Here is a 72089-nt window from a genome sequence, read left to right as displayed (position 1 = left end):
ACGGTCAAACAAAGACTCAACCCAATGAGGATATACTCAAGGGGACGGGTTCCATCCAGATAATTATCTGGGGAGGAAACTGAAATAATAGTCATCCACGAGGAAATAACTCAGTGGGGATTGAGAAAGGTTAAACTCTTTCTGCCTAAGGGGTTGACACTCTACAATTGAAGGAGGACAGACACACCAAATCTGCACGGGTAAATAATATTACTGGAGCAGGGGATCAGAAGAAAAAATAAAATGTGATAAAATGCATAATGAAATATATGATGTTGTGTTTTATGCTTGAATATGCATGTATATAATTGTGATTATGCTGACAAAACAACACAAAGGATACAAATAACAAAGATTTGAATCATCACTGCAACACTTGGCTAATCCCAACACGATGGAAACACCAACTGCAGAAATGCTAGGGATGAAAATAAATCATCTAGCTCTGCATAAATTAGCTCTGGCTGGGAAAGTCATAGAGAATATGCTTCCAATCAATCACGGCAAACTCGGAGGGGAGAGAGCACGACTAAAGGATGATTGTTCTAGCATGTCAAGGATGTAGAAGATTCTGCTGAGGACCAAATTGTCAACACTGCGAGGAATTTTAAGTTAACACCATGTTAAATGGGAGACAACCATGCAGAGGACCAAATCAAATACTACTCAGAATCAAACACTGCCGGGAAAGAGGGAACTTCTATCAGAAGATGAACTCCGCCGGGGAATACAAGAGATAAAATTTTGCATGAGGATTTAAGCAAATTGTTGGGGATGCTGTGACCAAGACCGTCACATTCCTCAATAATCATAGAATTTTCTTAGAAATTGGGAAATAAACCAATTCCAAGGCAAAGATAAAAATCAAATGCAAAATGGAAACCAAATAAAGGTTCCAGATCTCAAGGGTCTAATCACAAATCATAAGTATGGGGATACAAAACATGAGCACCTCATCTGGGGAATCTGGATTTGCAAAGGGGACCAATCATCGGTTCAATTGGAGATGATACCTACCAACTCTACTCGGGAGAGGAGATTAATCAGGGATAAACTCATCGACCAAGCTGGGGTTAAATGATAAATTGTTGGGGAGAAAAAGGGTTACCAAACCAATTGCTTGGGGAAGACCAACAATGCTTCACACTTCAAGACTTACATGTTCTCAGATTGCTGTTGACATTCCTTGCTGAAATCGATTATTCTTAAAGTGAATGTTTTTATTATTTAAAGAAAAATAAATACTCACTGATTTATTTCAAAATTATCATCGTAAAAATTCAATTTTATTTAACAGAAGTAAGTAAGAATAGAAATAATTGGATAAAAGCTCAACTTTATTTAAGAGAATGGTAGTCCGTAAGTGACGAGCCTCCATAGATATTTACAAAGTTTGAAAATGGTAATTTACATGGAAAGGAGCTACATTTAATACAATGATCACTACTTTCCCTACCAACTTTAACATCCATTGTGCTTGTCTTTGGTTGAAAATGATGAATTAGAACCAAATAACATGCTCAAAACCGGTCGAGTGCAGTTACTTTCCATAATCCCTAATTTTTGCCTAGATTGCCCCAAGGTGGAGTACTAAATATATAGGGATAAATTTTTTGTTTTATGTCTCTAATTTTTTCCTAGATTGCCCTTTCGGGTTTTCAATCCACCGAGACGCTCATTTTTGCCTAAGTCGCCCTTTCGGTTTCAACTTAGCGAGCTGTTCTTTTCCTTTTAGGCGAAGTATTTCTTGTCTGCATCGGCATTCACAAGACGCATGAACTCTTCACCATCCATAGTTGTAAGAATCAATGCATTGCCTGAGAAGGCTCTCTTAATAACATATGGGCCTTCATAATTAGGAGTCCATTTTCCCCTAGCATCAAGTTTGAAAGATAGAATCTTCTTGAGCACGAGGTCACCTTCTATAAACACACGAGACTTGGCCTTCTTATCAAATGCTTTATTCATTCTCTGCTGATACAACTGATTATGACACATGGCAGTCAATCTCTTCTCTTCAATCAAATTCATCTGATCATATCTGGTCTAACACCATTCAGCCTCTGTCAACTTGGCTTCCATCAAGACACACAATGATGGGATCTCAACTTCCACAGGGAGCACAACTTCCATACCATAAATAAGAGATAAATAGGTTACCTCTGTTGAAGTGCGGATGGATGTACGATACCCATGCAAAGCAAATGGGAGCATCTAATGCCAATCTTTGTATGTCATAACCATCTTCTGAATAATCTTCTTAATGTTCTTATTTGCAGCTTCAACATCCCCATTCATCTTTGGTCTGTAGGGAGAAGAATTATGATGCACAATCTTGAAGTCTTTGCAAAGAGCTTCTACCATATTATTATTCAAGTTTGATCCATTATCAGTAATGATCTTACTTGGCACACCATAACGGCATATAATCTGATTCTTGATAAACCTTACAACAACTTGCTTGGTCATATTTGCATACGATGCCGCTTCAACCCACTTTGTGAAGTAATCAATAGCCACTAGAATAAAATGATGTACGTTTGAAGCTTTGGGCTCAATCATGACAATCATATCAATTTCCCACATGGAGAAGGGCCATGGAGAGGAAATGACGTTCAATAGTGTCGGAGGAACATGAATCTTATCTACATAAATTTGACACTTGTGGCATTTCTTCATAAACTTGCAACAATTAGATTCCATTGCCAGCCAACAGTAACCTGCTCTTAACATCTTCTTTGCCATAACATGTCCATTGAAATGGGTACCAAAGGAGCCTTCATGGACTTAAGTCATCAACAGGTCTGCTTCGTGTCTATCCACGCATCTGAGCAATACCATATTGAAATTTCTCTTATAAAGCACATCACCATTTAGGTAGAAGTTGCTAGCTAATCTCCTCAAAGTCTTCTTATCTTTCAAAGATGCCCCAGGCGGGTAACTCTGACTTTGGAGAAACATTTGATATCAAAATACCAAGGCTTTTGATCTTTGACTTCTTCAACGGCAAACACGTGACCTAGCCTATCAAGACACATCACAGTCAAATTGGGAACTTCATTTCAAAATTTTACCATAATCATTGAAGCCCACGTTGCAAGAGCATCTGCCATCCAGTTTTTATCTCGAGGTATACGATGAAACTCAACCTTTGTAAAGAAATTTGAAATCCTCCTCGCATAGTCTCTATATGGTATCAAACCAGGTTAATTCGTCTCCCATTCACCTTTGATCTGATTCACAACCAATGCTGAATCTCCATAGACTTCAAGATATTTAATTCGAAGATCAATGGCCTCCTCAAGCCCCATAATGCAAGCTTCATACTCAGCCATATTGTTTGTACACTTGAAGGTCAATCTATATGTAAACGTAAAATGTGGGCCTTGAGGAGTAATATCACTTCCCCAATGCCATTACCATATGAATTAATAGCTCCATCAAATACCATGCCCAAACGGAAACCAGGCTCTGGCCCTTCTTCAAGCAATGGTTCATCACAATCTTTCATCATCAAGTACAAAATCTCTTTGTCAGGAAAATCATATTGCACTGACTGATAATCTTCAATGGGTTGGTGAGCCAAATGGTCAGCCAAGATGCTACCCTTGATAGCTTTTTGAGATCAGTATTCAATATCATACTCAGATAACAACATTTGCCAACGGGCAATCCTCCCAGTTAAAGCAGGCTTCTCAAAGATGTACTTGATTGGATCCATTTTGGATATCAACCAAGTAGTATGATTCAACATATACTGGCAAACGCTTGGCATCCCAAGCCAATGCGCAATATGTCTTTTCAAGCATAGAATATTGAGTCTCACAGTCGGTGAATTTCTTATTGAGCTAGTAAATTGCATATTCTCTTTTTCCATATTCATCTTGCTGACCAAGAACACAACCCATACTCTCATCAAGCACAGTCAAATACATGATCAACGATCTTCCTTCAACAGGAGGAGACAAAATCGGAGGCTCAAGCATAGACTTTTTGATACTATCAAAAGATTTATGGCAAACTTCGGTCCAATCACAAGACTGATCTTTTCGAAGAAGCTTGAAGATTCACGCACATGTGGCAGTCATATGCGATATAAATCTTGAGATATAGTTCAAGCGGCCGAGAAAACCTCTGACTTTCTTCTCAGTTTTGAGCGCAGACATTTCTTGTATTGCTTTAACCTTGGCAGGATCAACTTCAATACCCTTCTCACTAACAATAAAGCCCAACAACTTACCAGAACGAACACCAAAAGTACATTTATTAGGATTCAAGCGGAGTTTATATTTCCTCAAACACTGGAATAACTTCAACAAATGCTCAACATATTCTTCTTCATCACTTGATTTAGCAATCATATCATCAACGTAGACTTCAATCTCTTTATGCATCATCTAATGAAAAAAAGTGGTCATGGATCTCTGGTACGTTGCACCAGCATTCTTTAAACTGAAAGGCATCACTCTATAACAGAATGTTCCCCAGGGTGTAAGGAATATGGTCTTTTCCATATCTTCAAGTTCCATCTTGAATTGATTGTAACCGGAAAATCCATCCATAAACGAAAAGAATTTGAATTTAGTTGTATTGTCTACCAACATATCAATATATGGCATAGGAAAATCATCCTTCAGTCTGGCTTTATTCAAATCCCTATAATCAAGTCACATACAAACTTTTCCATCTTTCATTGGAACATGCACAATGTTGGCCACCCACTGCGAATACTCAGAGGTAATAAGAAAACCAACATCAATCTGCTTATGTACTTCTTCTTTGATCTTCACTGCCATATCTGGATGATTTCTTCTCAACTTATGCTTGACTGGCGGGTATTCTGGCTTCAACGACAGTTTATGCTCCACAATCTCAAAATCCAACCCAGACATGTCTTGATAGGACCAAGCAAACACATCAGAATAATCTTGAAGAAGATCAATCAACCCCTTCTTAGCTTCTAGACACAATTTAAACCCAATCTTGATTTCCTTCACATCATCATCGGAACCCAAGTTGACTAATTCAATTTGTTCTTCAAACGGTTGAATGGCTTTTTCCTCGTGCTCAAGCAAACATGATAACTCATCAGATGCTTCTTCATCATCAATCTCTTCCTCAACTTCAAACACAGGGAAATCAAAGTTTGGAGAGGGAGTAGGATCATTATATTTAATGGGTTCGGAACCAACCTGCATAATAATTTGATATTTTGATTTTAGTAAAGTGGAGTTCAAACAAATATTATGCAGATGGAAGATTATTATTTATTTATGTTTTTTGTTTCAGAAAAAGAAAAAATTATGAAAATAAAACATCATAGATGTGGATGAATAAAGTTGTAGGCCAGTTCGTTTTAGCTTTAAAAAAATGGATTTTTTCTTTGTATTTTTGAAAATGGATTCTATAAAAATATTTTTCAAAATATTACAAGTTTTTCTAAATTTGTTGTTTATAAATTAAAAGATTGAATTGTTCATTCTATAACATAAATATACATTATTGAAGATCAAAACTTAGTCAAAATCACAATTTTTTCAAAAATTTGTATCCTAAAAATGATTTTTATGAAAAACTATTTGAAATAGCTTCAAAATTAAGTGATTTTTTGAAAATTTGATATCCAAAAAAAGTTTCAATGAAATGATGAAATACCTAAAATAACATTTTAAGAATAACTATTCAAACAAATTCTTTATTTGAATCTTTTATGAAAAGTTTCTTTGTAAATTTTTTTTACACTAAAATATGTAACACTATAAAAATCATTTTTAAAAAAAGCCAAAACAAACAGGCCCTGTATTTCATTGATGATAATAAGGAAAATGCCCAACAATGTTCACTTCTCCCTTAGGCCTAGGAGAAAGGTTTTTCTTGAAAATAATAAAAATAAATTACTTAGAACGATGAATGACAATAGGAACATCAACAACAACACAGTTTTTGCAAATCTGGCCATGCGTCAGAAAGTTGACGCAAGCTTCGTCCTCATCACCACTGTCTTCAGTAATGGCATATGAGTGTTGATCATTCCCATGAATGAACCCTCCACTACAGAAAATTGGTTGCATAACTTTGACTTTGGCGTTGAATGGGCCTGGTTGAAATCCTAACTGACTCTATTCTTGTTTTCGGCAATCTCAGTAACACGACCCCACTTATCAATACTGCCATCCTGAATAGCCCCTCGTGCATCCTTCAAAAAGGACATGGGTACCCCAGTTTTCTTCAGTTCATCAGCAATAGATAAGGATTGGAACGGCGTTCCAACCTCCTCCTCAGCATCAACATACGTGAAAGATTATAAATGGCTTACTAACAATGCCTTCTCTCCATCAACAACGACGAGCTTGCCGTTCTTCACAAATTTCAGCTTTTGGTGAAGAGTAGACGTCATTGCTCCAGCTTCATGAATCCACGACCTTCCTAACCAGCAGCTGTAGGCCGGGAGGATATCCATTACCTGGAAAGTAATTTGGAAATCACTCGGACCTATCTTCACCGGAAGGTCCACCTCTCCAATGACAGTTTTACGAGAACCGTCGAACGCTTTGACAATTACGTTGATATACCTTATCGGGGAGCCTTGATAAGAGAGTCTTGACAAAGCTGATTTTGGTAACACATTCCATGATGACCCAGTGTCAACCAACACATTGGACAGAGCGTCCTCCTTACAGTTCATTGAAATATGTAATGCCAAATTGTGATTTCTGCCTTCCTCAGGATGTTCTTCATCACAAATACTCAAATTGTTACAAGAAGTAATGTTGGAAACTATATGGTCAAACTGATCCATAATAGCATCATGTTCAACATATGCATGTTCCAACACATTCTGCAACGCTTCTCTGTGCGCTTTAGAATTCATCAGCAATGACAACACATAGATCTTTGACGAAGTCTAGAGCAGCTGCTCTACAACATTGAATTCACTTGTCTTAATTAACCTTAACACCTCATCATCATCATCATTAGTCTTCAACTTACTGGACTCACCAGACTGACACGTTGGAGCACTAACCAGATTCACTACTGGAATCTCTGTCTTCTTACTCATGTAAGCATTTTCTACCACCTTAGGGTAAACTGGATTGAACACACGACCACTACGGGTCACCTTTGTTATATCTACAATATTCACCACTGAATATGTGACTGGTAGAGGAACCTCTTGACCATTTTCAATCATAGTGGCATTGTATTGATATCGCATAACTTTATCAGATGCATAAGGGACACGGACCGCTAACCGTATTACCAACGGTGATACCGATCTATTGACATTATTGCTGTTGCTACTATCAAACTGAATGACTACCCGCTCAGGGGTCTTAAACACTGGTACAATGACATTCACATCATCTCCCATATCCCTCGAATGTTAAATCTGGATTACATTCTCATCCATCAACTTCTGGATATCTCTCTTGACAATCATACACCCACGGGGATTCATATTGAAAATGACACAACCATCATGGTCGTATTCATAATTACTAATTAAACACAAAGTTCTATGCATTTACACTAGAGATATTCAGATACATCGTACATCGAAAACTATGAAATTCCCTGGACAATCGTTAACCATGTTGAAAGAAGCGCTACCATGAGCAGGCAACAAGTTGGCTTTCACATTTGGTTTTCTCTGTCCTCAAAGGACACCATACCACTCTTTACTAGCTTTTGAATTTTATATTTCAGTGGATAGAAATTCTCTATATCATGACCAGGGGCTCCCTGGTGAAAAGCACAATGAAGATTAGGCTTGAACCACCATGGTAGTGGCTCAGGAATTTGCGGAGGATTTCTTGGCTGAATGAGATTCTTGTGGACCAATGACGGGTATAAATTTGCATAAGTCATTGGAATAGGGTCAAAGGAGGCCTTCTTCCTCTCAAAGTTTTGTCGGTGATTATTGTTGTTGTTATAGTTGGTTCTTTGTTGCAGTTATTGATGTTGTTGTTCCTGAATTGGAACTGATTGATTAGAATTATTTGAAAAAACCGAAATTACTGAGGAAACTTGATGTTGATGTTGACGAGGTTGAGAACTCTTTCTGACATGAGGCCTCCTCTGCCAACCTACTGATACTGAATTAGCTTATCCCTCCTTCCTTTTAGAGAAACTACCACCGTACTTCTTGCTGGCTGACGCCTCTTCTTTAGAAAAACGTCCTTCACGGAGTCCTTCTTCTAGCCTCATCCCCATATTTTCCATTTCGGTAAAATCATTGGGGGAACTTGCAATCATATGTTTGTAGTAAAACGAACTCAACATCTTCAAGAAGATCTTCGTCATTTCTTTCTCTTCATGAGGTGGACTTATCTGAGCAGCCAATTCTCTCCATCTTTGGGCATATTCTTTGAATGTCTCCTTATCCTTCTGAGACATAGACCTCAACTGGTCTCTATCAGGCGCCATATCCACATTGTACTTATACTGCTCGACAAAGACCTCACCTCAGTCATTGAAAGTACGAACGCTTGCACTGTCCAAACCCATGTACCACCTCAAGGCAACTCCAGTTAAACTTTCTTGGAAATAGTGAATCATGAACTGATCATTATCAGTCTGAGTAGACATTTTTCTAGCATACATAACTAGCAAGCTTAGCGGGCAAGTATTCCCTTTGTATTTTTCAAAATCTGGGACCTTGAATTTCACCTGAATCTTAACATTGGGGACCAAGCAGAGTTCAACAAAACTCTTCCCAAACAAGACTTTCCCTCTTAGAGTCTTCAACTCTTTGTGCAACTCGAGGAATTGATCTTTCATTTCATCCATATTCTCGTATACATCTGGTCCCTTATACGACTCAGAATGGTAGATAATGTCCTTAACACGAGGAAGAGTGTGAACAACCAGAGGTGGCACTAACATGATTGGGCTAGATGCCGATAAAGAAACAAATGTGGGTGCATACCCTTTGGTCATAAAATTTGAAGGCATTACCCAAGGGAATCTAGCAGGCATAGAAGGGATGGATTGAATGGCAGCAAAAACTGGAACAGTTGAAGAAGCAACCTCATAAATGACAGTCCTCTAAGGAGGAGGAGTTGCAGGAGTTGGTGATGACTGATTCTGGGCAGCAATGACAGACTCTATCAACGCCGTAAGTCTGGCGATCTCGTCCGTCAGCTTGGATGATGCACAGAAGAAGAACTGATAAGACATCTGGCGGAAGAAACTTGTTATACAGATGATGCATGAAATGTAATGTTTTTTATTTTTTTTAATTTCAAGGAACATATGAAGTCCTATTTTCAAATCTATGTATTCAAGTAATAATAATAATAACAATTTGATTGCCCACAAAATCTCTTCTTATTCATAAAATTTGGAAGGATTACACTTAGTACAATTTCAGAAACCAAAGTACAAATATAAGAGAAAAGAAAATTTTCATCCTAAGGATACCTAGCAACTACATCAGATGATATGGCTATGGGTGCATACTTCCTTCGGATGCGTCAAATCTCTGACTCAAAGGATGTCTTCATCTGAGGTTTCTCAAGAACTAGTTAATCAACAATCTTCTTTCAAGCACCGGAAGGTTGAGGCATTCTAGAGGAAGATAAATCCTCTGGCTTTCTTTGTCTCTTGAATACACATTCTTCAAGAATCTCGATAAGTGCATCCTTGTCTTTCGACTCAAGCTGCAACTCTTCATGCTTTCGGCTCAAAGCATGTAACCGCTCTTCCTACATCTCTCTCTCTCTCTTGCTTCATCTTGGTGAGTGCGTCTTCCAACTCCTCTACATCTTGGTTAGGGAGAGTTGATGGCTCAGCCATAACCACATATATAGATCTTTCACAAGCGTACGACATCTTTAGCTCCAAAGCTCTCTCTTTCACCTAAATAGTGTAAGCTTCCAAAGCTACACAATTGCGTGGACCAAGCTCGAATCCTCCTTTCCTATGTACATTATACCAAGAATGTATCATCCTTTTCTTCAAATGTTAGGGATCTTTACCCTCTTGATAAAATATACCTTCTAACTGGGTGTTATTACGTTTACCTCTCAAGGGGAACCCGAATTGACGACGGGCCAAAGCAGGGTTATAGTTGATCACTCCCTGTGTACCAATGAGAGGTACATTAGAGAACTCACCACACCTATCAATAATGTCCAAGCTACACAATGCAGAATCATACCAAACAATATCATCAATAGTGAGAGACATAAGTCTCCGAGACCACCGTAGATATTGCTTGTTCTCCAAAAAAGCAGGCGTCTGAGGCAAGTGCGAAATAAACCACTTGTACAAAAGAGGAACACATCACACAATAGTCCCACCACCTTTAGAATTCCTCAAATGAAAAGAGAAATACATGTCACCCAACAGAGTAGGAACAGGATTCCCAATCAAGAAGATTATAATGGCGTTAACATCAACAAAACCGTCAACGTTAGGGAACAAAGCTAAACCATAGATGAGCAATACGAAGATAGCTTCAAAAGCATCCATACAATCGGCTTGAGCGAAAACAGTAGCCCTACCAATGAGAAACTCATAAGTCAGACCAAGAATTCCTCCCTTCTTTACCAAATGAGCATCAATCTCAAATTTCTTCAAATGGAGAGCTTCAGCTATGATAAGAGATCTGGGAATCTCCTCCAATACACTAAAATGTACCTTATCAGATACGAGTATACCCAAGATATGGGCATACTCTTCCAATGTAGGAACAAACTGATAATCAGGAAAAGTCAAGCACCAGTAGAGAGGATCATAGAACTGAACCAAAACACTCAGAAGTCCTTCAAGCACATCAGTAGATAATATAGACAAAAGCATCCCATGATGTTGCTTGAAGTCCAAGGGATCTAATACAAAAGATGACAACTTCCTTAGCTCTTTGAAATCAGGACATCTAAAATTGTACTTCTTAGTGTTCCTTCGTCCATAATCCATTGTCTGAAAATATTTGCAAATAAGACCTTAGTTCCTTAAATTTTATTTTATGTGATGGATGTCATGATGTGTATGTATGCATGAATGCAACAATCACATACAAGGGATCACATACAAGGAAAACACAAACAAAGGTCAAGGGATGGATCAAGTCATCATTAAGATCAATCATCCATTTTGGTGGATTACGGTTTTCACCTTATCAACACCCAAGTTCCATTAATATTAACAAGACTTGATCGGATCAACCAAGAATCAAATGGTTTATTGTGAGTCACGAGCATGGAGTCAGGTTAAGAACCATTCCAAAGGAGTGTACTAAGGATAAAAACCTGTAGATAATTTTCTAAAAAGTTCCCAGATCTTAATCCCATCTACTGAATATTATAGGTTAGGATGACTGACTCATCAACCCATAATATTCTCAAGAGAAAATTGTCTGAGTGTAGAATCATGTAACAACTGTGATCAAGTCTACATCTGAACAGTCTCCGCATTACATCCTAAATAGGCCAAGTTGGGTTAAATGTTCTACGGTCCTCAACTTCTCGGACCCCAAATCAAAGAAAATAATGCATATCCACAAATAACTTGTGTGACATCAGTAACTCCAAAAGGGTCTCCACTGAGTAGATGGGTCTCAAGCCAACTTGTTAAGGACTACTCCACACAAGTTGAACATGACTATACCATCCTCCTATCTTAATTACTTTCAAGTTTGGGTTAGAACTTATCTCACCACTCAGAGATCACCAAGCACAACAGAAAGATTCTATCACACAAACAATATACAAACATCAAATATACACATATATACACATAAAAAGGTAGGCAAAACCCACTGAGGACTACTACCTAGCAAAGTCGCCACTTAATTTATATAGCGGTAAATTCATGACCATCAAGCTATGGACGACCTTAACATCAATAAAACCAAAGTCGCCACCGCGCTTTTATTATTTCCAAAGGAAAAGGGAAAAGTATGAACAACACCCAAAGATAAGAAGTTTTCAAATCAAAACTAATAAAATGCCAGAGATTACAGGTAAGGGGGTTGGTTACACAGAGGGAAGGTGTTAGCACCCAAAGTGTCCTAGGTACTCATAGGGAGCCCTTTTTTATGTGTTCATGTGTTTTTGGTATAAATGATGTTTGATAAAAATAGAGTGTGGGAATTAGAAAAGTACCCATTGATTATCTTTTTGTGTTTGACAAGACCTTTGGTCTTGTGCCTACGTACCAACATAAAAATGAGGGATCAAACCCTCGTAGTTCGTGATAAAAATTTCAAATGAGTTAGTGAATTGCTTTTAACAAACGTTCAATAAGAAAAAGCATAAATGGCCAAAAATTTGAACGGGGTTATTAGTTCTTTCTGTCTTTTGAAATTTAAGCATATATGGTTAAGTTTATTTTGCACAAAGAATGAGGCCCATGCCCTAGGGATTTCGCAAAATTCAGCAGTTCTAACCCACAGTGCTAAGCCGCACTCAATCACTCATTCAAAAAGTATACATAAAGCATCAAGCATTTATTGGGCCATGGTTTCGTTTATAACACAATGCTTATATCTATAAGTCCTAAGAGCACATATGGGAGGAGGTTGAAGATTTAAAATAGAATTAATAGCACTAGCATAGTAGTCGATGTACTTACCTCGCACATATGAAGTATAAGAGCCCGCATCACTAAAAGCAACATTTGCATAAAAATAGAGGGCATGGTTTTATTGGTTTTCTGAATTAAATCATTAAAACTTACCCATTATCGTTGTTGCAACATTTCCGCCAATTCTTCGAAGCCTCTCAGTCATCGCATGCAAAACCTCTTTCTCTCATGATATCATATTCAACCAAATTTAAATAATTTTCCATCATTTGCTTCAGAAATAAACTTCAAATTTGAAAAAGTTGTAGCATTTGGTACGGGAGTAGCACGTGATGATGAACCTCTTGCAACTCTTCCTCTTTTTGATGCCATTATGCCTACAATAACATACAAAATTAACAGCTGCAATAGAGAAAATATTAAGTAGAAGATGGTGATTAGAAGAGATTTGAGGTTAAGAGATATTAGAGAAAAGGGTTACGAGGAAAAGAGATTTCAAAATATCTATTTAAAGGAAAATTTGCGTTCTCATCGCGCGCATGATGCTAACAGTTCTTTCAATGTCTCTATGCCAACGTCTCTATCATGCACGTCATGCGTCCATCGTGCGTGATACTAATGGATCCCAGATTCTCCAACATCTCTATCATGCATTTTATGAAAACATCGCATGCGATATATCCCTACCACGCGTGCGATAAACTGTATGATTTTTCTAAGGGCTTCCTTTTTTTCTCCTTTCTTCTTTTCCTTTCACCTGCCTGTTTTCTACTTTATTTATCACATGCATTATTTTATTGCTAGATAACATACAAAAATCAACATGTTTTAAATAAATAACATAAAATCAAAAATTAAAAAACATACTTATATATCCCACCCAGTGCTTCTTTACCGTCATTATCTTGATGGTCCTTGCCTAAGGCACGTCATACGCAAGGGATACCCTCATTCCAGATAATTGTCCTTTATTCCTTCCTTTGTCATCCTTGATACCTTTTTCTACAAACTGGTAGCATGTTTATAGATCATATGCATATGGTGTCCGTTCATAAGCATTAAACACCACTTTTTCATTATTGAACTTCAAGCTAAGTTTGCATGTTTCCAAATCTATTAACACTTTCCCAATCATCAATAATGGGTGTCCAAGAATAATTTAACCACCTGTGTCTCCATTCATATCTACTACCACAAAATATGCAAGAAAAACTAGACTGTCGACATGTACTAACACATCTTGTAAAACACCATGAGGATGAGTAACAGATAAATCAGCTAAGGTGAGAGTTATATTATTAGGCATGATCTCTTCCAACTTTAATTATTTCTCCTTATTAAGAGGAATTAAGTCGATACTCGACCCTAAATCACATAGAGAACGTGGGATCTTAACCCCACCAATAGTGCAAAAGATGGTAAACTTACCTAGATCATTCAGTTTTGTTGGTATTGTTTGGAGCAATCGCATCGCATTTCTCATTCATATTTACCTGCTCTTTATCCAGCTTCTGCTTTGCACCAGTTAATAACGCCTTCATAAATTTAGAAAATTTTGGCATTACCTCGAAAACTTCATGAAAATAAATACTTACCTAAAGCTTGGTTAACATCTCTTTAACCCTGATAAATAACCCAACCTCATATCCTTGTAGTGGTTTCGTCTTAATGAATGTATATGGAGGTTTTACCTAACCGGATAGCTTTGTTTTAGGGTCATTAAGAATTTTTTCTTAGTCCTTCTCCAAGGGGAGTTTTTTTCTATCAATTTCTCAATGGTGACCCCCTTCTAAACTTGGTCACTCTGGTTTTCACTCTCCTCTTTCTCAGACCCTACTTCTTCCTTTATAATCAAGACCTCTTCCATTACTTCATCCTCATCTATGTTGGCCATTACCTCAAAACCTGCTTCTAAAGCCTGGCATGTCTCATTTTTAGGATTATCCATAGTGTTACCTGTAAATCCTCCACTAGAACTAGGTAAATCAGGTATTTTCTGAGATAGCCGATGTAGTGGTAAATTCATGACCATTAAGCTATAAATAAACTTGACGTCAATAAAACCAGAGTCGCCACCGCACTTTTATTGTTTCCAAAGGAAAAGGGAAAGGTACGAACAATCCCAAAGATAAGAAGTTTTCAAACCAAAACTAATAAAATGCTAGAGATTACAGGTAAGGGGGTTGGTAACACAAATGGAAGGTGTTAGCACCCAAAGTGTCCTAGGTACTCCCAGGGAGCCTTTTTTTTATGTGTGAATGTGTTTTTGGTATAAATGATGTTTGATAAAAATAGAGCGTAGGGATGAGAAAAGAATTCATTGATTATCTTTTTGTGTTTGACAAGACCTTCGGTCTTGTGCCTACGTACCAACATAAAAATGAGAGATCAAAACCTCGTAGTTCGTGGTAAAAATTTCAAATGAGTTGGTGAATTGATTTTAACAAGAGTTTAAGAAAAAGGGCACAAAAGACAAAGGTTTAAATGGGGTTGTTAGTTCTTTTTATCTTTTTAAAATTTAAGTCAATATGGTTAAGTTTATTTACAAATTTGATTTAAGAAGAAGTTTGAAAATTCAATGGCATAAGGCCAAGGTTTCTAATTATTAAACAATGTCTAAGTTTGAAATCACAAGCAAAGAAATGTTTTTGAAAAGAGGGAGAGATTTTGAAATTTAAGAAGTGGGAGGAAATGAAAAGGCTATCCTAAGCATAAATTTAAAAGTTAAAGGTTGAAAAGATCTGACCAATGGGATGCAATCCAACAGACAAGAATGTCATATAGAAACCCATTTTCCCTTGGACTTTAATCAAGCAATAATCAATAAGTAATGAACACTATCCAGACATCATGAAGATCAAGACATCAAATAAAGATGTCCACATCCAAGTAAGCAATTTCCATAGCTAGCAGTCTTCTTTGTCTTCCAATGTATCAGATGAAATATTCCTTGACCAACTCAGAACAAAGCATCATACACAAGATCAAAATAACAATTAAGTACAGAGATAGAGTAGCAGATGAATTCAAACAAATCCCAAGGCTTGCACTAGATGAAGGCTCGGTTCACAATAGCTTGGTCTCAAAATGTTGGCATTGGTCAAGTCTTTTTTGTATAGGGAATGTTGCCTAATTCTAAGTCCAAAATTTCAGATCAAGTTCAACAGTCCACAAGATGTTTTTTAGGGTTTTTGTTATTAATAGGTATTTTAAGGTCCTAAGACCACAAACAAAACCAAAACACACAAACAGTATATACAATTACAAGATATGGCTCAAATGAGCAAAGTGAAAATGACATAAACATAAACAAGTTATATGAAATGTAAATGGCAATGAATGTTAAATGAATGAAACTTAAATTACATAAAGTAAATTACTTGAAAGTAAATAAATATTTAACAAGAGTTAGTCAAATTTTAGTCAAGTGTTAGTGGTGTTAGTAATGTTTTTTTTAATTGATTAAGTCATTCTTTGGAGAACACTCAACCATTCATTCACAAGTATGAATCCTTAAACCAAGACATCTTCCATGAGAAGGGCTCCAACTTGGATAATTCAACATGTATGCCACTAGCTCTCATGAAAGGAAAAAATGTCAAGTATCCACACAATGCCATGAAGAATGGGAGACTTACAATCTCACTTACTAGAATGCTATGCCTTAAGGGTCAAATTTAGCTCTATGTTAAGCAATCGTAATTGGACTTATATAGAAGTCACAACTATCTGAGACCGGATAATAAAAATTTAGGTGTTAATGCAAGTTAGAGGTTTGGTATGAAGAACCAAACTCCTAAAACATACCACACACAAAAAGAAAAGGTTAAGAGAGAGGGACCTATCTCAGTCATACTTGTATTGGTTCATCTGAGACAAGGTCATGTGTGAACCAATTAGCCTTTAGACATTGGAGATTTCATTGGTCAAATGAGGGAATGGGAAAGAATATGGATGAAGATGAAGGGGGAGGGGAAGATAGAAACACAAATTGATCATGGGATAAATTTCATCAAATCAAAACCATCCATTCATTTTGGTAGATGAAATGTACATTTCATCAATCCCCTAAATCCAATGGTTTTGATCCCAAAAAAGTCAAATCAACCTTGACCAAGGCCCAAACAGAAAGTCAAACATCGCAAGACCATGACAATGGCTCAACAATATTTTTAAACATTTAATCAATTAAAAAATCAATTTAAAAATGAATTAAAATACATTTTTATTTGATCAAAAGATAAGATCCCTTCAAAATACCAAATAAATGGTCAATGGATTTATCCTAGGTCAAACAAGGTCAAAGGACCTTAGACAAAAAATTTCACAATTTTTGAAAACTCAGAAGTATTTTTAAACAATTAAAAATATTCACAAAAACATTTAATTCATGAAAAATATCAAAATTAATCCAAAAAATAATTTCAATTCAGAATATGAAAGAGAAAAATATTTAAATATTTTTCGTGAAAGTCCCATATTTTTTGAATAAAAAATGAAATTTCTATGAATTAAACAAAATAAATGGATTAAATGAAAAATCTGAAATTAAAAAGATATTATAAAAAACAAGGGCCATTAGATGTCCCTCATTAATTGAGGTGATAGATCTGATGGCCACGCGGGTGCTATCCATGGTAGACTCAAGTCAATGCAATGCACGCGTGGTAATTCAAAAGAATGGTTCAGATTAAAAAATTCAAACATGATCAGATGGCTAGGAGGCGGGCCAACACACCACCGGAGCTAGGGATCCGATGATCTTCTCCAGTGAACTTCACCAAACCGTTCCACCTTCATCTCAATGAAAAATGAAAAAAAAGGACACTATTTCAAATAAAAAATGCTTAGGATCTCGAATTTGGCCTCAATTTTCTCTAATTCCAAGTATATCAAAAGATAAAGGGATTTGAATTTTGAGGATCATGAATTGAGTTGCTTCGATTTGACCTCAAAGCAACTCAATCTTGTTGCCTACATTGGTAGGACTTCAGTCGACCAAAAATCAAAGAGAATGGTGAAGAATTGAGAGAGAATCGAAGAGATGACGTTTCTGAAAAATCACCTTCGAGGGAGCTTGAATCTTGCTTCCAATTGGTATTGGCTTGACTTCAGAAGCTTTCAGGAAGTGAATTGGATCAAGGAAGGGCTTGGATTCTTGGAGTTTCAACTTCAAAACAGAAGTGAAATTGAAACTCGATTTTCAATTGAAAACATTCAAGTTTATCCTCTAATGGCGAGGGGTATGGTTGCAGGATCAAAGCTTGGGCAAGGTGTTCTCAGTTATGAGCAAGAGGGGTTGTATTTATAGGTAATGCAATTGATTTCCACACACTTCCATCAAAATGCCAAAAATAGTAAAATTCTCACTTGCATGGATGCATGGGTGTGTGATAGGCCCATCAAATGACGTCAAAAGGTCCAAAATTGATCATGAGCAATGCTGAAAGTGTGTCATGGAGTCATGCAATTAGAAATGAAAAATGGTCATGAGATTCATATAAATGGAACCTTGAAGAAAAGCCATGCGCAAGTCATTCAATCCTTGGCCCAATGAGATGATCTTGGACTTTTTGTAAATGTGAGATCAAGGGGAACAACTTTCATGTTAAACCCTTTTCCATTTGAAGCTTGTATAATGATGAATTTTAAGGTGGAAGTTTGGAAAATCAAACATAAATGAAAATTTTCTAAGTACCAAGTCAAATGCTCACTTCCTCCATCTTGAATAACTTTTGTTATCGGCTTCAAATGGAAAAAGTTCCTTCATCAAAGTTGTATGTATTTCAAAACTCTTCAATTTGGTCACAACTTTGACCTCATTTAGATTTGGCATGAAGGAGTTATGCATTTTAGAACTTGAGGAAAATTGCTTGTTAAATGGTTATGGCCCAAAATGACCTATAATGTTTCCTCTTGGCACATGCCTTTGCAAGTTGAATTTGAAGTTCTTTAAAGAATAAAAGTTGGAGAAGACATATTTAAATTGATCATGAAACTTAGATGGACTTAATCTCATACTAATTGATTAAGTTATGGTCCTTGGAAGTTCACCTTGTAACACCCCGATAAAATATGATAATTATTTAAATTAAGTTAATAGTATATTTATTAATTTAATTAAATAATTGGATTATTATTGGAATATTATTTGGAATTATTATTATTATTGGAATAATATAAATTGGAATAATAAAGTTGGAATATATATATAAGAGTTCCATTTGGTAAAAAGGGTTTTTTCACGTGGAAACCAGAGAAGCGACAGAAAGTGAGAAAAGGGCAAAGAGGAAGAGCAGGAGAAGAAGGTTGAATAAGGAAGAGCTTGAAGCTAAAGGATTTTCCGGATTAACTCAGGTAAGGGGGGTTTATCGTCGTTTAATGGGTATTATGGGTTAACATGTAATGGGTAGTAATAAGCCGTTGAATTGACCCTAATTGGGATGATGAGTGCTGAAAAATTGTGATGAATAAGTTATGTTAAAGCTGTAATTGAATCTATATTTGGGTGAGTTGTGATTTTCCAAACGTGTAGCTTTTTACGGAATTGGAATCGGAGGTCCGGAAGTCCTCCAACGGCGGAAAATGCGGAGAATTCGGCATTCTGCTTCGTGTTAGCGCAGGAACAGCTTTCTGTCTTGCGTTAACCGGTTAACCCAGGGTGTTAACTGGTTAACACTGTTATGAATTATGAGAAATTGCTGTCTGTCTTGCGTTAACCGGTTAACCCAGGGCGTTAACCGGTTAACACTGTTAAAATGTGCCAGGAAGCGTGTTCTGTGTTGCGTTAACCGGTTAACCCAGGGCGTTAACCGGTTAACACTGTTTGAAAAGTAGAAAAACTGATATTTTAAATATTGTGAACAATTGATGATTGGCCTATATTGGTGTATGGTATAGGAGGGATCAATTTCCCGTTGTTTTGAGCAGTGTAGGTATTAGTAGAGTGTGCTAATACTGTGATTGATTATGTGGCATGACATAATATGATTCTGTGATAATTGTATTGATGATGTATGATGGTGTGCATAATGTTGTGAATATATCTATTATGTATGCAATTGTGGATGGACTGTTTATGGCTTAGAGTGTGAGCATATGTCCATTGTGAATTGTTGTTGATGTTGCATGCTAGGTGATTTAGCGTGCATAGTATGGCCTTTATGGTGGTAGCTAATTCCCATGGTGAGGAATTAGTGATGAGTTATTGTGGATTGTTGTTGATGTTTGCATGCTAGGTGATTTAGCGTGCATAGCATAGCCCTTGGGGTGGTAGCTAATTCCCATGGTGAGGAATTAGTGATGTGAGTCACTAGGTCTCAAATGAGTGGGACTAGTGAGCTTGGTAGCCGTATCTGGATTTGATCGGTGAGGTTGAACTATGTGTTCACGAATAGTCGGTACCGCATGCATGGAGTCTCATTGCATAATGTATGTATGGTGTATAATATGAATGGATGTATTCCAATATTATACGTGTGTTTTGTGTTGTGTTATGTTGAATATGATTATGAGTTGATGTTGCCGTTGCTGAATGTGTGATATGATTAGGGTGATGAAATGTGTTAATTTACTTAGCATTACATGATATTTTATGATGCTTATTATATCGATTGAGGAACTCACCCTTACAACTATGTTTCAGGTAACGAGCAGTGATTGAGTAGAAGCTAGTGCTTGGAGTCTAGTGTAGTTCCTTAGTGGGTCATGCTCTGGTAGATGTAACATCGGGACGGGATGTTTACTTTGTTTTCAATTGTGGTTGTTGAACAGTTTTACATGTAATGTGATTACATGGTTTGCATGATTGATTAGATCTCTATCCGCTGCGAATTGTGCAATGTTTTATTTTGATGAATAAATGAGCATGACAAGTTATTATGGTGAATGGTGTGAAGTGTCAAGTGTGACACCCTTAAATTGCATATCTACTCTGATTTATATTTTGTTGAATTAATTGATTATTGGGGTATTTTAGAAGGGTGTTACATTAGTGGTATCAGAGCATAGTCGGTCGAGTCGAGTCGTAATTATTCTGGTCCCCGGTATGTGATAGGTGTTGTGTAACCCTATCAGTACTTATTGTTTTAGCTTGTTGGGTTTTCAGAATAGAGATGGCTGGAAGAGGCAGAGATGATGCTGCGATTGCTGAGGCTCTGGGTATGCTAGCTGGAGTACTTGGAGGGAATCCGAATGTTGTGGGATTGGGAGCTGCTCGTCAACTGAGTGAGTTCCAGAAGAACAATCCTCCAATGTTCAAGGGAGCATACGATCCAGATGGTGCTCAGAAGTGGTTGAAGGAGATCGAGAGGATCTTCCGAGTGACTGAGTGTGCCGATAACCAGAAGGTCAGGTTCGGTACGCATATGCTGTCAGAAGAAGCAGATGATTGGTGGGTTGCTGCCCGCACTGAGTTGGAAGCTGCTGGGAATGCTGAGATCACTTGGGCGATGTTCAGAGAGAGATTCCTGAGGAAGTACTTTCCAGAGGATGTCAGAGGAAAGAAAGAGATAGAGTTCTTAGAATTGAAGCAGGGCAATCGGTCTGTTACTGAGTATGCTGCTAAGTTCACAGAGCTGTCGAAGTATTACACTCCCTATGATGAGGCTACTGGAGAATTTTCAAAATGTGTGAAGTTTGAGAACGGGTTACGTCCCGAGATCAAGCAGGCTATTGGGTATCAGCGGATTAGAGTGTTTTCTGACTTGGTTGACTGTTGCAGGATTTTTGAACAAGATACCAAGGCCAGAGCGGAGAGCTATCAGCAGAGGGTTGATAGGAAAGGCAAGAATTAGAATGATCGTGGGAAACCGTATGCAGCTGGCAAAGGTTTCCAGAGACAGAGTGGGATGAAGAGACCTAGTGGGGGAGACTCCAGTGCCCCTGCTAAGTGTTACAGATGTGGTCAGGCGGGACATCGTTTCCATGAGTGTACCAGTACTGAGAAGAAGTGTTTCAAATGTGCAAAGGTGGTCACTTGGCTGCAGAGTGCCGGTTGAAGACTATGACTTGTTTCAACTGTGGAGAGGTGGGTCATATCAGTCCACAGTGTCCTAAGCCGAAGAAAGAGAACCAGTCGGGAGGTAAGGTCTTTGCTTTATCGGGTTCTGAGACTTCTGCAGATGATCGTTTGATCCGAGGTACGTGTTATATTAATGGCTTTCCTCTTGTAGCTATTATTGACACAGGTGCGACTCATTCCTTTATATCTTTGGATTGTGCTGTGAAACTTAAATTAGAGATATCTGAGATGCATGGTAGTATGATGATTGATACTCCTGCGAAGGGTTCAGTGACTACTACTTCAGTTTGTTTAAATTGCCCTTTGAGTATTTTTGGTAGAGACTTTGGGATGGACCTCGTGTGTCTTCCACTAGTGCAGATTGATGTTATCCTGGGTATGAACTGGTTGGTGTTTAACCGAGTTTATATCAACTGTTTTGATAAGACTGTGATCTTTCCTGAGATTGAGGAAGGAAAGAGTTTGTTTCTATCAGCAAGGCAGGTGAATGAGGCAGTAGCAGATGGGGCAGAGTTGTTTATGCTGTTAGCGACTTTGGAGGCTAAAGATAAACTGGTGATTTGTGATCTAGCCGTGGTGTGTGATTTTCCTGATGTGTTTCCTGAAGAAGTGAATGAATTACCGCCAGAGCGTGAAGTTGAGTTCTCGATTGATTTGGTACCTGGTACTAGGCCGGTGTCGATGGCTCCGTACCGTATGTCTGCTGTTGAGTTAACTGAATTGAAGAGTCAGCTGGAAGATCTGTTGGATAAGAAATTTATTCGTCCGAGTGTGTCACCGTGGGGCGCACCAGTGTTATTGGTTAAGAAGAAAGAAGGTACTATGAGGTTGTGTGTGGACTATAGGCAACTGAATAAAGTGACGATCAAGAATCCGTATCCTTTGCCGAGGATTGATGATTTGATGGATCAGTTGGTTGGTGCGAGTGTGTTCAGCAAAATAGATTTGAGATCGGGGTATCATCAGATACGTGTGAAAACTGAGGATATTCAGAAGACTGCTTTCAGAACAAGATATGGACATTATGAGTATTCTGTAATGCCTTTTGGTGTGACTAATGCGCCTGGGGTATTTATGTAGTATATGAATAGGATTTTCCATCCGTACCTAGACAAGTTTGTTGTGGTGTTTATTGACGATATTTTGGTGTATTCGAAATCTGAAGAAGAGCATGCTGAACATTTGAGAGTGGTTTTAGGAGTTCTACGAGAAAAGAAGTTATTTGCTAAACTATCTAAGTGTGAATTTTGGTTAGAAGAGGTTAGTTTTCTGGGTCATGTGATTTCAAGAGGTGGTGTTGCTGTTGATCCTTCTAAGATAGAAGCGGTATCTGAGTGGAAAGCTCCGAAGTCAGTTTTTGAGATAAGGAGTTTTCTTGGACTTGCAGGTTATTATAGGAAATTCATTGAGGGATTTTCTAAGTTGGCGTTACCGTTGACGATGTTGACCAGAAAGGGGCAAGCGTTTGTTTGGGACTCAAAATGTGAAGAAGGTTTCCAAGAGTTAAAGAGAAGGTTAACTACTGCTCCTATTCTGATATTACCGAGTTCATCGGAACCATTTGAGGTTTACTGTGATGCTTCATTGTTGGGTTTGGGTGGTGTTTTGATGCAGAATAAGCAGGTTGTAGCTTATGCTTCGAGACAACTGAAGGTTCATGAGAGGAACTATCCGACACATGATTTAGAGTTGGCAGCTGTGGTATTTGTTCTGAAGTTATGGAGACATTACTTGTACGGGTCAAGATTTGAGGTTTTCAGTGACCATAAAAGTTTAAAGTATTTGTTTGATCAGAAAGAGCTGAATATGAGACAGAGGAGATGGTTAGAGTTTCTGAAGGATTATGACTTTGGTTTGAATTACCATCCGGGTAAAGCAAACGTAGTGGCTGATGCATTGAGTCGGAAATCATTGCATATGTCGATGTTAATGGTTAAGGAATTGGATTTAATTGAGCAGTTTAGAGACTTGAGTTTGGTGTGTGAGAGTACTCACAATAGTGTTAAATTGGGAATGTTGAAGTTAACGAGTGGTATTCTGGATGAGATTAGAGAGGGTCAGAAATCCGATGTGCTTTTGGTTGATAAGTTGACTCTAGTGAATCAAGGTCAAGGTGGTGAATTCAGAGTTGATGAGAATGGTGTTTTGAAATTTGGTAATCGGGTGTGTATTCCGGATGTTACCGAACTTAAGAAGAGTATCCTTGAGGAAGGACATCGTAGTGGCCTGAGTATTCATCCTGGGGCTACGAAGATGTATCATGATTTGAAAAAGTTATTTTGGTGGTCGGGAATGAAAAGAGAAATTGCGAGTTTTGTTTATTCTTGTTTGACTTGTCAGAAGTCAAAGATTGAGCATCAGAAGCCGTATGGGCTAATGCAACCGTTGGCTATTCCAGAGTGGAAGTGGGATAGTATCAGTATGGATTTTGTTTCTGGTTTACCGAGGACAATTAAGAATTTTGAAGCTATTTGGGTGATTGTTGACAGATTGACAAAATCGGCTCATTTCATTCCGATCAGAATGGATTATCCGTTAGAGAGATTAGCTGAGTTGTATATTGAGAAAATTGTAAGTTTGCATGGTATTCCGTCGAGTATTGTTTCGGACAGAGATCCTAGATTTACATCGAAGTTCTGGGAAGGTTTGCAGAGGGCTTTGGGAACTAAGCTGAGATTGAGTTCTGCATATCATCCGCAGACTGATGGTCAGACTGAGAGGACGATTCAGTCACTGGAGGATCTTTTGAGGGCTTGTGTTTTGGAAAAGGGAGGTGCTTGGGATTGTTATTTACCTTTGATTGAGTTTACCTACAACAATAGTTTTCATTCGAGCATTGGTATGGCACCGTTTGAAGCTTTGTATGGTAGGAGATGTCGGACACCTTTATGTTGGTATGAGTCCGGTGAGAGTGCTGTGGTTGGACCGGAGATTGTTCAACAAACTACGGAAAAGATTAAGATGATTCAGGAGAAGATGAGGATTGCTCAGAGTCGTCAGAAGAGTTATCACGACAAGAGGAGGAAGTCACTTGAGTTTCAAGAGGGAGATCATGTGTTTCTCCGTGTTACTCCGATAACTGGGGTTGGTCGAGCTTTGAAGTCGAAGAAGCTGACACCTCGATTTATTGGTCCTTATCAGATTTTGGAGAGGATAGGGGAGGTAGCCTATCGTATCGCTTTACCGCCGTCACTTGCGAATTTGCATGAGGTTTTTCATGTGTCTCAGTTGAGGAGGTACATTCCTGATCCGTCGCATGTGGTCCAAGTAGATGATGTACAGGTGAGAGATAACCTGACTGTTGAGACATCACCTATGAGGATCGAGGATCGAGAGTTGAAGCAGTTGCGGGGTAAAGAGATTGCTTTGGTAAAGGTAGCTTGGGGAGGACCAGCAGGTGGCAATGTGACTTGGGAACTTGAGAGTCAGATGAAGGAGTCTTATCCAGAGTTATTCGCTTGAGGTATGTTTTCGAGGACGAAAACTCTTTTAGTGGGGGAGAGTTGTAACACCCCGATAAAATATGATAATTATTTAAATTAAGTTAATAGTATATTTATTAATTTAATTAAATAATTGGATTATTATTGGAATATTATTTGGAATTATTATTATTATTGGAATAATATAAATTGGAATAATAAAGTTGGAATATGTATATAACAGTTCCATTTGGTAAAAAGGGTTTTTTCACGTGGAAACCAGAGAAGCGACAGAAAGTGAGAAAAGGGCAAAGAGGAAGAGCAGGAGAAGAAGGTTGAAGAAGGAAGAGCTTGAAGCTAAAGGATTTGCCGGATTAACTCAGGTAAGGGGGGTTTATCGTCGTTTAATGGGTATTATGGGTTAACATGTAATGGGTAGTAATAAGCCGTTGAATTGACCCTAATTGGGATGATGAGTGCTGAAAAATTGTGATGAATAAGTTATGTTAAAGCTGTAATTGAATCTATATTTGGGTGAGTTGTGATTTTCCGAACGTGTAGCTTTTTACGGAATTGGAATCGGAGGTCCGGAAGTCCTCCAGCGGCGGAAAATGCGGAGAATTCTGCATTCTGCTTCGTGTTAGCGTAGGAACAGCTTTCTGTCTTGCGTTAACCGGTTAACACTGTTATGAATTATGAGAAATTCCTGTCTGTCTTGCGTTAACCGGTTAACCCAGGGCGTTAACCGGTTAACACTGTTAAAATGTGCCAGGAAGCGTGTTCTGTGTTGCGTTAACCGGTTAACCCAGGGCGTTAACCGGTTAACACTGTTTGAAAAGTAGAAAAACTGATATTTTAAATATTGTGAACAATTGATGATTGGCCTATATTGGTGTATGGTATAGGAGGGATCAATTTCCCGTTGTTTTGAGCAGTGTAGGTATTAGTAGAGTGTGCTAATACTGTGATTGATTATGTGGCATGACATAATATGATTCTGTGATAATTATATTGATGATGTATGATGGTGTGCATAATGTTGTGAATATATCTATTATGTATGCAATTGTGGATGGACTGTTTATGGCTTAGAGTGTGAGCATATGTCCATTGTGAATTGTTGTTGATGTTGCATGCTAGGTGATTTAGCGTGCATAGTATGGCCTTTATGGTGGTAGCTAATTCCCATGGTGAGGAATTAGTGATGAGTTATTGTGGATTGTTGTTGATGTTTGCATGCTAGGTGATTTAGCGTGCATAGCATAGCCCTTGGGGTGGTAGCTAATTCCCATGGTGAGGAATTAGTGATGTGAGTCACTAGGTCTCAAATGAGTGGGACTAGTGAGCTTGGTAGCCGTATCTGGATTTGATCGGTGAGGTTGAACTATGTGTTCACGAATAGTCGGTACCGCATGCATGGAGTCTCATTGCATAATGTATGTATGGTGTATAATATGAATGGATGTATTCCAATATTATACGTGTGTTTTGTGTTGTGTTATGTTGAATATGATTATGAGTTGATGTTGCCGTTGCTGAATGTGTGATATGATTAGGGTGATGAAATGTGTTAATTTACTTAGCATTACATGATATTTTATGATGCTTATTATATCGATTGAGGAACTCACCCTTACAACTATGTTTCAGGTAACGAGGAGTGATTGAGTAGAAGCTAGTGCTTGGAGTCTACTGTAGTTCCTTAGTGGGTCATGCTCTGGTAGATGTAACATCGGGACGGGATGTTTACTTTGTTTTCAATTGTGGTTGTTGAACAGTTTTACATGTAATGTGATTACATGGTTTGCATGATTGATTAGATCTCTATCCGCTGCGAATTGTGCAATGTTTTATTTTGATGAATAAATGAGCATGACAAGTTATTATGGTGAATGGTGTGAAGTGTCAAGTGTGACACCCTTAAATTGCATATCTACTCTGATTTATATTTTGTTGAATTAATTGATTATTGGGGTATTTTAGAAGGGTGTTACACACCTCCTAACTAGGGTTCAGACAAAATGACCTATAATCTTTCACCATAAAAAATGACTTTCCAAGAAAAACTAGATCTTAACCTAAACATGAAAGTTGTTTGGAATGTAATAAGGAGTAACTTTTCTCATGTAATCATTTTCATATGACAAAACATGTAGGATATTTGGTTTAGGAAACCCCGGTTTTGACCAATTGACTTTCTCTGGTCAACCACCCTGAACCAACTTGCAAACTTGAAGTTCTCTTAATCTCTTGGACTAATGTAGGGTCATATATGTATAAGATGATGTATAATGAAGTTCCCTTGAAATATTTGATCAAATGTTGAAGAAACTTGCTGAGGAAGTCACATAAGATACCCAGATGAATTAGGACTTCTAATGCAAACTAGCTTCAAACTCTTGATGAATTCTTAATCAAAATGATATATGAATAACATGAGGACCCATATATGATATATAGAACAGATGTAAACCATCCCTTGATTAATCTCCTTGCACTAAGGGTCTCAAACCCTAATTATGAGCTTGATGAGGCATTGGTGGATGCACACACTACCTACAAAAGAAACAAAGCTATACATGGACATATTTTTGGTATTTTGGTTAGTAAATAATGAAAAAAAGTGTGATACGATCAAATGTGCTTGGTGATCTGTACTAATGAAAACCCAATGAATGAGGGGTAAGGAGGATGCTAAGGTTTGATCCCAAAGCCAATGTATATGATGAGATAACATGAGGGATCTTAGGGTCAAAATTGGGGTCTTACAGCTGCCCCTATTTAAGGACATTCTAACTGAGGATGTGAATGTTAAAATCTTTGTATCAACTTAATAGAATGGACTTAAATAACAACATATAGAAACAAATTTTGGTCCCTAAGAGACCTTATGATGCATGTGATATGAATGTTAAAATAATCTTTGCGGGGAATATATTGCCACAAAGGAAAAGAATCCGGGGAGACTGGAAGTCCATAGGAGCATACTTCATTTCATAAGGAAAACTCACTAGGGAGACAAAGACTCTGGGGGGAATAAAAAGCCATGTGTAGGCCAGGCTACATCTTAAAAACTGATGGACACACGAGGGGATTTCCATGAAAATAAATCAATGGAAGGACTCGGTCTGGGGATAAAGGAATCTGCAGGGGATAGGAATAAATCAGAACAAAACTGAAGTACCCAAACCAAACAAAGGGTTAGAGATTCCACTAAGGAAATACGCACTCAAACTCAGCGGGGGAAAAATGAACTTCAACACAGGAGTACCAGAGGTATATTTTCTATCATCGGTTACTGGGTAGAAAGATAATATACTCTTATAGAGGGACACCCGTTACCGCTTAGGGTAAACATATCAAGGATGACTCGCTGAGGAGAAATAGGTGTATTCGTTACCTGTTACAGGGTAAGAATAACCTACTAGGGAGAGAACTCAAATATGATTTACAACTACCGGTTACTGGGCAGAAGACCAAAGAGAGAGTATTTGTCACCTAATTAAAATGAACATATCAAGGATAAACTTAATGGAAGAATATCCGTCATCAGTTTGGATGAACATATCAAGGATAGACCACCTGGGGAAAGATGAAGAATATCCGTTACCGATTAGGGTAAGCATATCAAGGATAAATTGCCAGGGAGAAGTAAAAATTATATCTATCAGTTACTGGATAGAATACCAAAGAGAGAATATACATCACTGGTTAGGATGAACATATCAAGGATAGGCTCAAAAGGGAAAGATAAAATAGGAATTACAACTACCGGTTACTGGGTAGAACACCGAAAGGGGAGAGAAAATCCGTCACCAGTTAAAGTGAACATATCAAGGATAGACTCTCTAGGGAATAATAATAGGGATTACAACTACCTTTTTACTGGGTAGAAAACCACAAAAGGAAGAATATCCGTCACCAGTTAGGATGAACATATCATGGATAGACTGCCTGGGGGAAATGTGAAAACGAATCCGCTGGGCAAAGCAAATGAAGTAAATTACATTTTACCGGGTATTTGGCAAAAGTAAAGTACTCAAGAATCGAGAAGAATATTACCAGTTACTGGGTAATAGACTCTTAGGGGACCAAAATATCTATCTAGGTAATAGCTAGAAAGAAACGGTCAAATAAAGACTCAACCCAATGAGGATATAACTCAAGGGGAATGGTTCCATCCAAATAATTAATTGGGTCGGAAACCAAAATAATCGTCCACGAGGAGATAACTCAGTGGGGAATGAGAAAGGTTAAACTCGTTCTGCTTGAGGGGCTGACACTCTATAATTAAAGGAAGACAAGCGCACCAAATCTGCATAGGTAAATGATATTGCCGAAGCATGGGATCAGAATAAAGAAATCAAATGCGATAAAATGCATAATGAAATATCTGATGTTGTGTTTTATGCATGAATATGCATGTATATGATTTATTATTATGCTGACAAAATAACACAAAGGATACATATAACAAAGATTTGAATCACTGCTGCAACACTCGGCTAATATCAACAAGATGGAAGCACCAACAGGAGAAAATGCAAGGGATGAAAATAAATCATCCGGCTATGAACAAATCAACTCTGGCTAAGAAAGTCAGGGTGAAAATGCTTCCAATCAATCACACATGTTGAGGATAGAGAAAATATATGCCGAGGATCAAAATTGTCAACACTGCGGGGAATTTTAGATCCACATCATATTCAATGGGGGACAACCCTGCAGGGGAGAAAAAACAGATACTGCTCAGAATCCAATACTGTCAGGAACAAGGGATCTTCATGCTAGAAGATGAACTCCGTCGGGGGACACAAGAGATAAAACTCTGTATGGAGATATAAGTAAATTTCTGGGGATGCTATGACCAAGATCATCACATTCCTCAATAATCAATAAATTCTTCTTGGAAATTGTGAAATAAACCAATTCCAAGGTAACGATAACCGGATCCGATTCACACAAAGGAGAAATTATCGAAGTTATGCAACCCAATTATGCAAATGGAAACTAAATAAAGGTTCCGGATCTCCAGGGTCTAATCATAATATTTGGGGGATACCAAACATAAACAACTCATCTGGGGAACATGAATTTGTAAAAGGGATCAATCATCAGCTCAACTGGAGATAAGACCCACTGGCTTTGCCGGGGATGATGAAATATTAGGGGAGAAACTCAACAACCAAGTCGGGGGTAAATGACGAATTGTTGGGGATGGAAAATAGTTACCAAACCAATTGCTTGGGAAAAACCAACAATACTTCACACATCGAGACTTACCTGTTCTCAGATTGCTGTTGACATTCCTTACTGAAATCGATTATTCTTAAAATGATTGTTTTTTTTATTTTAAGAAAAACAATTATTATTCATTAATTTATTTTAAAATTATCATCATAAAAATTCAATTTTATTTAGCAGAAGTAAATAAGAATAGAAATAATTGGATAAAAATCTCAACTTTATTTAATAAAATGGTAGTCCGTAAATGACGAGACTCCATAGATATTTACAAAGTTTGAAAACTGATAATTTACATGGAAAAGGGCTACATTAAATACAATGATCACTACTCTCCCTACCAACTTCAATATCATTGTGCTTGTCTTTAGTTGAGAATGATGAATCAGAGCCAAATGACTTGCTCAAAACTGCTTCACAGGATTAAGACCAATCGAATGCAGTTTCTTGCCATTATCCAAATTTTTTGCCTAGAATGCCTCAAGGTGGGGTACTAAATTTACCAATATAAATTTTCTGTTTTATGTCTCTAACTTTTTCCTGGATCACCCTTTTAGATTTTCAATCCATCGAGACGCTCTTTTTTGCCTAAGCCGCCCTTTCGGGTTTTCAACTTAGTGAGCTATTCTTTTCTTTCTTTTTTTAGGCGAAGTATTTCTTGACTGCATCGACATTCATATGACGAGTGAACTCTTCACCATCCATAGTTGTGAGAATCAAAGCACCACCTGAGAAGGCCCTCTTAACAACATATAGGCCTTCATAATTAGGAGTCCATTTTCCCCTGGAAGCAGGTTTGAAAGATATCATCTTCTTGAGCACGAGGTCCTCTTCTAGAAACACACGGGGCTTGACCTTCTTATCAAATGCTTTCTTCATTCTCTGCTAATACAACTGGCCATGACACATGGCAATCACTCTCTTCTCTTAAATCAAATTCAAATGGTCATATCTGGTCTGGAACCATTCAACTTTTGTCAACTTGGCTTCCATTAAAACACACAATGATGGGATCTCAACCTCCACGATGTCATACCCCAATTTTGTCTGACATTTCAATTTTTTTCATAAATTCAATTTTAATTTCAATTTGCATCAGTTGTACAGCATAACATGCATTTCATCATGAATAATACCGAAAATATCAGTAAGAATAAATTCTCGGATATACAGACAATTTGGTTAAATCATTCCTCAAGCACGTGCAAAATCAGTGGGTAAAAAGTTTCGAAATCAAGCTTATAGACGTCAGTATTATTAATCTACGGTTCGCGTAGTTTAACCTGCTGTGCTCGTTATATTTTTCGACGACTTTTTCAATGGCATTTTGATCCGTCTGAGCCTTTTAACCGGTCAAAATTTATTTCAAAATTAAAAGAAACAATGTATTTTTCCAATAAGTATATTTCGTGCTGATCATTTTAGTGCATCCGATTTAATTTTTCGAGCAAATTTTCGCCCGACATTTATTCTTTTTCAGTCATTTTATTTTTATTCTTTCGCCAAAATATTCAGAAAAAATAAATAGAAATGTCCATGGTCTTATTTTATTTTTATCACATTTATTTCCAAAGTTGTGAATTTTATTTGATTTAATTGGTTAAATTATTTTAAATCAATTAAATCATCTAGAAGGGGTAACTTTGTCATTTAAAATTATTTATGCTTCTTTGATTCAATCATAATCATCGATTCAGATTAATCCATGGTCCACATTATCAATCCTTGTCCATTCCAATTCATCCAATCAAAATTAGAAAAAAATCAAATGATAAACAATCAAGAAAATCATAAAATAAAAGAATTTATTCTCATGTCTAATGAGAAGCTGCCACGCGCCCCACCTACACATACTCTCCCTCACTTTTTTGTTGACAGCTAAGGATCTCTCTTTAGTTTCATGTGACCACTTCCAACAGACAAAAGGAAAACCCACTACTCTTTCATAATAAAAATTATTATTTTGCACCTACAAAAAAAAAGAGAGAAAATAATACTACTTGATCTCTCTCACTGATATAAAAAAAGGACTCTCACATACCAAAGAAAAAAAAATCACTATTTTTTCTGAACCTCTCTCACCGACTTCAAAAAGGAAGAAGAAGAAGAAAATCTCATAAATCCAATTTCACCTAACACCAAAACTCCACCTCCAACTACAACAACCACCGCATGAAACCTTCCAAAATCGTTCCCTTCATTATATCAGACCTAACTCATCACACACACAATAGAGAGAAAAAATTCCAAGAAGCTAATAATCAACACAGAGGTTCGAAAATTTTGAAGTGCTTTCAGGAAAATCAATTTCACAGTCGGAGATTGAGATTCTGAGAACCAAATCTGGAAACGCTTGAAGCACGCAGGTTTTTGAAGAAAAATCAATTAAACACCAATAAAAATTCAAAGATATATCCATATTCTGATATCTCTCTTTCATATGTCATCCCCGTCACTCTCCTTTCCTCGTTTCGATTCTCGCAAGAACTTCAATCTGATCAATTGGTAAATCATCTTCTCTTTCATTATTTTAAACTATTATATTTTAATTAGAAGAAATTATTTTTATGTTAGTGATGTGTTCTCTTTTGAATAATACATTTTAGAATATAATTTGTTCTCTGTTAGTTTTTTAGAACGAGGCCAAGATGTGTTAAAAATAAAGAACAAGATGTGCTATAATATAACTGTGCATAACTAAAGTTGATTCAGTATTAACTTCACGTTTGTTTTAATCTTTAATATGGTGGTATGGGTGTTTTGACTCGGTTTCACGTTCAATGCAGTAGATTGATGGAAATTTTACTTTAGAAACTATGTGTTTTGCATTTTCTCAATGTTACTTTGTCTTATGCATAAATATTATCTTCTTTTTTTTGTGTTAGTAATTTGTTCTCATTGTTAAATAATTATTTGTTAGCCATTTTGTTAGTAATTTGTATTTTGTTAGTAATTGATTGTTTCTCTGACAATAGTTTCTATATTTTGCAGTTAGTTTTTTTCATTTTATTTCCTAATTTCTCCATGATTAATATCATGAAGCAAAGGCTTATATATTTTATCTTATTTTATGATCCATTATCATATGAATTTAGATGGATTATTAGACTTTTATTCTTTATTTTAGGTCCATGAACCATTTTGACACTCTTAGATGTTGTAAATATTTTGTGAACGGTTGCTATTCGATTTCGATGTAATCCATGTGATATTGTAAATATAATATTGGGTTGTTGCCATTTTACTTTATTACGTATAAAGTCAGACTTTTATCGATGGACTCGGCAATTTCATATCATTATGCCACCAAACTTTCAATACATCAATATCATACTTTCGCCGTGTTTCGGTCCTTACGTACGACACTTCGATTACGTTGTCGCTATGTACAAACCGGCTATGAGCACATTATGCCTAACTTGCTTCAATCATTTTATCCCGATTTTGTCGCTTATTCCATTTTCATTTTAATTAAATTAATTAATTAGTTAAATTTTGGTTAATTAGATAATTTCGATTAATTAATTTTAATTAACTTGATTATTTTATTTAGTTAAATAATTTTGATAATTAAATTTAATTAATTTAATTATTCGATTTAATCGAATTTTAATCAATTAATTTTTTTAAATAAATATTGATCGACTTATTCCATCACCAATTCATAATCATTTCAAACAAACTCGGTTCCATTCAACTTCATCATCAAGTCAAAACCATGATAAGCCATTAAAATCACACAATTCTCGATTCAATATCGATCCCACATTTCCATACCTTTGTAAGTCGATCGCTTTTAGCATCGCCATCAACCTCACATAGCTTACTCTTGGGTTTTCCTACAATGAGACATACTCGATTTTAATTAAATAGAGTAGATGATTGATAGGCAAAGTATTTCTATCTAAATCTGATTAACCGTGCAAATTCAAATCATTTTTCGAATCAATATAACCTTTAAAGACTTCCTTTTATAACTTAAACTTGGGATGCAAAAGAGTGTAGGAGGCGTCTGCTTCACTGTCTATCGAATATTCGAATGATTGGCGTTCGCCATATTGCTCGAATTCTTGTCGCCCGATTAAAACCTTACCAAATGCAAATTCAAATCACTTTCTCAAATTAATATAATTTCTAAAACCTTTTTAAATTCTAAATTTTGGAGGAAAAAGGATGGGAGGCGTCCGCCTCACTATCTCTCGAATAATTGAATGATTGGCGCTCGCCATATTGCTCGAATCTTTGTCTTCCAATTAAAACACTTAAAAAAAACTTGGATGAAGGAATAGGTGGTGTACGCCTCATTATTCCTTGAGTAAGCAAGTAGGAGGCATTCACCTCACTACCGTGCATATTCGATTTCCGCAAACAACTTTCAATGACAATGTGAATGAAAAGGGAGTAAAGGGCGTTCACCTTATTATTCCTCGAATCATTGAACGATTGGTGTGCACCACATTGCTCAATCTTTCATCGTTCTTTTTCTAAAAAATAATAGATGCACTAAATTAAACTTCTCTCCCCGTGCGGCCAACAACTTAATTCTTTTCAAAAAAGAACACTAGTCAATCCTTTCTAACGTGCATAACAAACTAATGCTTAAGCCTCAGCCGAGAGTATACAAGCCAATGTTTAGCCTTTAGAACGCGATCTAAACATTTGTTCATTAAAAGACACCAACCAACTGTAGTTCCCCGAACTACGAATGCTCTGATTTCCTTATTGCACCATAAGGATACGTAGGCACGAGATTGCAAGATCTTGGCGAGCACACTAATAAAAAACCTCTCTTTTCCCCCCTTCTGAGGTTTCCATCCATCTCTTTTAAATCTTTTTATCACTCGAAGAAAACAAACAACATAAGCTAACATTTAAATCTCAAATTAGACTAAAAGGTTTCCGTTGAGTACACCGGATGTAAGTGGTACTAATACCTTCCCCTTGAGTAATCGACTCCCGAACCCGAATATGGTTGCGATGACCATTATTCTATTTTTTAAAGCTTTTATCGATATTTTCCTATTCCTTGATTGGGATAAATAAAGTTCGGTGGTGACTCTGTTCGAAATAGTTTTTCCATACCCATCGTGAGGAATCGTATTTTTCGAGATGCGACACACGGGGAGCACAACTTCCATACCATAAACAAGAGAGAAAGAGATTTCCCCTGTTGAAGTGCGGATGGATGTACGGTACCCATTGTAGCACCTCAAATTTGCACCTACCATTTGTATATACATTTTCATTTTAGGTCATTAACATTGCATTGCCATTGCATAGTCCATCATGTCATCAGTCAGACTGGTCAGGAGATTCAATTGTGCAAGGCAACAAGAGCATTCTCCATGAGATTAAAGCCTTAGGGTGGTTCCCATGAGTTCACATGATTCAAGGATCATTTTGAAGTGATTTGGCCAAGTATTGGAGGCTCAGGGATCATCAGACCATGTGCAAATCATCTGAAACCCTAAAAAGTCAACAGAAGTCAATTGTCAATTCAACTGTGGATTTGGAGGTGGGAGATGGTTAGAGACGCCTCATTCATGTGTAAACAAGTCTCATTTGACATCTCAAACATCAACATTGAAGAATTTGAAGTCAGATCAAGACTTTCCAAATATAGCAGGTGACCTGTAATTTGAACTTTCCAAAAATGGAAAGGTTTTAGATCAACTTCAACTCAAGATTACATCATCAAGAAAGCTTCAAATGAAATTTTGTCCAACATGAAAGTTGAATATATTTCTCTCCCATTTCCAAAAAGTCCAAGATCATGAACTTCTCATGTGTGGTTGATGAGATATGGTTCAAACATGGCAAAGTGTGGTTTAGACTTCAAATGAGTATAACTTTCAAACCAAAACTCCAAATTGAGTGGCTCTTTTTGCATATTGATCCTTGTAACATGTATTTTCCAAGCATGGCATCACTTGACATAAAATCTCATTTGCATGGCATTGGTTCAATCATGAAGATTTTTGTGAAAAATTGCATAAACTCATTTTGGTGTAACATGAGCATACCAAATCATTTCCAAAGTGTGCATGGGAAGTTTTTAAGTGGATTATGGGCCAGAACATGCACTGTTCACGTGCATGGAGGTGCATGGAGCATGAAATATTATTTTTTCATTTACACCACAAACTCACTAATCATATTTGCATTTGCCTTAAACCATCCCTAAACATGATTAGCATGGACTATAAAGCCTTAATCATAACTGTTTTTCACATTTTACCAATTCTAGATCTAGATTTCACAAATTCTCAAAAATTCTCTCTCACTTTTTTCTCCAAAATTCTTCAAACACAAGCACTTTCCATTTATCATTTCATCATCCTGAGCTATAATTGAGCATATTTGCACGTGGAAACAGAGGAAATCGTGTCTATTTTGTTCATGTTCAAGGTGTGAAGCTTCCATGGCAAGTGAAGATTGAGCAAGATTCGTGTGCATCCAAGCCTTCATTTCATCATCACTTACTTCAAGAAGCACATTGGAGAAGAATTGGAACATCAAGGACTTTGGAAACACGTGATTTCAGTTGCTGCTCATCAAGAGGTAGGTTTTTTGACCTCTTTAATTTTGCAATTCGTTATGGCTATCATGTAGATCTTTTAATGGTGATAAACCGGAGCTTTGAATGGAGTGATTTGGTGTTGAATTGAGTTAGATCCGTGCATTGGAAGTTTTGGATGATGATTTTTATTTCCTTCGATCGATGCGTTTGATGTTGTTTCTTGATGAATGATTCATGGAATCTTGTTGTATGATGCATGATAAGTTGAATGATGTGTTTAATTTTCGTTTCTGGAGCATTTGGCAAAAATCTGGAAAAGTTGGATGAAGATCTTCATGATCTTCATCGTGTTCTTCATTCTCCAGTTTTGCTGGAGATTTTCCTGCGAAATTTCCTGCGAAACGTATACAATTTCCTGCGGAACGCATAGGCCTTACCTGCGGATTTTCAAATCCCTGCATGCGCGCCAGATTAGGGTTTGACATCAAAACTACGTCGTTTTGATGTAGCGCGCGCTTGGTGATTCAAATGTGTACATGGATCGAATCCGGCTGGGAGCATATTCTCATTGGCCTTGTGTTTTCTTCATATTTTCATGCCTTGGCTCCAAAATCATCTTTCAAATTTCCTCAACTTCAAAAAATCATTTAAAATTGAAAACTCAACCAAATGATCTCCAATTTTTTGCATTATGTTCCTCATTTTGTCTATTATTTTTTGATCATTAAAATGAAATTGTGCTTGGCTGGATATTTTTTGGTGCTAGGATGTTTGAGTACATGTCCATATTTGACCTTCCCTTGCTATATCATTTGTGAAATGCTTGATTCTTATCCAATGCTTATGAAATTTTGCATGCTATAACTAGACACATTGCTTGACATTTTGGTGTTGATTTGGTATTTTTACCATGTGCCATTGCTGGTTTATGATCTTGTTAAGTTGGTGTGACAATTTGTGTCACACCTTGTGATGTTCAACTTGAATGATGTTCTTGCCATGCCAAATGATCTCCAATTGCCCTGATTTTTTGTGTGATACATGTTATAGATGTTTTGATTGCTCATGACTTTTTCTGGAATTATTTGGATCGTTTCTGATTTAATTGAGATTTTTCATTCTGGTTGGTCATATTTGAGCTTTAAAAGGGCTTTGAACTTCATCTGATCACAAAATGCTTGTTTCTTGTCCAATGTTTCTAAACTTTTGCATACTATTTCTAGACATGTTAAGTGTTGTTTTGGTTTTGGTTTGAGGTTTTTACCATGATCCATCTCTGTTTTATGCCTATGCTAACTTGGTGTGACAATTTGTGTCACACATGTGCTTGTTGTGCTTGTCTTGACTTATGCTATGTGATTGCCATGCTTAATGATGTCCAATGCCTCTAATTTTTGGTGTGATGATCATGTTGTATGTCCTGTTTACTCATGAATTTTACCAAGAGTATTGGAATCATTTTTGATTTAATGTGCATTTATTGCTTCTGATGTCACAATGTGGTCACAATTTGCATACCTTGCCATGCTTGGTTCATGAAATGCTTTTGGTTAATGATATTGATATGGGACCTTTTGGAATGTGTCAAGATGTGATTGAAGTTGATTCATGTTAAATTTCATGTTCTGTTTTGAATGTTTGACCTACTGTTGACCCTAGGCTTTGACCTAGTGGTTTGGACTCACTGTTTGGATTGTGGATTTCAGGTTAAGAAGCACATTGCCATGGTTGGATTGGTCCACTCATTTGAGTTGATTAATTGGTTGATGATTGGCTAACCTTATGTTGTTTTGTAGGTTGATGCCAAGTCATTTGTGTTGTGCCTATTGGCTTGTGGCTTGCACATTGTTGCCTAATGCCTTATCTGTCTGATTATGTGATTGACTGTTGTCTGTTTGATTGATTGAACTGTGTACTGATTGGGTTAGATTTTTTCAGGTACCTAAGTTGCTTTGAGTTCTTTTGAACTTGCTTTTGCTTTTCTTGGTTGCTTAACCATTGAGGTATAACTCTTCTGACTTCATGTAGTCTGGAAGACCTGTCCTGTTATGTGGGCATGCACCTGTCTGAAGCCCTCCTTAAGAGGCAATGCCTGTGTTTGTTTATCTTTGTGCCAAGAAGGAAAAGTCCTCTTATGAGGCAATTGGCAGATAAAAGAGATGTGTAATCCATCTCCTGCTATTCAGTGTGTCATTCACTTTGCTCACACACCTTGTGTTGATACAATATGGATAATAGCCCAAAATCTTTGTTGTGTCAGTCACATGTGGAGAAGAGTTCCTACTTTCTGAACTCCCACACCTTCTATTGTTTGAAGCTCTCCCAGGCCAGGGATAAGAGCTGTGAGGTCTTACCCTCACTTCCTATTTCATCTGCTTCACCCAAACTCTCAATGTTAGGGTTAAGAGCTAACAACACCCTTTTCCAGTTGGCTTGTTTGTCGAGGTTGACATGACCCCTCGACTAAAGCCTAGCCTTGATGTTTGAGCCCCTTGTTGGTATGTTTACTTCATGCTATATATGTTTGTGTGGTGTGATTGTATCCCCTAGGTTTGCTAGACTCCGCGTAGTCTCGTTTGCATGTCAATTAAGGTAGCACGGTTCCTTCGTATAGGACTTCCTTTCTTGCGTGAGCTTTCCTAAAACACAAACAAACATTATCCCCTCTTAAGGACACGTTAACTTCTTCTACTATAGGTGAGTAAGTCTCCAAAGGTCGAGCATCTGGTAGATTGCATAGTGATGTTGTCCACTTAAAAAACACAAACCAACAAGAATAGTTTAGCCGAACTACGACAACTCTGATTCTCATGTCCAGATGAGATACATAGGCACGAGATGCGATGTCTTGTCGAGTTTGACTAATAACTAACACTAATTCTTTTCTCTCGCCCTCGTTGCGATTGAGACCTTCTCTTTCTCTCGCCCTAGTTGTAATCGAGATCCTTCGTCTTCTTGTTTGTTTCTTGGAGTCTGACATAAGTCCAACGATTGGCAGTCGGTTTCATGTGTCTTGTTTATTTGTTGGAGTCTGACGTAAGCCCAGCGATTGGCAGTCGGTTTCCTGTGTGTGTTTGTTGGTTTGGAGTCTGACATAAGTCCAGCGATTGGCAGTCGGTTTCCTGTTTGTGTTTTGTTTGGCGTGCGTTAGCCGAGCTACGAGTGCTCTGATTCTTCTCTAGTTAGAGAAGATACGTATGCATAGGATGCGATATCCTAGCGAGCACGTTCCCCCTGTCCCGAACTACGTCGACTCTGATGTCTGCGTCTGACAGACTACGTAGGCCCAGGATGCGATATCCTGACGAGTCCGGTTTCTTTTGTCTTTCTGTGTTTCCTTCTAGTCTTGTGCGGTGTTTGAGCAGTTCTAGCAACCTTTCTTCTATTCTTTCTGAGCGTGGATCCCGTCGAGTACGACGGATGCGTAGGGGTGCTAATACCTTCCCTTCGCATAACCGACTCTCGATCCCATCGTTCTCTGGTCACGAGACCATTCCTTTCCAGGTTTACTTCGAGCGTTTCCTTTCCCTCTTTTGGGATAAATAACGCACGGTGGCGGCTCTGTTGTTTCGTTTTCCCGCCGGTTTTTCGCGCAATGCGACAGCTGGCGACTCTGCTGGGGACACTCAACAGAAGTTGACCTCTTGCTGGTCCATCTTCCCTAAGCGAGTCTCTCCTAGCGCTCTCTAGGATAGGGTTTGGTTGCTTTTGTTGTTTCATTTATTGCATTCATTTATTTATTGTTTGCATTTATGTTTGCATTTATGTTTGCATTCATCATATATTCATCTGTGCTGGCTGTGCTGTGTTTGTCTCTCTATTGGGGTGGGAGTTACATGAGGTAAAAGGCCCAATACCCAGGCTATGAGTGAAATCCAGGACACCTAGGAGTAGAGTGATTCTTGGGAAGCGGGTGGTATTGCGCCACTCTGCGGAACTTGACATCACGAGCAGTTCAGACTCTGATGGGGTATTATCGTTACATACTTCGGGTGTGTACATGATGATATTCTATGAAAGGGTTATTTATGCTACGTTTCTCTCGACCTTACCCTGGCCTAGATGACACCCGTGAGTGGGGAGGGAATGATCATTATTATAGGTACAGTTGGTGACTCGTCGGTGACTTGTTGGTGACTTGTGATCCTGTTGGTGACTTGGTTCAGAATTGGTGGGTCTCAGATGATTTTGGGTCTCAGATGATTTATGGTTCCGAGTTCAAGCCGAAGCTTTGATCTTGTGATCCGAGATACACAGCCAGCCAGTCTTGTCTGCATCATTTGCATCATAGCATGTTTATTTTCAAAAAAATAAAAAAAAATTGAAAAAAGATCAGAAAAGAAAAAAGCTAATCTCTTCATGCATATCATTTCTCAGGTTCATTCAGGAGTCTATTCACTGTGAGAGATGGCATTCGTTCCCGAGTTGAAGCGGAAGACTTGTTCCTACAGTTTTCACCGTGAGCCTTTGACATCTTTGATAGAATTGAGCAACTTGGTGACCAGCGGTAATCAGAAGGTGTTTGCTGATCAGTATGGGGATTTGTTGACACTGTTGAAGATGGTGGTAGATCCAGTGCCGTTGCAGACTCTTCTACAGTTTTACGACCCAGAGCTCCGTTGTTTCACCTTCCAAGACTATCAGCTAGCTCCTACTCTTGAAGAGTACTCCATTCTGTTGAATGTCCCGATTCGGTATCAGATTCCTTTCTTGGATGTGCCTAAGGAGGTTGATTTCAGAGTTGTCTCCAGAGCTCTTCATCTGAGTATCAAAGAGGTGAGTGATAATTGGAAGTCCAGTGGGGATGTTGTAGGGTTGCCTTTGAAGTTCTTGTTGAGGATGGCTAGAGAAGAAGCAAAGAAGGGAAATTGGGAGGCTTTTCATGCTCAGTTGGCTATCATGATTTATGGGATTGTCTTCTTCCTGAGTATGCCCAACTTTGTGGACTTTGCTGCAGTCACTATCTTTCTTGGAGGAAACCCATTTCCTACTTTGTTAGCTGACACTTACTATGCTATTCACAACAGACATGGTAAGGGTGGAGCTATCAGATGTTGCCTCCCACTTTTGCTCAGATGGTTATTGTCTCTCCTGCTAGTCAGTGGACCTTTTGTGGATGCTCAGAGCACTCATAAGTGGACTCAGAGGATTATGTCTCTTACCTCCTATGATATCAGGTGGTAGTCTTACCGGATGGATGTGCGTAATGTCATTATGAGCTGTGGAGAGTTTCGTAATGTGCCACTTGTGGGGACTAAGGGTTGCATCAATTACAACCCGGTTCTTTCTCTTCGCCAGTTGGGGTTTGTGATGAATGGAAGACCACTTGATGCTGAGATAGCTGAAAGTGTGTACTTTGAGAAACGGAGTGACCCTGCTAGATTGGAGCAGATAGGAAGAGCTTGGAAGACCATTGGTGTCAAGGATGGAGCTGTCCTGGGGAAGAAGTTTGCTATTGCTATGCCTGATTACACTGATTGGGTCAAGAAGAGAGTTGAGACTTTGTTGTTGCCCTATGATAGGATGAAGCCATTGCAAGAACAGCCACCTTTGATCCTTGCTGAGAGTGTACCTGCTGAGCAGTACAAACAAGCCTTGATGGAGAATCGTCGGTTGAAGGAGAAGGAGCAAGATACCCAGATGGAGCTGTACAAAGCCAAAGCTGATAAGTTGAACTTGGCTCATCAACTCAAGGACATGCAGGGTGAAGATGTTGCTAGATTGAAGGGTAAGAAGAGATCCTATGAGGAGATGGAGAACTTGTTGAATGCAGAACATCGTGAGTGCTTGAGGTTGCAGAGAGCTGAAGCCAGTTATCAGAAGAAGATAAGAGACTTGGAGAAGCAACTCAGAGACAAAGACATCCAGTTGAAGAAGGAAGTTGACTTGAGACATGCATCAGAGAGCCAGCTTGGAGGAGAAGTTGTGGAGCTCAGAAGACAACTGAAGGAGAAGATCACTCCTTTGCCAAAATGTTCAGAGTGCGACCTGTTGATAGACCAGTGCCATTATCTGAAGACTCTCATTCCTGGAAGCCGTTTGTCTTAGTTTGTATCTCTGTTGTTTATGTTATGAATCACCTTCAGGCTTGTTGGATGGGATTCGTTTGTTGTACCCCGATTATTTGGATCTTTGTTGACATTGTTGTATGATCCTTGTTGCTCATATCTATAGATGAGTTGGTTGTTGATGTTTCACCTGGTGCTCAGTTATCTTGTGTTGCTTTCTTGTTGTTTGCTGCAGGTTGCCATTTCTTGAAAGATGAATGGGCTCTTGAATGCCTGAGAAATGAACATATCATGTGCATCATACGCATCATAAGCATCATACACATATCATTTTGCATTACAGGTGTTCTTGCTCGAGACTTCTCACTTTGGTTCCTGTGTCAGGCAGGATAGCTGATCAGCGACCGCACCGCTACTCAACCAGACTAAATCATCAGAGGAACATGGACCAGGTTCAAGCAGAGTTAGCTGAGATGAGGGCTAACATGGCCCAATTCATGACAATGATGCAAGGGGTCGTTCAAGGGCAAGAGGAGCTGCGTGCCTTAGCCCAAAGACAGGAAGCTGTACTCCCACCACCCAGTCGTGCTTCACCAGTGGGTGTCCCGGTTCATGATAATGTTGTTGCTGCTCCCGTCAATGACTACGCTGTAGGGGATGAATTGAGGGGTATCAGAATCAACGGACAACCTCTTGCTGCAGAGACTGTTAATGCCAGAGCTACCCGGGCTCCGATTCGCCATCCTGCTCCGCTGGTTGACAGACAGGAGGACATGTTCACTCTGCTCAGTGAAGACGATGATGTAGTGAGAGTTGAAGAGAGGGACCGTAAAGTCGATGCCCTTGCTGAGAAAATCAGAGCTATGGAATGTCAGAACTCTCTGGGTTTCGATGTGACAAACATGGGTCTAGTGGAAGGGTTGAGAATTCCTTACAAATTCAAAGCGCCATCATTTGATAAATATAATGGTACTTCTTGTCCTCGCACCCATGTGCAGGCGTACTACAGAAAGATCTCTGCTTATACAGATGACGAGAAAATGTGGATGTATTTTTTCCAGGATAGCTTGTCTGGGGCTTCCTTGGATTGGTACATGGAGATGAAGAGAGAATCCATTCGTAGTTAGAGAGATCTGGGTGAAGCCTTCTTGAGGCAGTACAAACATAATATGGACATGGCGCCGAGCCGGACTCAAGTGCAGAGTCTTTGTCAAAAATCCGGTGAAAGTTTTAAGGAGTACGCCCAGAGGTGGCGTGAGTTGGCGGCACGAGTACAACCCCCTATGCTGGAAAGGGAGTTGACTGATATGTTTATCGGAACTTTACAAGGTGTATTCATGGACCGGATGGGGAGTTGCCCATTCGGTAGTTTCTCAGACGTTGTAATTTGTGGGGAGAGGACTGAGAGTTTGATTAAAGCTGGGAAGATTCAGGACGCTGGTTCCTCATCTTCAAAGAAACCATCTGCTGGGGACACTCAACAGAAGTTGGCGACTCTGCTGGGGAACGAACCAAGAAAGGAAGTCCTATACGAAGGAACCGTGCTACCTTAATTGACATGCAAACGAGACTACCCGGAGTCTAGCAAACCTAGGGGATACAACCACACCACACAAACATATATAGCATGAACTAAACATACCAACAAGGGGCTCAAACATCAAGGTTAGGCTTTAGTCAAGGGGTCATGTCAACCTCGACAAACAAGCCAACTGGAAAAGGGTGTTGTTAGCTCTTAACCCTAACATTGAGAGTTAGGGTGAAGCAGATGAAATAGGAAGTGAGGGTAAGACCTCACAGCTCTTATCCCTGGCCTGGGAGAGCTTTAAACAATAGAAGGTGTGGGAGTTCAGAAAGTAGGAACTCTTCTTCACATGTGACTGACACAACAAAGATTTTGGGCTATTATCCACAATGCATCAACACAAGGTGTGTGAGCAAAGTGAATGACACACTGAATAGCAGGAGATGGATTACACATCTCTTTTATCTGCCAATTGCCTCATAAGAGGACTTTTCCTTCTTGGCACAAAGATAAACAAACACAGGCATTGCCTCTTAAGGAGGGCTTCAGACAGGTGCCTGCCCACATAACAGGACAGGTCTTCCAGACTACATGAAGTCAGAAGAGTTATACCTCAATGGTTAAGCAACCAAGAAAAGCAAAAGCAAGTTCAAAAGAACTCAAAGCAACTTAGGTACCTGAAAAAATCTAACCCAATCAGTACACAGTTAAATCAATCAAACAGACAACAGTCAATCACATAATCAGACAGATAAGGCATTAGGCAACAATGTGCAAGCCACAAGCCAATAGGCACAACACAAATGACTTGGCATCAACCTACAAAACAACATAAGGTTAGCCAATCATCAACCAATTAATCAACTCAAATGAGTGGACCAATCCAACCATGGCAATGTGCTTCTTAACCTGAAATCCACAATCCAAACAGTGAGTCCAAACCACTAGGTCAAAGCCTAGGGTCAACAGTAGGTCAAACATTCAAAACAGAACATGAAATTTAACATGAATCAACTTCAATCACATCTTGACACATTCCAAAAGGTCCCATATCAATATCATTAACCAAAAGCATTTCATGAACCAAGCATGGCAAGGTATGCAAATTGTGACCACATTGTGACATCAGAAGCAATAAATGCACATTAAATCAAAAATGATTCCAATACTCTTGGTAAAATTCATGAGTAAACAGGACATACAACATGATCATCACACCAAAAATTAGAGGCATTGGACATCATTAAGCATGGGAATCACATAGCATAAGTCAAGACAAGCACAACAAGCACATGTGTGACACAAATTGTCACACCAAGTTAGCATAAGCATAAAACAGAGATGGATCATGGTAAAAACCTCAAACCAAATCCAAAACAACACTCAACATGTCTAGAAATAGTATGCAAAAGTTTAGAAGCATTGGACAAGAAACAAGCATTTTGTGATCAGATGAAGTTCAAAGCCCTTTTAAAGCTCAAATATGACCAACCAGAATGAAAAATCTCAATTAAATCAGAAATGATCCAAATAATTCCAGAAAATATCATGAGCAATCACAACATCTATAACATGTATCACACAAAAAATCACGGCAATTGGAGATCATTTGACATGGCAAGCACATCATTCAAGTTGAGCATCACAAGGTGTGACACAAATTGTCACACCAACTTAACAAAATCATAAAACAGCAATGGCACATGGTAAAAATACCAAATCAACACCAAAATGTCAAGCAATGTGTCTAGTTATAGCATGCAAAATTTCATAAGCATTGGATAAGAATCAAGCATTTCACAAATGATATAGCAAGGCAAGGTCAAATATGGACATGTACTCAAAATCCTAGCACCAAAAAATATCCAGCCAAGCACAATTTTCATTTTAATGATCAAAAAATCATAGAAAAAATGAGGAACATAATGCAAAAAATTGGAGATCATTTGGTTGAGTTTTCAATTTTAAATGATTTTTTGAAGTTGAGGAAATTTGAAAGATGATTTTGGAGCAAAGGCATGAAAATATGAAGAAAACACAAGGCCAATGAGAATATGCTCCCAGCCGGATTCGATCCATGTACACATTTGAATCACCAAGCGCGCGCTACATCAAAACGATGTAGTTTTGATGTCAAACCCTAATCTGGCGCGCATGCAGGGATTTGAAAATCCGCAGGTAAGGCCTATGCGTTCCGCAGGAAATTGTATATATTTCGCAGGAAATTTCGCAGGAAAATCTCCAGCAAAACTGGAGAATGAAGAACACGATGAAGATCATGAAGATCTTCATCCAAGTTTTCCATATTTTTGCCAAATGCTCCAGAAATGAAAATTAAACACATCATTCAACTTATCATGCATCATACAACAAGATTCCATGAATCATTCATCAAGAAACAACATCAAACGCATGGATCGAAGGAAATAAAAATCATCATCCAAAACTTCCAATGCACGGATCTAACTCAATTCAACACCAAATCACTCCATTCAAAGCTCAGGTTTATCACCATTAAAAGATCTAAATGATAGGCATAACGAATTGCAAAATTAAAGAGGTCAAAAAACCTACCTCTTGATGAGCAGCAACTGAAATCACGTGTTTCCAAGGTCCTTGATGTTCCAATTCTTCTCCAATGTGCTTCTTGAAGTAAGTGATGATGAAATGAAGGCTTGGATGCACACGAATCTTGCTCAATCTTCACTTTCCATGGAAGCCTCACACCTTGAACATGAACAAAACAGACACGGTTTCCTCTGTTTCCACGTGCAAATGTGCTCAATTATAGCTCAGGATGATGAAATGATCAATGGAAAGTGCTTGTGTTTGAAGAATTTTGGAGAAAAAAGTGAGAGAGAATTTTTGAGAATTTGTGAAATCTAGATCTAGAATTGGTAAAATGTGAAAAACAGTTATAATTAAGGCTTTATAGTCCATGCTAATCATGTTTAGGGATGGTTTAAGGCAAATGCAAATATGATTAGTGAGTTTGTGGTGTAAATGCAAAAATGATATTTCATGCTCCATGCACCTCCATGCACGTGAACAGTGCATGTTCTGGCCCATAATCCACTTAAAAACTTCCCATGCACACTTTGGAAATGATTTGGTATGCTCATGTTACACCAAAATGAGTTTATGCAATTTTTCACAAAAATCTTCATGATTGAACCAATGCCATGCAAATGAGATTTTATGTCAAGTGATGCCATGCTTGGAAAATACATGTTACAAGGATCAATATGCAAAAAGAGCCACTCAATTTGGAGTTTTGGTTTGAAAGTTATACTCATTTGAAGTCTAAACCACACTTTGCCATGTTTGAACCATATCTCATCAACCACACATGAGAAATTCATGATCTTGGACTTTTTGGAAATGGGAGAGAAAGATCTTCAACTGTAATGTTGGAAAAAATTTCATTTGAAGCTTTCTTGATGATGTAATCTTGAGTTGAAGTTGATCTAAAACCTTTCCATTTTTGGAAAGTTCAAATTACAGGTCACTTGCTACTTTTGGAAAGTCTTGATCTGACTTCAAATTCTTCAATGTTGATGTTTGAGATGTCAAATGAGACTTGTTTACACATGAATGAGGCATCTCTAACCATCTCCCACCTCCAAATCCACAGTTAAATTGACAGTTGACTTCTGTTGACTTTTTAGGGTTTCAGATGATTTGCACATGGTCTGATGATCCCTGAGCCTCCAATACTTGGCCAAATCACTTCAAAATGATCCTTGAATCATGTGAACTCATGGGAACCACCCTAAGGCTTTGATCTCATGGAGAATGCTCTTGTTCCCTTGCACAATTGAATCTTCTGACCAGTCTGACTGATGACATGATGGACTATGCAATGGCAATGCAATGTTAATAACCTAAAATGAAAATGTATATACAAATGGTAGGTGCAAATTTGAGGTGCTACAGCTGCCCCTATTCAATCAATTGGGAACCTGAACGGATGAGAGCAAGAAACCATTTGCTGGGGCAACTCGCAGGAGAGAGGGTGAAACCAATGTTGTGCAACACGGTAGAAGAAGTGAAAACAGGAATCAATATCGCCAGGTTGCTGCTGTAACCATTCCCGCACCTCAACCTCGTCAACAACAACAACAAAGAGTTCAACAACCACCACGACAACAACAACAACAACAACAACGTCCGTATCAGCCTAGATAGAGGATGCCTAATCGACGTTTTGACCCGTTGCCGATGACCTATGCTGAGTTGCTACCTGAGTTGCTCAGATTGGGATTCATGGTGTTGCGTACAATGGCTCGGTTGACAAAGATACCACCTGGGTATGATGCCAACGTGCATTGTGATTTCCACTCTGGTGCGCCGGGGCACCATATTGAGAACTGCCGGGCTTTCCATCATAAGGTCCAGGACTTAATTGACGCCAAAACTATCAATTTTGCTCCTGTGCCGAATGTTGTGAATAATCCCATGCCTCCGCATGGTGCGCATAGAGTTAACAATTTGGAAGGGGGTGAAGCTGAAGACTTGGTGGTCAGTGTTGAGGAGATTCAGACTCCGTTGGGTGTTGTGAAGGATCGTTTGTTGAATGGAGGGGTATTCCCGGGCTGTTGTGAGGACTGTGTAAACTGTGCAGAGTCAGAGAATGGTTGTGATCAGTTGAGGGCTGGTATTCAGAATCTGATCGATGAGGGTTGTCTACAGTTTTCTCGGGCCGTGAAAGATCGTGGGGTGGTGTCGACTGTCACCATTTATTTCAAACCGTCCGAGGGACGTGGCCTGAGGACTGTTAATGCGCCTACAACTAGTGGTACTCCTGTTACCATTTCTGCTCCTGTAACCGTCAGTGCTCCAACTACCATCGTTGCTTCGGATAGAAGGCCGGTTGAGAATAGTAGGGTTGTGCCGTGGAAATACAATAATGCATATCGCAGCAACAGAAGGGCTGAAAGTCAGGTCAGGCCAGTTCATCAAGATCCAGTGACGGTTGGGTTGCCAAGTAGGACTCCTATGGTTGCAAGTCCAGTTGTGGATAATGTTGGGGGACCAGGAGGGTTTACTAGAAGTGGTCGTCTGTTTGCTCCGCAACCATTGGGAGATAACAATGCCGAGGCTCTCGCCAAGGCTAAAGGTAAATAGGTTGTGGTTGATGAGGAGCCTGCTCAGAAGGAGGCGCCTGAGGGTTCGTTTGAGAAAGACGTGGAGGAGTTTATGAAGATTATAAAGAAGAGTGACTACAAGATTGTAGATCAGCTGAATCAGACTCCATCCAAGATCTCTATTCTCTCATTGCTGCTGTGCTCTGAGGCGCACCGTTATGCCTTGTTGAAGATGCTGAATCTGGCTTACGTACCTCAGGAGATTTCTGTCAACCAGTTGGAGGGTGTGATTGCTAATGTGAGTACCAGGCATGGTGTGGGGTTCACAGATTTGGACTTGACGCCTGAAGGTCGCAACCATAACAAGGCCCTGCATATCACTATGGAGTGCAAAGACGCAGTGCTGTCTCATGTGTTGGTAGACACTGGCTCGTCGTTGAACGTGTTGCCTAAGAAGATTCTGGGTAAGATTGATGTGGAAGGGGTTATCCTCACTCCGAGCGATCTGATTGTTCGTGCTTTTGATGGATCCAAACGGTCTGTTTTTGGTGAAGTCACATTGCCGGTGAAGATTGGCCCAGAGGTGTTCAGTATTGTCTTCTATGTGATGGACATCCAGCCAGCATATAGTTGCTTATTGGGGCGTCCTTGGAATCACGCAGCTGGGGCAGTTTCGTCAACTCTCCACCAGAAATTGAAGTATGTCTGGAACGGTCAGATTGTGACTGTGTGCGGTGAAGAAGATATTCTGGTGAGTCACCTATCCTCTTTCAAGTATGTAGAGGTGGATGGAGAGATCCATGAAACTTTATGCCAGGAATTCGAGACTGTTGCTCTTGAGAGGGTGGCTTTTGCTGAGCAGAAGAAGCCAAGTGCCTCAATTGCATCGTATAAGCAGGCAGTAGAAGTTGCCAACTATGGTAGTTCAGAAGGCTGGGGCAAGATGGTGGATTTGCCTGTCAAAGAAGACAAGTTCGGTATTGGCTATCAACCTCTGCAGGCGGAGCAGATTGTGCAGACAGGGCCGAGTACCTTTACCAGCGCTGGGCTAATGAATCACGGTGATGTCTTTGCAGCCAATAGTGAAGACAGTGACAGTGATTGTGATATAGACAACTGGGTTCGCCCCTGTGCACCAGGGGAGTCGATCAACAATTGGACAGCAAAAGAAGTGGTCCAAGTTACTCTTCAAACAAAGTAATTTTCTTTTGTTTTTCATTTTGCACAAAACCCTACGTTCTGCCCAAGGCGTAGTGGTTCATTGTAGGGCCTCATCATGTTTTTTCAATGATATCATTAATAAAGGACGTTTTGCAAACAATTTTGTGATCCCTGTCTTTCTGTTTTGTTTTTCACTTTTTCAAAACAATAAAAATGGCAATGTTTTTGTTTTTTGTGACTTTCTTGAACTCTTTTTTTAAAATAAAGCATTAAACATGCAGAATCGATCTTACGGACTCCACTATGAACAATTCAGTTATGGCTCAGTATGATTTCAATAATCCCATCTACCAAGCTGAAGAGGAGAGTGAGGAAGACTGTGAACTCCCCAAAGAATTGGTCAGATTGTTGAAGCAAGAGGAAAGGGTCATCCAACCTCATCAGGAGGAGTTGGAGATTATTAATCTTGGTACTGAGGACGCCAGAAAATATATTAAGATCGGGGCTGCTTTGAAGGAAGATGTCAAGAGAAGGTTGATTGAGATGCTGAGAGAGTATGTGGAGATATTCGCCTGGTCGTATCAAGATATGCCTGGGTTGGATACCGATATTGTGGTGCATAGGCTACCTCTTAGAGAAGATTGTCCTTCAGTCAAGCAGAAGCTTCGGAGAACTAGTCCTGATATGGCTGTTAAGATCAAGGAAGAGGTTCAGAAGCAGTTGGACGCAGGTTTTCTGTCAGTAACAACTTATCCCCCGTGGGTGGCCAACATCGTTCCCGTGCCGAAGAAGGATGGCAAAGTCAGAATGTGTGTCGATTACCGGGATTTGAATAGAGCGAGTCTGAAAGATGATTTCCCATTACCTCACATTGATGTATTGGTTGATAATACGGCTCAATCCTCGGTTTTCTCTTTCATGGACAGTTTCTCTGGTTATAATCAGATTAAAATGGCACCAGAGGACATGGAAAAGACGACATTCATTACACCTTGGGGCACGTTTTGCTATAAGGTGATGCCATTTGGGCTGAAGAATGTCGGTGCTACCTATCAGAGGGCTATGACGACTCTCTTTCATGATATGATGCACAAAGAGATTGAAGTGTATATGGATGATATGATTGCGAAGTCGCAGACAGAAGAAGAGCACCTGGTAAATTTGCAGAAGTTGTTTGACCGGCTGAGAAAGTTCAAACTGAGGCTGAATCCGAACAAGTGTACGTTTGGTGTGAGATCCGGGAAGCTGTTAGGCTTCATTGTCAATGAGAAAGGGATTGAGGTTGATCCAGCGAAAGTCAAAGCTATTCAAGAAATGCCTGAGCCGAAAACTGAAAAGCAGGTTTGTGGGTTTTTAGGGAGATTGAACTACATTGCAAGGTTTGTATCTCACCTAACTGCCACGTGTGAACCGATATTCAAATTGCTAAGAAAGAATCAAGCAATCAGGTGGAATTATGACTGTCAGAAAGCTTTTGACAAGATAAAAGAGTATTTACAGAAACCTCCAATCCTTATACCTCCAGTTCCTGGGAGGCCTCTGATAATGTACCTGTCGGTGACTGAGAATTCGATGGGGTGTGTATTGGGACAGCATGACGAGTCTGGTCGAAAAGAGCATGATATATACTACCTTAGCAAAAAGTTTACCGACTGTGAAATAAAATATTCGCAGCTTGAGAAAACTTGCTGTGCTTTGGCCTAGGCTGCTCGCCGACTGAGGCAATATATGTTGAACCATACTACCTTATTGATTTCTGAGATGGATCCAGTAAAGTACATCTTTGAGAAGCCGGCTCTCACCGGACGTGTTGCCCGCTAGCAGATGATCTTAGTTGAGTATGATATTCAGTACACGTCGCAGAAGGCCATCAAAGGTAGTGTTCTGTCGGACTACCTTGCCGAGCAACCGATTAATGATTATCAACCAATGATGTTTGAATTCCCTGATGAAGACATCATGTATCTTAAGATGAAAGATTATGAAGAGCCTCTTGTCGAAGAAGGACCGGATCCTGATGACAAGTGAATACTGATGTTTGATGGGGCTGTGAATGTGAATGGCAACGGTGTTAGGGCAGTGCTTATTAATCCAAAAGGTGCTCATATACCTTTTTCTGCCAGATTGACTTTCGACGTAACCAACAATGAGGCTGAGTATGAGGCTTGTATCATGGGGATAGAAGAAGCCATCGATCTGAGGATCAAAACTCTCGATATCTATGGAGATTCCGCTCTAGTGATTAACCAGGTCAATGGAGATTGGAATACCAATCAGCCGCATTTGATTCCTTACAGAGATTACACTAGAAGGATACTGACGTTTTTCAAGAAAGTGAAGCTGTATCATGTCCCCCGGGATGAGAATCAGATGGCCGATGCCTTGGCTACTTTGTCTTCTATGATCAAAGTTCATTGGTGGAATCATGTGCCACATGTTGCTGTGAATCGACTCGAGAGGCCTGCGTATGTGTTTGCAGCCGAGTCTGTTGTTGATGAGAAGCCGTGGTACTATGATATCAAGAACTTCCTCAAGAGTTAGGAGTATCCCGAAGGAGCGTCAAAGAATGACAAGAAAACCCTAAGAAGGCTAGCTGGAAGATTTTATTTGAATCAGGATGATGTGCTGTACAAGAGAAATTTTGACATGGTTCTGCTCAGATGCGTGGATAGACACGAAGCAGACCTGTTGATGCAAGAAGTGCACGAAGGATCTTTTGGTAACCATGCTGGTGGTCATGCAATGTCTAAGAAATTGTTGAGAGCCGGTTATTACTGGATGACTATGGAATCCGATTGTTTCAAGTATGCTCGGAAATGCCATAAATGCCAGATCTATGCTGATAAGGTGCATGTACCACCAAGCCCTCTGAATGTCATGAATTCGCCTTGGCCGTTCGCGATGTGGTGGGGCATTGATATGATTGGGAAGATTGAGCCTACTGCTTCTAATGGACATTGCTTCATCCTGGTTGCGATTGATTACTTCACCAAGTGGGTGGAAGCAGCTTCCTATGCTAACGTCACCAAACAAGTGGTTGCCCGGTTCATTAAGAAGGAAATCATTTGTCGTTATGGGGTTCCTGAGAGAATCATCACTGATAATGGTTCGAATCTCAATAACAAGATGATGAAAGAGCTTTGCAGAGATTTCAAGATTGAACATCACAATTCTTCTCCTTACAGACCAAAGATGAATGGTGATGTAGAGGCTGCAAACAAGAATATTAAGAAGATTGTGCAGAAGATGGTCGTGACGTACAAGGATTGGCATGAGATGCTGCCTTTTGCTTTGCATGGGTACCGTACCTCAGTACGTACGTCGACCGGGGCAACCCCTTACTCCCTTGTGTATGGTATGGAAGTTGTCCTACCAGTTGAAGTGGAGATTCCTTCTCTGAGGGTCTTGTTGGATGTCAAGCTTGGCGAAGCTAAATGGATTCGAACAAGGTTTAATGAGTTGAGCCTTATCTAAGAGAGACGGTTGGCAGCTGTGTGCCATGGGCAGTTGTATCAGAGAAGGATGAAGAGAGCCTTTGATCAGAAAGTGCGTCCTCGAAGCTATCAGACTGGTGATCTAGTTTTGAAGAGGATCCTTCCTCCCGGTACAGATAACAGGGGCAAGTGGACTCCTAATTACGAAGGTCCATATGTTGTTAAAAAGGTTTTCTCTGGTGGAGCCTTGATGCTTACAACTATGGATGGTGAAGATTTTCCGTCCCCTGTTAACTCAGATGTAGTCAAAAAATACTTCGCATAAATTGACCCGCTGGACGAAAAGAATAAAATAGTCCAGGCAAAAAAGGGCATCTCGGCGAACCAAACAAAAAGAAAAGGTTCGGGCAAAAGTTAGGGATAAAAGAATGAAAATAATTTGTACACCCGGTAAGTCGAAAACCGGCAAGGGCGGCTTAGGCAAAAATGGGTACCCCGGTGGATTGAAAACCCGAAAGGGCGATCCAGGCAAAAGAGGGATTAAAACGAAGACTACAATCTGAGTTATCTGTACTTCATCACGCTTCATGGTCTACCATCTCGAAGGGTATCATCGGTCCAGTCATTCTTCTCAGAAAGCAAGGAATTGGGAGAAAATTGATGATCCGTGAGTCATAACAGAATTGGGAAATAGTGGATGCCGTGTTCACATTGCCATTAGGTTAGATTTTTCCTTTTGTGCGCAATTACCTCTTTCTAGGAATTGCTTCCCGATGTATTCGCCTTTTCAGGCCCATTTTCAATCAATAAAAGTCGTTATTCAGATAAATTGCTCTCTTGTTTTTATTTTACTGTTTTGTTTGCAAAAACGTCCGAATTTTTGATAAACATTGCATATAAAAACATGAAGGCTAGACAATAACGTGCATAAAGATAAGACATTTGAAAATCATTTTGAATGTTGAGTACACTTGGGTGTATCTTGTCCATGCAATCCCCTGGGGCATGTTTATCGTGTTGTTTTGCAGGTCATCACCGTGGGATTCCTGGCTGAACGGTAAGCCATGGTTTGATCAGGGATGTTGTTAGCACTCTCTGGAAGTGCAGGAGGATGGGGATATTCCCCAGCAGTTGAAGCAAGTTCGAGACTGGTCTCCCCAGCGTAGTCAAGATCAGGAATTCCTCAGCCGGATTGAGGATGATTCCCCGGTAGGCTTGAAAGTGACTGTTTCCCCAAGCAAGTCGGAAGGCTATCAGAACTATTGTTATCCCCTGCAGAGACGTCTGTGGATAGTGTTTCCCCAGCAGGTCTAAATTTTTTAACTCCTTAGGTAGTCTGAAAGCTGACAAGTTCCCCGTTGAGTCTAAAGTGTTTTAATCCCCACCGAGTTGGAAGTATGAGGTATCCCCAGCGGAGGTGTCAGTGGAGTTTATTCCCCAGCAGTCTGGTTTGAAGTACTGCAAATCCCAGCGTGGTCGTGAATGCTTTTCCCCAGTAGTCTGGTTTGAAGTACTGTTATCCCCAGCGTGGTCGGGTATATTATCTCCCCAACAGAGTTATGCATTTCCCCATCAGGGTTGTGAAGGTTTTCCCCTAGCAGATCTCCCGAGCAGAGGTTTGTGTTGATGGTTTTCCCCAGTAGGTTCCCCGAGTGGATCATGTTCGTTGAAAATTATCTCCAGCAGAGTTCATTCTACCTGTGGATGGGTCGTCCCCAGTAAAGTCGCATTGGTTGTGTCCCTAGCGGAGTCCCCGAGTGGATGGGATCCAGTGAAGGTTGTCTCCGGTGGGATCTATTCTCTCTCCAGCAGCGATGCTTTCCCCAGCATGAGTGAGAAGTTGGTACTTTTCCCCCGCATAGCATATTCCTCAGACAGAGTCTCCCCACAGAGTTGGAGAATCTATTCAGTTTGTATGCTCAGCAGAGCAATCTGTTTGCTCCACAACAAGTGTGTTCATTTGCATTTTGCATGTAGTGATCATTGCATCCTCAAATCGTGTAGCATTTCCATGCAATATGGAGCATTACGCCATCGAAAAATTCAAACATATGCATTCATGTGTTAAGCCTAATCAAAACTATCCCCGGTAGAGGCAGATCATAGTTCAACATCTGTACGGCACGTTTGCTACAGTTGCTCCTGACAGCATTCAAGATTGATAACTCCCCCAGAGAGGTTTATTTCCTCACCCACCGAGTTGGAAGGGAAGCTTGATTCTCCCCAGTGAGGTCCCTAGCAAGTGTTTAGCCTTGCCTTGACATATGCAGATGTCATTCTTGTGATACCGGTAGGTGTCGTGTTTGCACCCGTGTGTGTCCTTTTTTTGGTGTCGGTAAACACCATTGTTTCGGTGTCGGTAAACATCGAGTCCCATTCCAGTCATCGATAAATGTCTGGTCGTCTTTGTTTTGATGTCGGTAAACATCATCTTTCGATGTACGTAGCATCTATCTTTTTCCCCAGGTCATCCGGTGATGTCTGGTCACCTCTCCGTTGGTGACGATAAACGTTGAGTTTTTCCCAAATCGTCCGTTGGTGTTTGGTTCTATTAGAGTTTTCCCCAGGTCATCCGTTGATGTCTGGTCACCTCTCCGTTGGTGTCGATAAACGTTGAGTTTTTCCTAGTCGTCCGTTGATGTATAGTTGTATCCCTTTCCCATGCATTGTTGATGTATGGTAACCTCTCCGTTGGTGTCGATAAACGTTGAGTTTTTCCCATTCGTCCGTTGATGTCTGGTTGCACATCCTATTCCCCAGTCATCGGTAAATGTCTGGTCGTCTTTGTTTTGATGTCGGTAAACATCATCTTTCAATGTCAGTAAACGTCGAGTATCTCCCCCGGTCATCGGTAAATGTCTGGTTGTTCCCCAGCCAGAGATCCCCAGTAGAGTCGTCGGTAAACATCCTATCTGGTTTCCGGTCGCAAGTATTTGTATTCCTTCCCCAGGGAAGTGTTCACCTCTCTGTTGGTGTCGATAAACGTCGAGCTTCTCCCTTTCGTCCATTGACGTCTGGTCGAGTGTTCCCATTCATCCGTTGATGTCTGGTCACCTCTCCGTTGGTGTCGATAAACGCTGAGTTTTTCCCATTCGTCCGCTGACGTCTGGTTGTACCTTTCCTTTGATAAAAATCAGAATCCCCAGTAGAATCGTCGGTAAACGTCTTGTCTAGCCGCTGCTGCAAATATCCTGTATCATATCCCGCAGAGTGCAAATTTCTACGGTTCTTTGGTATTCAATCCCTGTTCACCTTGAAGGTCTGACAACCGTTGCTCTCATCCGTTCAGGTTCCTAGTTGATTGAATAGGGGCAGCTGTAGCACCTCAAATTTGCACCTACCATTTGTATATACATTTTCATTTTAGGTCATTAACATTGCATTGCCATTGCATAGTCCATCATGTCATCAGTCAGACTGGTCAGGAGATTCAATTGTGCAAGGCAACAGGAGCATTCTCCATGAGATCAAAGCCTTAGGGTGGTTCCCATGAGTTCACATGATTCAAGGATCATTTTGAAGTGATATGGCCAAGTATTGGAGGCTCAGGGATCATCAGACCATGTGCAAATCCTCTGAAACCCTAAAAAGTCAACAGAAGTCAACTGTCAAATCAAATGATGGATTTGGAGGTGGGAGATGGTTAGAGATGCCTCATTCATGTGTAAACAAGTCTCATTTGACATCTCAAACATCAACATTGAAGAATTTGAAGTCAGATCAAGACTTTCCAAAAGTAGCAGGTGACCTGTAATTTGAACTTTCCAAAAATGGAAAGGTTTTAGATCAACTTCAACTCAAGATTACATCATCAAGAAAGCTTCAAATGAAATTTTGTCCAACCTGAAAGTTGAATATCTTTTGCTCCCATTTCCAAAAAGTCCAAGATCATGAATTTCTCATGTGTGGTTGATGAGATATGGTTCAAACATGGCAAAGTGTGGTTTAGACTTCAAATGAGTATAACTTTCAAACCAAAACTCTAAATTGAGTGGCTCTTTTTGCATATTGATCCTTGTAACATGTATTTTCCAAGCATGCCATCACTTTACATAAAATCTCATTTGCATGGCATTGGTTCAATCATGAAGATTTTTGTGAAAAATTGCATAAACTCATTTTGGTGTAACATGAGCATACCAAATCATTTCCAAAGTGTGCATGGGAAGTTTTTAAGTGGATTATGGGCCAGAACATGCACTGTTCACGTGCATGGAGGTGCATGGAGCATGAAATATCATTTTTACATTTACACCACAAACTCACTAATCATATTTGCATTTGCCTTAAACCATCCCTAAACATGATTAGCATGGACTATAAAGCCTTAATCATAACTGTTTTTCACATTTTACCAATTCTAGATCTAGATTTCACAAATTCTCAAAAATTCTCTCTCACTTTTTTCTCCAAAATTCTTCAAACACAAGAACTTTGCATTGATCATTTCATCATCCGGAGCTATAATTGAGCACATTTGCACGTTGAAACATAGGAAACCGTGTCTGTTTTGTTCATGTTCAAGGTGTGAAGCTTCCATGGCATGTGAAGATTGAGCAAGATTCGTGTGCATCCAAGCCTTCATTTCATCATCACTTACTTCAAGAAGCACATTGGAGAAGAATTGGAACATCAAGGACCTTGGAAACACGTGATTTCAGTTGCTGCTCATCAAGAGGTAGGTTTTTTGACCTCTTTAATTTTGCAATTCGTTATGCCTATCATGTAGATCTTTTAATGGTGATAAACCTGAGCTTTGAATGGAGTGATTTGGTGTTGAATTGAGTTAGATCCGTGCATTGGAAGTTTTGGATGATGATTTTTATTTCCTTCGATCCATGCGTTTGATGTTGTTTCTTGATGAATGATTCATGGAATCTTGTTGTATGATGCATGATAAGTTGAATGATGTGTTTAATTTTCATTTCTGGAGCATTTGGCAAAAATCTGGAAAAGTTGGATGAAGATCTTCATGATCTTCATCGTGTTCTTCATTCTCCAGTTTTGCTGGAGATTTTCCTTCGAAATTTCCTGCGAAACGTATACAATTTCCTGCGGAACGCATAGGCCTTACCTACGGATTTTCAAATCCCTGCATGCACGCCAGATTAGGGTTTGACATCAAAACTACGTCGTTTTGATGTAGCGCGCGCTTGGTGATTCAAATGTGTACATGGATCGAATCTGGCTGGGAGCATATTCTCATTGGCCTTGTGTTTTCTTCATATTTTCATGCCTTGGCTCCAAAATCATCTTTCAAATTTCCTCAACTTCAAAAAATAATTTAAAATTGAAAACTAAACCAAATGATCTCCAATTTTTTGCATTATGTTCCTCATTTTGTCTATTATTTTTTGATCATTAAAATGAAAATTGTGCTTGGCTGGATATTTTTTGGTGCTAGGATGTTTGAGTACATGTCCATATTTGACCTTCCCTTGCTATATCATTTGTGAAATGCTTGATTCTTATCCAATGCTTATGAAATTTTGCATGCTATAACTAGACACATTGCTTGACATTTTGGTGTTGATTTGGTATTTTTACCATGTGCCATTGCTGTTTTATGATCTTGTTAAGTTGGTGTGACAATTTGTGTCACACCTTGTGATGTTCAACTTGAATGATGTGTTTTCCATGCCAAATGATCTCCAGTTGCCCTGATTTTTTGTGTGATACATGCTATAGATGTTGCAATTGCTCATAGGTTTTGCTGGAATTATTTGAATCATTTCTGATTTAATTGAGATTTTTCATTCTGGTTGGTCATATTTGAGCTTTAAAAGGGCTTTGAACTTCATCTGATCATAAAATGCTTGTTTCTTGTCCAATGCTTCTGAATTTTTGCATACTATTTCTAGACATGTTGAGTGTTGTTTTGGCTTTGGTTTGAGGTTTTTACCATCATCCATCTCTGTTTTATGCCTATGCTAACTTGGTGTGACAATTTGTGTCACACATGTGCTTGTTGTGCTTGTCTTGACTTATGCTATGTGATTGCCATGCTTAATGATGTCCAATGCCTCTAATTTTTGGTGTGATGATCATGTTGTATGTCCTGTTTACTCATGAATTTTGCCAAGAGTATTGGAATCATTTTTGATTTAATGTGCATTTATTGCTTCTGATGTCACAATGTGGTCACAATTTGCATACCTTGCCATGTTTGGTTCATGAAATGCTTTTGGTTAATGATATTGATATGGGACCTTTTGGAATGTGTCAATATGTGATTGAAGTTGATTCATGTTAAATTTCATGTTCTGTTTTAAATGTTTGACCTACTGTTGACCCTAGGCTTTGACCTAGTGGTTTGGACTCACTGTTTGGATTGTGGATTTCAGGTTAAGAAGCACATTGCCATGGTTGGATTGGTCCACTCATTTGAGTTGATTAATTGGTTGATGATTGGCTAACCTTATGTTGTTTTGTAGGTTGATGCCAAGTCATTTGTGTTGTGCATATTGGCTTGTGGCTTGCATATTGTTGCCTAATGCCTTATCTGTCTGATTATGTGATTGACTGTTGTCTGTTTGATTGATTGAACTGTGTACTGATTGGGTTAGATTTTTTCAGGTACCTAAGTTGCTTTGAGTTCTTTTGAACTTGATTTTGCTTTGCTTGGTTGCTTAACCATTGAGGTATAACTCTTCTGACTTCATGTAGTCTGGAAGACCTGTCCTGTTATGTGGGCAGGCACCTGTCTGAAGCCCTCCTTAAGAGGCAACGCCTGTGTTTGTTTATCTTTGTGCCAAGCAGGAAAAGTCCTCTTATGAGGCAATTGGCAGATAAAAGAGATGTGTAATCCATCTCCTGCTATTCAGTGTGTCATTCACTTTGCTCACACACCTTGTGTTGATGCATTGTGGATAATAGCCCATAATATTTGTTGTGTCAGTCACATGTGGAGAAGAGTTCCTACTTTCTGAACTCCCACACCTTCTATTATTTGAAGCTCTCCCAGGCCAGGGATAAGAGCTGTGAGGTCTTACCCTCACTTCCTATTTCATCTGCTTCACCCTAACTCTCAATGTTAGGGTTAAGAGCTAACAACACCCTTTTCCAGTTGGCTTGTTTGTCGAGGTTGACATGACCCCTCGACTAAAGCCTAGCCTTGATGTTTGAGCCCCTTGTTGGTATGTTTACTTCATGCTATATATGTTTGTGTGGTGTGATTGTATCGCCTAGGTTTGCTAGACTCCGCGTAGTCTCGTTTGCATGTCAATTAAGGTAGCACGGTTCCTTCGTATAGGACTTCCTTTCTTGCGTGAGCTTTCCTAAAACACAAACAAACATTATCCCCTCTTAAGGACACGTTAACTCCTTCTACTACAGGTGAGTAAGTCTCCAAAGGTCGAGCATCTGGTAGATTGCGTAGTGACGTTGTCCACTTAAAAAACACAAACCAACAAGAATAGTTTAGCCGAACTACGGCAACTCTGATTCTCATGTCCAGATGAGATACGTAGGCACGAGATGCGATGTCTTGTCGAGTTTGACTAATAACTAACACTAATTCTTTTCTCTCGCCCTTGTTGCGATTGAGACCTTCCATTTCTCTTGCCCTAGTTGCAATCGAGACCCTTCGTCTTCTTGTTTGTTTCTTGGAGTCTGACATAAGTCCAGCGTTTGGCAGTCGGTTTCCTGTGTCTTGTTTGTTTGTTGGAGTCTGACGTAAGCCCAGTGATTGGCAGTCGGTTTCCTGTGTGTGTTTGTTGGTTTGGAGTCTGACATAAGTCCAGCGTTTGGCAGTCGGTTTCCTGTTTGTGTTTTGTTTGGCGTGCGTTAGCCGAGCTACGAGTGCTCTGATTCTTCTTTAGTTAGAGAAGATACGTATGCATAGGATGCGATATCCTAGCGAGCACGTTCCCCCTGTCCCGAACTACGTCGACTCTGATGTCTGCGTCTGACAGACTACGTAGGCCCAGGATGCGATATCCTGCCGAGTCCCGTTTCTTTTGTCTTTCTGTGTTTCCTTCCAGTCTTGTGCGGTGTTTGAGCAGTTCTAGCAACCTTTCTTCTATTCTTTCTGAGCGTGGATCCCGTCGAGTACGACGGATGCGTAGGGGTGCTAATACCTTCCCTTCGCATAACCGACTCCCGATCCCATCATTCTCTGGTCGCGAGACCATTCCTTTCCAGGTTTACTTCGAGCGTTTCCTTTCCCTCTTTTAGGATAAATAACGCACGGTGGTGGCTCTGTTGTTTCGTTTTCCCGCCGATTTTTCGCGCAATGCGACACCCATGCAAAGAAAATGGGAGCATCTCGTGTCAATCCTTGTATGTCACAACCATCTTCTGGATGATCTTTTTGATCTTCTTATTTGCAGCTTCAACATCCCCATTCATCTTAGGTCTGTAGGGAGAAGAATTATAATATGCAATCACGATGTCTTTGCAAAAAGCTTCCACCATATTATTGTTCAAGTTCGATCCATTATGAGTAATGATCTTGCTTGGCACACCATAACGACATATAATCATATTCTTGATAAACCTTACAACGACTTACTTGGTTACATTTGCATACGATGCCGCTTCAACCCACTTTGTGAAGTAATCAATAGCCACAAGAATGAAACAATGTTGGTTCGTATCTTTGGGATCAATCATACCAATCATATCAATTCCCCATATGGAGAAGGGCCATGGAGAGGAAATGACGTTCAACCGTGTCGGAGGAACATGAATATTGTTTGCATAAATCTGACACTTGTGGCATTTCTTCACAAACTTGCAACAGTCATATTCCATTGTCAGCCAATAGTAACATGCTCTCAACATCTTCTTTGCCATAGCATGTCCATTGGAATGAGTGCCAAAGGAACCTTCATGGACTTCAATCACCAATAAGTATGCTTCATGTCTATCCACACATATGAGCAGAACCATATCAAAGTTTCTCTTATAAACACATCACCGTTCAGGTAGAAGTTGCCAAATAATCTTCTCAAAGTCTTATTATCTTTCAAAGATGCCCCAAATAGGTAGATCTGACTTTGGAGGAAACATTTGATATCAAAATACCAAGTCTTTTCATCTTTGACTTCTTCAACATCAAACACATGAGTTGGTCTATCAAGACGCATCACAGTCAAGTTGGGAACTTCACTTTAAAATTTCACCATAATCACTGAAACCAACGTTGCAAGAGCATCTGCCATCCGGTTTTCATCTCGAGAGATATGATGAAACTCAACCTTTGTAAAGAAAGTTGAAATCCTCCTCACATAATCTCTATATAGTATCAAACCGGGTTGATTCGTCTCCTATTCACCTTTGATATGATTCACAACCAAAGCTGAATCTCCATAGACGTCTAAAGACTTTATTCTAAGATCAATGGCCTCTTCGAGCCCCATAATACAAGCTTCATACTCGGCCATGTTGTTTGTACACTTGAAAGTCAATCTAAGTGTAAATAGAAAATGAGTGCCTTGAGGAGTAATAATCACTGCCCCAATGCCATTACCATATGAATTAACAACTCCATCAAATACCACGCCCTAACGGGAACCAGGTTCTGGCCCTTCTTCAAGCAATGGTTCATCACAATCTTTCATCTTCAGGTACAAAATCTCTTCGTCAGGAAAATCATACTGCACTGACTGATAGTCTTCAATCGGTTGGTGAGCCAAATGGTCATCCAAGACACTACCTTTGATAGCTTTCTGAGATCAGTATTCAATATCATACTCAGACAACAACATCTACCAATGGGCGGTCCTCCTAGTTAGAGAAGGCTTCTCAAATATGTACTTGATTGGATCCATTTTGGATATCAACCAAGTAGTATGATTCAACATATACTGGCATAGATGCTTAGCAGCCCAGGCCAATGCGCAACATGTCTTTTCAAGCATAGAATACCGAGTCTCACAGTCAGTGAACTTCTTACTGAGGTAGTAAATTACATACTTTTTCTTCCCAGATTCATCTTGCTAATCAAGAACACAACCCATACTCTCATCAAGCATAATCAGATACATGATCAAAGGTCTTCCTTCAACAGGCGAAGACAGAATCGGGGGCTCAAGATAATACTCTTTGATACTATCAAAAGCTTTCTGGAAATCTTCGGTCCAATCACAAGAATGATCTTTTCGAAGAAGCTTGAATATAGGCGCACATGTGGCAGTCATATGCGATATAAATCTTGAGATATAGTTCAAGCGACCGAGAAAACCTCTGACTTGCTTCTCAGTTTTGGGCGCAGGCATCTCTTGTATTGCTTTGACCTTGGCAGGATCAACTTCAATACCCTTCTCACTGACAATAAATCCCAATAACTTGCCAGAAGGAACACCAAATGTATATTCATTGGGATTCAAGCGGAGTTTGTACTTCCTCAAACGCTGGAATAACTTCAATAAATGTTGAACATGTTCTTCTTCATCACTTGATTTGGCGATCATATCATCAACATAAACTTCAATCTCTTTATGCATCATATCATGAAAAAGAGTGGCCATAGCTCTCTGGTATGTCACACCAGCATTCTTTAAACCGAAAGGCATCACTCTATAACAGAATGTTCCATAGGGCTTAATGAAATGGTCTTCTCCATATCTTCAGGTGCCATCTTTATCTGATTATAACCGGAAAATCCGTCCATAAATGAAAAAACTTTGAATTTAGTTGTATTGTCTACCAACATATCAATGTGTGACAGAGGAAAATCATCTTCCGGACTAGCCTTGTTCAAATCTTTGTAATCAACACACATGCAGACTTTTCCATCTTTCTTGGAAACAGCACATATTGGCTACCCATTGCGGATACTCGGAGGTTACGAGAAAACCAACATCAATCTACTTCTTCACTTCTGTAAGACCCAAATTTTGTCCCTAAGATCCCTCATGGCATCATGACATTACATTTGCATTGCCTCAAGGACCATTGGCATCTTGGTTCCCTTTGTCCTTGGGTGGGACTTCTTGTGCGTGGTTTGAGATCACCAAGCATGCTTGAATTGTATATCATTGCTTTTCTCATTTTTGTTTACTAACCAAAAGCACAAAAATATGTCACTAACATCTTTTGTTTGTAGCTTAAGCAATCACAAGGTCAAAGCTTCTAGGAGATCATTTGTGCAATGATATGGCCAATAGGAGATGAAAGAAATCATGGTAATGGTTCCCAAAGCTCTCATCCATCAAATATGCCTTCCTAGCATCTCAATTCATCATTTTGATCAAAGCAAGTCAAGGGTTTGAGGTTTGTGCCCCAAGGAAACCCTAATTCATCTATGCACCACAATGCCTTGCTCGTGAAGCAACCTCAGCCCATGATCAAATACAATCAATTTAAGTTCTTTAATTCACCATTTCATGCATATTTGGGCTTATTTTAGTATCCTCAATCATCAATCCATCAAGATATGAGTCATGGACTTGAGAAGTTGATCAGTCAATTCATCTAACTATTTTGAAATGCACTAAGACCTAACTTTTTATGTGTTGGTCAAATGGAGATTATTACAAAAGCCAAAATGTTCTTAAGGACAATATGAACAACTTTCATGTTCATCAAAAATTGTTTTGAAGCTTGGAAGGTCATCTCCCATTCCAAGACATTATAGGTCATTTTGACTGAAACCCTAATTTTGGGTCAACTTCCCAAGGACACAACTCATTCATTTTTTATGATTTGGAGGTGGTATCAAATGCATTGGAAAGCTTACGATGTCTACTTCAAATGTTATGTTGAACAAAATTCCAAAATCGCAAAGTAAATACATGTGATAATACAAGACATTATAGGTCTTTTTGGACCAAATGCATTGAAAGGCAAAAAAGTCCAACTTCAAGTGCCCATAACTCTTTCATCAAAAATCCAAATGATGCAAAATTTAAGTCCATTTTGATTGTCTTGAAAAGATCTACAACTTTGATATTGGAGGTTTTTCATTTGAGGCTTGCATCACCAAAAAAGAAGGGCTTGAACATTGGCCAAATTTAGAAACTTTGCCTTGACATGTTTTGCACCTTGCACTTTAAACTCAAATTTCACCAATTTCCACATCCCAAATGGATTTTTGCCCAACATAACAATTGTTCCTTACATCCAAACCTGTCCAACCATTACTCGCATGATCATGTTTGGATTTGGCAAGTGTTAGTTTCGAAGAGGAGAAGTTTTTAGTTCAATTATGCATAACATGTGAGAATTCATTACACAAGCCTGTGCCTTTCAAATTACACGCCCATTTCACTTTGGTATGAGTTCAGATGTCATTTGGCTTTGGTTTTGGGCCTTGTGCATGATCATGCAAGCCCATGCAATGGATATCCAATTCCATGCACACGGATTGCATCACCTTCTCCTTGCCATTCCCTCTATAAATAGAAGCTCTATTCCATTCAAAATAGACACTGAAAACAACCTGAATTGCTGCAGAAATCAAAACCCAACCTCTCACCAAAGAATCTAGTTCATTTTTCTCTAAATTTTTCAGATCCAAAATTCAACTACATCTGGTTGAATCCTTGGATCTAAAGCTTCTAAACCTTCATCCTTTACTCCATTGATCTTCTGTTTTGATAAAGAAAGCAAGGAATCAAGCTCAAGCCTCCAGAAATCAAGGTCGTTATGCAACTGGTTTTTTCTTCGAAACTCATAATATATTGACATATTTGCTTGGATCTTGTGTTGGCTGAAGTCCTCTCAATAGAGGCATCATGATTGTGCATTTAATTTTTGAAATCCATTAAGTTCATGATGAACACCATATAACTTCCATCTCTGATTTCTCTCCACATAGAGATCGAGAGTGGAATTGAGTGGCACAAAGATGATGTACAGCATCCCAGCTTTCCAAAGATGTATAGATCGTGCATTTTGGTTAAGATTTGGTTGTCTGCAAAATTGGCCGGAATCTTCATGCTCACCGGAGAAGAAGGTGGCTCCGGTGGCCGTGCCATTGCCAGATGTGTTATGGATCGTTGGATTGAGTTTCCAGATCTAATCCTAGCCCTTGATTGTTATGACTTGTTTTAATACATTGTGCAGCACATTTGACTTTGGCCTATGGTAGGAGCGCGCATCTGGAGCTTGTGATCTACCAGCTCAATTAATGAGCTCAGATCTAACGCTCCTCGTTTTTTTCTAATTTTTATTTTTCTGATTTAATTTCTTTTATTTCCATTTATTTCAAAAATTCATAACTCTTTCATTTTTAATCCAAAAATTATGGGACCAATTGCATTAGTCTCCAAATAAATTCTAGTTTCTATTTCTGATTTTTAATATTTTTTATTTTGTCATTTGATATTTTTTGTGATTTTTCTCTTTTCTGGTTATTTTTAATTCATTTTAATTAGTTTTTAATACTCAAAAAATACAAAAAATATTTTTCTAACCTATTTGAATGATGATGGATCTATGAAAAATATTTTCATCAATTTTAAATTGATTTGAGATTTATTTGAGATTTTAGTTCAATTAGGTTATTTTTATTCATTTTTAATTGATTAAAAATAGTTTCTGACTTTTAAAAATGCTGAAATTTTTTGTCAAACTTTGTTTGACCTTGTTGAACTTGGGATAAATTACTTGGACCTTTCAAGGTTGATTTGAAGTGATTTTGAAGTTTGACCTTTCCATTATTTTTAATTCAAGTTTATTTTAATATTGAAAATGCCAAAAAATATTTTGTTCATTTCTTGACTTCCAATCTTCATCTCATTTCTATTTTTGATTGTTTGACTTTGACTTTCAATGTTATTGGTCAACATATGATGATTGGTACATTTTATTTCATTTAATGCATTTGTTTTTTTTTTTGCCATTTTATATCCATTCTCCATCTCCTTCTTCTTTTTCTTTCTTTTTGATCAATGAGTTAAAGGTTGATAAGTTAGCATTGATTAGGGGAGACTTAATCTTTTTTGATTCAAATCTAATTCATCTTGATCAATTGATCAAGTGAATGGCTTTGCATTAAGGATAGGTTGTTTTCTAAATCATGCAAAAGGCTTAAACCAATACAAGATCAATTCTCTTTTTTTCTTTTTGGCATGGCAAGTTATTGGAACTTGGTTCACTAATCAAGACTTCTAACTTGTGTTGTTGCCTACATTATTATTGACCGGCCTCAGATAGTTGTGACTTCTACATAAGTCCAATTATGATTGCTTAACATAGCGCTAAATTTGCCTTAGGGCACATTAACTACTAACACTAACAATTAACAATTAACATTTACTTTTTGCTATTTAATTTTATGCAATTTACTATTCTTGCACATATTATCCATTTGCTTTTCTCTTTGCTCACTTGAGCACATGTTTATGTTAATGCCATTTTCCTTTTGCTCACCTAAGCACATAATTGTGTATATATTATTGTGCTTGTGTTTTGTTTTATTTGTTGTGAACCAAATGCAAAGAATTGGACTTAGATTCTAGGACATACCCTATGCAAAGAATGGAGAAGTGGACTTAGATTCTAGGACTTTCCTTATGAAAAAATTGGAGTAAAAGGATCTTGATGATGAGTATGGATTAGAAGGACCAAATCTCTAAACTCACTCTTGTCCATTCTTGATTTACTTCATGAAACTTTTGATGTGTATGCTTTGTTGGCTAGGGGATTCTATGAGCTCAAATTGGAGGACCATTGCCATGTTCATTCAAAGTGAAAGACAAAACACATTGAGGATTTCTTAAGAGACTTGTTTGATTGCTTGAGCTTACTATTTTTGTGATTGCTTATTCCAAAGGATGGGAGCTACTTGGATCATCTATATGATCTAAAGAGAGGAACTCCATTGTGGTTTTATTTCTTCATCCCTCATCTTTTTGCTTTACTTAGGACTTAGCCATTCTTCTTCTTCTCTCCACTCTAACCCAAGCCAAAACCTTTTGTGCAAGCATTTAACCTTTGTTTTCAATATTAGAAACCTAAGCCTTATGCTTTTGATTTTCAAACCTTCCTTTCATAACACTTATTTTTGAATTGAATCCTTAAGTCAACTTTGACCATTTCTGTATATACTTCTAATTGGTAAATATAACCCATTCAAATGTCTTTCTGTGGGTCCAATGGCCACTTTCTTAATCAAATCTTTCATAACCTTTAGCTATTAGGTTTGAGTTATCTTGGTGGTAGATGTAATACTCACCTATATCCTTAGTGGTGGACAATGAGCCTTCCATGCTTATTATAGGGTTAACCCCTCACTAGCATGTTGAAGCTATCCTCACATGGTGGATTTGTGGTTTTAGGTTGAGTTTTCTCCCTTGGATAACAAAAGACCTTAAGGCTTTTGGACCAATCAATTCACCAACTCTTTTGAGATTTTTACCCTGAACTACGAGGTTTTGATCTTAATCTTTTTATAAGATGGTACGTAGGCAATGGATTTATCCATCCAAACACAAAATGTAAATAAACTTGTATATTCTCTTCTCCTCTCTTCAATCATGTTTGCACAAACAAATTTTCACAAAAACAAAAACCTTGCAACAAGTGTGAAAACGGCTCCCTAGGAGTACCTAGGATGTTTTGGGTGCCTAACACCTTCCCATTACATAACCAACCCCCTTACCCAGATCTCTGTCTTTCTTTTACTAGTTTTTGTTAAAACTATTAGGTTTTTGTTCGCTTTCTAACCATTCCTTTGGATAAATAGAAGTGCGGTGGCGACCCGACTTGTATGATTTACCTTAGATTTAGTCAATATCTCTAATGGTAATGAATACCCCGCTACAACTTCTTTGATCTTAACTGCCATATATGGATGAGTTCTTCTCAACTTTTGCTTGACCGACGAACATTCTGGATTAAACGACAATCTATGCTCCACAATCTCAGAATTCAAACCAGGCATGTCTTGATAGGACCAAGCAAACACATAGGAATATTCTCGAAGAAGATCAATCAACCCCTTCTTAGCTTCTGGACACAGTTGAGACCCAATCTTGACTTCTTTCACATCGTCTTCAGAACCCAAGTTGATTAGTTCAATCTGCTCTTTGAACGACTGAATGGATTTTTCCTCGTACTCAAGCAAACGAGATAATTCATCATAGACTTCTTCATCATCAATCTCTTCCTCAGCTTCAAACACAGGGAAATCAGGGTTTGGAGAGGGAGTAGGATCATTATATTCAATGGGTTTGAGAACCAACCGGCATAATGATTTGATATTTTGATTTTAGAGAAGTGAATTGTGACCAAATATTATGCAGATGGAAGATTATTATTTATGTTATTTGTGATTACCATTTTTAGAAAAGAAAAAAGTAAAAATAAAACACCATAGATGTGGATGAATAAAATTGTCTTTTATTGATGATAATAATAGAAATGCCCAACAACGTTCACTTCTCCCTTGGGAATAGGAGAAGGATTTTTCAAAAAAATTGGAAACAAATTACTTAGAGGAATGAATAACAGTAGGAACATCAACAATAACCCAATTATTGTAAGTCTGGCCATGCGTCACAAAGTTGGCACAAGCTTCATCTTCATCATCACTGTCTCCAATCCCGACAGCTGAGTGTTGATCATTCCTATAAATGAACTTTGTCCTACGGAAACATGGTTGCATAACTTCAGCTTTGACATTGAACGACCCTGGTTGAAATCCCAATCTCGCCCTATTCTTGTTCTCAGCAATCTCTATCATACGACCCCACTGATCAATGATGCCAGCCTCAATAGCCCTTTGTGCATCTTTTAAAGAAGACATGGGTTCCCCAGTTTTCTTCTCCTCAATAATAGACAAGGCTTGGAACAACGTTCCAACCTCCTCCTCAACTTCAACATAAGTAAAAGATGACAGATGGCTCACCAACAATGCCTTCTCTCCACCAACAACGACAAGCTTGCCGTTCTTCACGAATTTCAACTTCTGGTGTAGAGTAAATGTCACTACTCCAGCTTCATGAATCAATGGCCTTCCCAATAAGTAGCTATAGGTCTGGTGAATATCCATTACCTGGAAAGTAATTTGGAAATCACTCGGACCTATCTTCACTGGAAGGTCCACTTCACCAATGACAGTTTTTCGAGAACCGTTAAACGCTTTAACAATTATGCCATTATACCTCATTGGGGTGCCTTGATAAGAAAGCCTTGAGAAAGTTTACTTTGTAAGAACATTCAAAGATGACCCCGTGTCGACCAATACATTGGACATAACGTCCTCCTTACAATTCATTGAAATGTGCAATGCCAAATTGTGATTTCTACCTTCCTTAGGAAGCTCTTCATCACAAAAGCTTAGATTATTGCAAGATGTAATATTGGCAACAATGTGAACAAACTGATCCACAGTCACATCATGCTCAACGTATGCTTGCTCGATCGCTTTCTACAATTCCTCCCTATGTGCCTCAGAGTTCATTAATAGTGACAACACGGAGATCTTTGATGGAGTTTGGAGTAGCTACTCCATAACATTAAACTCGCTTCTTTTGATCAATTTCAAAACTTCATCATCATCGTTAGCCTTCAATTTGCTGGATTCCCCAGACTGACATATTGAATTACTAACTAGATTCGCTACTGGAATCTTTGCCTTCTTACTTGCTGCAACATCTTCTATCTCTTTCGGAAAAACCGGACCAAACACACGACCACTACAGGTCATCTTTGCAATATCAACAATGTTCACCACGGAGTCTATAACTAATAGAGGAATCTCTTGACCATTTTCAATCATTTATGGCATTGTATTGATAAGGCACAACTTTATCGGATGCATACGGAACAGGGCCTGCTAATCGTATAACCAACAGTGATACCGATCTTTTAACATTGTTGTTGTTGCTGATATTAAACTAGATAACTACCCGCTCAAGGGTTTTGAATACTGGCACGATCACATTCACATCATCTATATCTCTGGATTGGAAAACCTAAATAAGTCATTCATCCATCAACCTTTGAATATCCCTCTTAACAATAACACATCCTCGAGGGTTCACACTATAAGTCACACAACCATCATGGTCATGCTCACATTCATTGACCAAACATATGTCTTTATGAATTTCCACCAAAGATTGTATGATATGGCAAACATCATAAACCTTGAACTCACCAAGACAACCATCTACCATATTGACCAAAGCATTACCGTGAGCAGGCAATGAATTAGCTTTCACATTAGGAGCTCTTTCCTCA

At 38.9% G+C, this 72089-nt stretch overlaps 1 long non-coding RNA gene across 1 annotated transcript; it reads left to right on the top strand.

Moving 5' to 3' along the window:
- Positions 1-32225: 32225 nt before the first annotated feature.
- LOC127097176 (uncharacterized) lies at positions 32226-33458 on the top strand. Its single transcript, XR_007792941.1, has 2 exons — positions 32226-32724; positions 33211-33458. It is a non-coding gene; the product is annotated as an uncharacterized LOC127097176 (long non-coding RNA).
- Positions 33459-72089: the final 38631 nt, after the last annotated feature.

This window comes from Lathyrus oleraceus, chromosome 6 (genome assembly GCF_024323335.1).
Source record: "Lathyrus oleraceus cultivar Zhongwan6 chromosome 6, CAAS_Psat_ZW6_1.0, whole genome shotgun sequence".
Classification (NCBI taxonomy): Eukaryota; Viridiplantae; Streptophyta; class Magnoliopsida; order Fabales; family Fabaceae; genus Lathyrus; species Lathyrus oleraceus.
Note: the sequence above shows the minus strand (reverse complement) of the source record. Positions and strands in the feature narration are given on the sequence as shown.